Here is a 72,089-nt window from a genome sequence, read left to right on the forward strand (position 1 = left end):
TGGAAACTCTATCCCAGTTACGGCCAGTGGTACCCACTCTATAAATCTATCTTCCCGAACTCTTCATCTCAAAGATACTCTCGTTGCTCCTGATATTATCAAAAACCTTATCTCCGTTCGTAAATTCACTACTGATAATCATGTGTCTGTTGAATTTGATCCATATGGTTTTTCTGTGAAGGATTTGAATTCGAGGACGATTCTTCTTCGTTGTGATAGCTCCGGAGAACTTTATCCTCTCATAGATTCTGCCGTGCCCACTTCAAAACCGACCCAATCTCCTCCCTTGTCTCTTACCGCCTGCTCATTCGATGTCTGGCACAGCCGTCTTGGCCATCCTGGACAAGCTATTTTAGATAATTTACGTTCCTACACTTTAATTCAATGTAATAAGAAACAGTCTACCAAACTTTGTCATTCTTGTCAAGTTAGTAAACATGTTCGTCTACCTTTCTATGACTCAAATTCTCTCACTTTTGCTCCTTTTGATATTATTCATAGTGACTTATGGACTTGTCCTTCACATATTGATACTGTCTTTCGCTATTATCTTATATTGTTGGATGACTATACCAATTATCTATGGGTATATCCCTTGAAACTCAAATCTCAAGTCTATTCCAAATTCTTGGAGTTTCGGTCTTTTGTCAAAACTCAATTTGAGCGCGATATCAAATGCTTTCAATCCGACATGGGACGTGAATTTGATAACTCTTCTTTTCATGACTTTTCTAAAACCACTGGTTTAGTCTTTCGTTTCTCCTGTCCTCACACCTCATCTCAAAATGGGAAAGGAGCGTATGATTCGTCGTGTCAACGACATCACCCGCACTCTCATGTCCCATGCTTCTATCCCATAAAAATATTGGGCCGATTCACTCCATATGGCCGTCTATCTCCATAACATCCTCCCCTCAACCGTGCTTCACTTCGCCTCACCGGTGTCAATTCTCTACCAACGCCAACCGACGTATGCTCACCTACGTACATTTGGTTGCCTTTGTTATCCTAATCTGTCCGCCACCACCCCATACAAACTTTCCCCTCGGTCCTCTAGATGTGTTTTCCTTGGGTTTTCTCCCCATCATCGTGGCTATCGTTGCCTCGACCTAGCCACTAACAAAATTATCTTATCTCGACATGTAACGTTTGATGAAAACGTTTTCCCCTTCCGCACTTCTTCCAACCATCCCTCTCAAAATCTCGATCCCTCTACCCAATCCGTTTCTCCTATGTTTCAACTCCCACTGGCATACCCATCTCCTCCTCCTACCCAGCCGTCCTCTCACCAAATCTATACTCCACCTCATCGCCGTCAACGGCGACTTCCTTCCGCTGTCTATTCTCTTCCACTCTCCTGTTCTCCCTCTCCCTATCCGTCGCTCATAGAAACGGACATTCCCTCCAACTCCTCTAACTCTCCTGACCGGCCCAGCTTCTCTAACTATCCTGACCGGCCCAGCTCCTCTACTTCTCCTGACCAGCCCAGCTCCTCTAACTCTCCTGCTCGGACGTGTTCACCCACTCCATCTACAACCACGTCTTCACCCGCCCAAGCCCAACAACTCCTTCCATCACACGGCTCCACTCCAGGCCCAGAAGTACCTTCCATGTCTGCTAACAATTTCAATCTGAGCAACACTCCTGTTGCTCCTTCTCGCCCTGCCACTCGGGCCTCTCATGGGATTTTTCGTCCCTCCCACAAGCTAAATCTCCATGTTCAAACCCAAAAACAAATTTCCAACCTCCCCAAGTCTCACCTATATGCCCTTAGGGACCCAAACTGGAAGAAAGTCATGATAGATGAATACATTGCAATGTTGAAAACTCACACTTGGGATCTAGTGCCGAGACCTCTTGGTGCTCATGTCACTCGCTCCATGTGTCTATTTCATCGCAAGTTTCATTCACATGGCACCTTGGAACGTCACAAAGCCCGTCTTGTCGCCAACGGTAAATCACAACAAGTTGGTGTTGATTGCTTTGAGACGTTTAGTCCGGTTGTCAAGCCCGCCACTATCCGCACAGTTCTCACCATTGCTACCTCCAGATCTTGGCCCATTCACCAATTGGACGTCAAGAATGCTTTTCTTCATGGGGATCTAGCTGAGACAGTCTATATGCACCAACCTCCGGGATTTGTTGATCCTACTCGCCCGGATCATGTTTGCCGCATTCGTAGATCTCTTTATGGTCTAAAACAGGCGCCTCAGGCGTGGTTTCAGCGGTTCGCGACTTTCATCATTCGATGTGGTTTCCAGGGTAGTGTATGTGATCCATCTCTATTTATTTATCGGTCGGGAAGCACACCGCATACTTATTACTGTATGTTGATGATATCATACTCACTGCCTCCACTGATGTTCTTCTCACCCGTTTTATTGACATGATGAAACGAGAGTTCTGTATGACTGATCTTGGCTCATTACATCATTTTTTGGGCATTACTGCTACTCGGTTATCTTCCGGGATGTTTTTATCTCAGTTACTCTATACGAAGGACATCATCTCTCGTGCATCCATGACTGCCTGCAACCCAGTAGCCACTCCGGTCGACACCAACTCCAAGCTTAGCGCTACCTCTGGACCAGCTCTTAAGGATCCTACCTTATACCGAAGTTTGGCCGGGGCATTACAGTATCTTACTTTTACACGACCGGACATATCTTACGCGGTTCAACAGGTATGTTTATTCATGCACGACCCTAGAGAACCTCACATGCAGGCGCTTCGGCGTATACTTTGGTACCTCCAGGGCACTATTAATCATGGGTTATTTTTATCTGTATCCACCATTTCTGGCATCCATGCATACTCCGATGCTGATTGGGCGGGCAGTCCTGATTCACGGTGATCAACCTATGGTTTCTGCATCTTTCTGGGTGACAACCTTGTTTCTTGGTCTTCCAAACGTCAGGCAACTGTCTCTCGCTCCAGTGTTGAAGCTGAATATCGGGGCTGGCCAATGCTGTGGCCGAGACAACTTGGCTCCGGAATTTACTTCTTGAGCTACATATACCACTACGACGCGCTACTATCGTATATTGTGACAAAGTGAGTGCTGTCTACATGTCTGGTGATCCTGTCCAACATCAACGCACCAAACATGTGGAAATCGACATTCATTTTGTTCGTGAACGCGTACGTATTGGGGACATTCGGGTGTTACACATTCCATCTGAAAATCAGTATGCTGATATTTTTACGAAGGGTCTTCCTAGACAATTATTTATTCGTTTTCGTACTAGTCTAAGCGTTTGTTCCTCTCCCGCTAAGACTAAGGGGGTGTAATAGATTATATTATACCATATTTATAGGACCCAGAATATTCTCATTAATTAAGGATAATAATAATATATATTGCCCCTTCTCCCAAAAGGAAGGGCATGGGAGTTTTACCATAATCTGACAGAAAGCTTCTGAAGTGATTGAACCGTCATGTCGCCAAGCTGGTGCAGGTTTCCAACGAGAGGAAGCCTGCTAGGACCCGGAGGCAATCGCCAACTTCCTTTATCTCTTCCCCCATTCTTTCTTCTCAGCAATACCAGCAAAGGTGTTATTAAAACAAGTAGAAGAATCATTTGGTAGAATGCTTTTGTTGTAAGTAGTTGGTCTTGAAAGAACAAGAAGTAATTCATCAGAATCATTTTGTTTAGGCGTCTGATGTATCAACGAGCACATGACTATATCCCAGATTTTATATAATTTTTATATTGAAACAGAATATATATATATATATATATATATATATATATATATATATATATATATATATAAAACTTCAAAACAGAATATATTACTAAAACTAATAAATAGAAATAGTGATTGAAAGATAATTTAGAAAATGATTAATAGAAAATTAAAATGAATCTTCATAATTAAAAGAAATTTAAAACATAGATAACGGGTAGAGATACTTACAAAGTAGTCTTTTATTCCTTAATAGATAGCACACCAAACAACTTCAAACTCACACTTAGAACATGAAAACACTCATAAACTATCACTCTCAAAGCAGGAAACACTCAGAAACTTTCAGTCTCAAACTTATAGACAATGACTCTTGAGAACTAAAAACTTGCTCTTTCCCTTTCCCTTAACGGGTATTTATATAGGAGAAAGTTTGCAAGAAACAAAAGAGATAAGATTTTCTTTTTTGAGAATCCTATCTATAATTACAACAACCTATAAGTGGTAGACAAGTGGAAGACATATCTAAGGTGTAAATCTTAGATAAGATTTACCTTTTTTATTTTTTGGAAAATATTAAACCTTTTCACTTTTACTATTTTGAAGCAAATACGTGTCCTTGGTGAATAGTGGAGTCGATCCTGCTTCCTGTTGATGAAAAGTTGACCAATTTTTTGCCGGAAAATAATTAGAATTTTTCTATCTTCTTCGAAACATTTAAACCCTAAATCATTCCAAAGCAATCATCACCATTTGCATTTAGGTCTTCTGTATTTTCCGATTTTATCTCTTCTTCCTCAAAGGTTTTTGACGAGGACGGTTGGGAACCCAATTCTTCGTTATCAAGTGCCTCCAAAATCTGCTTCTTAAATTCTTCCTTTGATAAGTCCCCGTGCCTATGCTTTAGTGCGAGTATGTGGGTTGAGAATTCCATCGGCATTGAGGTGGTTGATGCCGATACCATAAGCTGAGCTGCAACAAACTGCATGTTAAATGTAGATGGTTGTAGATGTGCTGCATTATATCTATACCACCATTTGATATATAATTTCCTTTCTAAATAAGGGATATAATCCCAATCATGATCATTATCTTGTGGAATCGAATAATTCCATCTTAGAATCCATGGGATTTCATACAGTATAAAGAACCACTGCATTAATCTTCTTAAATCATAAGATTGGCTATTAGCCTTGATAAACTTATTTAACATATCTACAATATATGCAGGTAAAATCTCCGGGCATGGACCCCAGCTACTTAGCCATGCTCTGAACTAATTTGGTAGCTCTTTGATTGTATTGAGTTTAAAACCAATATACCAGGAATGAGAGAATCTCTGAGTTTGATAGCAAAAAGTATGTGTTCATGCTTTAATATAATCAGTATAAGAATATGATCTCGGTTTGATATGGGGGTGATCATTGAATTTTTTTAACCCATGAGGGTTCATTCCCCAATCTCGGTATGATAATACCTTAAGAATAACAAGCTTGGAGAACGCAGGAGGACCATTACCATTACTGTTGGCCGTGTTATGTGTTAAAAGGATAGATCCTGTCTCTATGAGTATTGTTTCATACAACTCTCTAGTTTTACCGTAATGTGGTAAAATATGCTCTTTTAAGTACATGCTTGCAACTTCTGCAGGATCTCTGTTAGCATGTTCTGTTTCCACCGCTAAAAGCGTTATTGATGTGGACATTATAAATGCCGACTTTTCTTCTGAAGAAAAATATTGTTTTCCCTTATTTGGGTTTCCTTTAATCATAATAGGATTACTTTTGTTCCTTTTATTAGGAGATGGGTAAGAAAATTGAGGAGCCTTTCCCCTAGTTATCTGGCAGTCCATGCTTCCCCTGCAAAAATTCACGAGTCAAGAGATCAGGTAGAGAATTAGTTTCACCTTTTATATATTCAATTTTAAAATCAAACGCTGATAAAATGGCTTGCCATCTTGCAAAAATTTGCCGAGAGGCTAAATTTTTAACATCCTTTACCAATACTTCCTTAGCTGCCTGACAATCCACTCTAATAAGAAATTCCTGGTTTAACAAATCACTTTCAAATTTAGTAACACAATGAATTATTGCCAATATTTCTTTTTTGGTTGAGTAATTTTGTTGTGCCGATTTCCATACACCTGAGGTATATCTTACTAATTGCTCTTTATTATGAATCCTTTGTTTAAGGATTCCTCCATATCCGACATCTGAAGCATCAGTCTCAACTATTTTGTAGGCTGTTGGATTCGCTATAGTTAGGCATGGCAATTCTTTAGCTTTAGCTTTGATTTTTATAACAGCAGTTGTATGCTCACTGCTCCAATTAGCAGGGTTTTTCCGTAATCTTGCATATAGAGGTTTGCTATCCTTAGCTAAATCCTTATAAAAATCTGCTATATAATTTAAGCTTCCTAAGAATCTTTGTAATTGTTTTTTATCCTTGATTTCATCAGGAAATTTATCAGCAAAGGATATAGCCCGTTCTATAGGTATTATAGTACCTTTATTAATATTGTGACCAAGGAATCTAACCTGGGTTTGAAATATTTTCATCTTTTTTGCAGATACCACTAATCCGCTTGTTTTACTATTTTGAGGAATATTGATAAGTGTTTAAAATGTTGCTCAATTGATTCAGAATATATTAATACATCATCAATGTATACAATTGTAAAAGTTGAATAAGAATTAAATATGTTATTCATAATATGTTGAAATTCTGATGGAGCATTTTTTAAACCAAATGGCATAACATTCCATTCATAATGTCCAAAGGGAACCGTAAATGCAGTTTTATACTTGTCTTTTTCTGCGATTTGAATTTGCCAATATCCTGACTTTAAGTCAAATTTTGAAAATATGACAGCATTATGTAATCTATCTAAAAGATCTTTTTATTAGGAATTGGATACCTAATCCATCTTAATGCTTTATTCAAAGGCTTATAGTTGATGACTAATCTCGGAACTCCTCTTTCTAATTCAGCTGCTTTTTCTACATAAAATGCAGGACAACTCCAAGGAGAGTAACTTTTTCTAATCAAACCTTTATCTAGTAAATCTTGAATTTCAGATTTACATATTTCTAATAATCTATTGTTCATTTGAATTGGTCTGGCTTTTGTTGGAATCATTTTTTCAGAAAAATCTGGTTCATAAGGTAATTCTACTATATGTTGTTTTCTTTCCCAGAATGCATTTGGGATTTCAGCACAAACTTCTTTCACTAGAAGATCATTAAAATCATTGATTTGTTTTTGGAGTTTTGGGAATTTAGTTTCTCTTCTATTTGCTTATATTGAATCTCCTCTTTTAAGAAGAACAAAATTTTCTTTGTGCTTGATTTTTTCTTGAACCTGGTTAATAAATTTTTGCCTAGGTTCAGAGACAAATTCAAATAATATTTTATGTCCCTGAATGAGGGCTTCAATGCCCGTATTGTTAATACTTAACGGGTATAACATATTCAAGAATGGAGTCCCTAATATGCAGGATTGAGATAAATTCTTTACCATGATAAATGGTGTCGCTAGACAAATACCATTATTACACACCGCAGCATCAGATAATTTGTAATTAATTATCAATTTGTTTCCATCTGCAGTATTAAGAACTTGGGTTGTTTTGCTAAAATACTTTGTGGGAACTAATCCTTCATTTAAGCAGTTTAGATCTGCACCCGAATCTATGAGTGCCATAGTTTCAAAACGGTATTCTTTTCCTATGATTAGGGTGACTAAGGTGTACCACTTTTGAGTGATTACTTTATCTATTATATTAATGAATTGCATGTTTTCGATATCCTGGTTATTAGTAGGTGATTCTGGTTTATCTATATGTGTAGTAATATGAGCCTGGTAGTTTTGTAAAATTTCATCAAAAGAGTTTTCTTCTTGTGAGTCATACTCACAGTCTACTGGTTTATGAAGTTCCAATATCTGGACTCTTTGCTTAAGACTTCTTAATTCTTCTTTAACCTGATTAACTTCTGCCTAAGATCATTGACTGATGGTTCTTTTTTAATGTGATGATTTTCTACTCTTGCCATTATTTCCTTAAAACTATAAGGTTTGTAAGAAGTTTCGATTTTCTCTTGTTTTGGTGCTCTTTTAGCTACTTCAATATATTTTTCTAAAGCCATTCGCTTTGATTCTGGATTTTCAATTTTATCAATTAACTCTAATATAAAATTTTCTTCATTGGTGAGGACATTAATTCCTAGACTAGATATTTGTTTATGAAAACAATTTTTACAAGAACAACCATCTGTACATCATCATCCTCCAATCCTGAAATTGTCCCTGAATCATTTTCTGAGGAGGATGATTCATCCTCTTCAGATAGATCGGAGTCCATTAAGAGGACTTGTTCTAATTGACGTTTGAGACCTTCGTCTAGATTAAGCTCATTTATTTTTGTTTTGTACGACACTTATTACTATAATGCCCAATTTTTCCACACTTGTAACAGACCGGAAGTGACTTATTAGTCTTTTTATTTAATTGTTGTGTCTTATTGTTGTTTTTCCTAAAATTGGGTCGTTTAGATTTCAATGGATACCTATTAGGATATCTAGTAGTTTAGGATTGTTATGGGAAGGTGGTCGAGTACCTTTCTTCCTAGATAATAACACGGATGGTGTATTAGTGTATCCAAATTGCTCACAAAAATCACCTAACTCTTGCTTGTTAGATAATTTATTCTTTTGTATTTGTCTATGTAGCTTTATGTCTGAGCATAAAGCTAAACCTTCACATACAATTTCGGAAGATAGTTGGCCAAAAGTATATTCGCCATACTCAATACGTTGTTGAATATTTTTTGATTTTAGTCTATTTCTAACCCTTTCAGCAAACAGAGGGGGTAACCTGAGACGAATTTCTCTTTCCAAAAATCAGAATTAGAGGAACAATCTTCTCTGCTAAACAATTTTGAGAAGAATACATCCTTGTACCATCTATAATGGGAGAGGGTAGGACATTTAAGATTAATAAGTAATTCCCTAGATCTTTCCATTTGTTGGCTATTACTTCCTACAAAGTGCAGGCCAATGGTATAAAGTAGGGTACTAACAATATCTTCCTGAGAGTATTCAGTACCATCTTCTAGCTTGATTGGTTTCTTTGCCATATAAATGCTATATTTTTCCTGGTCGGACATATGGAAATCCCACCATCCTTTAAGTTGGCCAGTAAAGCCAGTAACTATGGATTCAGCAATTTGTTTTTCTGGGTTTTTAATGAGTCTAGAAGCAGAAGCATACATCGACATTTGTCTTATGATATTTACTATTTGGTATTCTGTCATACCATCTATGTTCCACTCAACTATGGATCTTCCATCAAACGAAGTCTGATTCCAATTATAATCCTCTTCCAGTTGTAAATCTACCGGTGTTGGTCTAGGGTAATAATTTCTAGTAGGAACTGTCGGTGTATATTTATTTTTTCCAAAAGATATTTTATTAATGTCATCAGAATTGTTGTTAATATTACCAGAATTTGATGAATGAAAAATTTCTTCCAGTTCTTCTATATCTATATCACTGTATTCTTCGTGTTTGGACAGAACATTTATTCCTTCTTTTGATTGTTTGGATGCTTTAGATGGGCCTGAAGCAGATAAGCTTAATTTTCCTAGCTTTTCTACTAGTGCATCTACAAAGCTATTATCTGGGTTGGACAACCTGAAGACATTTGGATCTATTATTGGGTTTGGTTTAAATAATAATCCACTAGATGGTGCCGGATTAAGTTTAAGCTCATTAGGTTGTATATGTTGGATTTTATCCTTGTTTAACAAGCCTTCAATTCTTGTCGTTTGTTTTCCTATTGAATGTAAATATAAATTGGTGTAGTTATTTTGTTGTATTAACTGACCAATATTTTTATGGTTAGCTACTGAATCAGTTCCCTTATGTTCTAATTTGTATGGGGCTGTTATAGCACCTTTGATATCAAGGACTACTTCTGGTGGATGGATTGACTGAATAACATTTCCATCTTTTGTCGTATAAGATTGAAACTGGGTTTCCAAAACGTTCCCAGATTTTAAGGGATAAAGTGCTAGAATTTATTGGTACCAAAACGTTCCCAGATTTTATATATATATATATATCAAAATATCGGTTCTTTCTTTTAAAGATACGTAATCTTCTTTCCCAGCCATTTGCCGCTCATCTAGAACCATATATTCGGGGTCCAATGTGGCGTGCTAGTGGTCGGTTATAATGGGAACGAAACGACAAAAGACGGCGTGGGAGTTGGTTTATATAGGCCATGCACCTTTATTTGGTAAGACTTATTTTGTTAAAATTGCCATTTTCAGCATATCTTATCAGGAAACAAAAGCATTAGATTCGCCGAGTGTCCTCTGAAGTCAAAATATGAAACAGAACACGTAGACGGTTGGTTGGAATTACATAATTGGGTTTTGTTATCTTGTGCATTGCTGTAACATATTACCTCCGTTTCATCAAAAGTGTGTTCCTATAACTTTTTTATTTTAGCCTAAATAAAAGTGATGGTAACACTTCTGCAATGTCATCCAATTTTATTTTATTTTTAAATATAAAAAGAGATCCAAACCACAAAATATAGGAGAGGTAGAAGAAAAAAAAAAATAAAAAACACATGAAAATAGATTCTTAATGCAAAACCGAAATCTGAAAATTTATAGGCGTAGGATAATCGCTGCCTTTGGCCAAGTTAGAAGATTATGTGCAAAACATGTTGGATTTTATTAATATTGCAGAGTTGCCTGTGCTCCATGGAGAGGCTGATGGGAAGGAAATCAAAAGGGAATTCTGTCTCAGATGCGTGTAAACAACCAGAAATTGGCTGGTATAAGAAGATGTGGACCAAATGTATACACCCAGCAACAACTTGCAATATATGAAAGATTGTCAGAAATGTTTGTGGCCCATATCAAAATTTACAGAGAAGTGTTTTAAGATGGCTTCTAGATGTTATCTATGCAGAGATGCCCAAAATTCTTTGGACCACCTACTAAGGCATTGCAGACAGCTGATATGGGGACATGCTAGGAGTTTGTTTTTTCTTTTTTTTTTTTTTAAGAAGCAAAGCTTGGAGGTATTTTACATTGTTGAATCTCTTTTCTTTTACTGATGTGTTATCTCCAGGTTCCAGGCAAACATAAAAGTCCAATTATACAAGAAACCCCCTTTTTTTTTTTTGAGTTGTAAGTTGGTCATTTTTAATATATAGAAATTGTTGATTTAGCCAAAAAATAACAAGGGACACAAGCGATGTGATGGCAAGACATGGAATAGTGCTTGGATCGGCACAGAAATAGTGCTTGGATCGGCTAATAGCAAGCCTTATTGAGAAAAATCTTCTTCCATTTTCTCGGAGTACTAAATTTAACTCCTGCGCCTTGAGATGTCTTTATTTGGGCATCACCTAAGCAACCTCTCTGATGAGCTATTACCCAACTTCTTACGCACTTCGGTTTACATTTGCAGCGGCAGCGACCAAGAAGAGTGGAATCTTCTTGTGCACTGCGATACCTGGAGTTTCTTGCATATCGATTTCTTCCTTTTTCACTCCAAAAGGCAATTCCCACTCAAAACAGAATAGAAGATTTGCAAGAAAAAGTTCAATCATGACCAAAGCATAATTAATACCAGGGCAACCCCTACGTCTAATCCCAAATGGTATCTCAAAGTCTTGCCCTTTAAATTCTATGTTCTTAGTTAGGAATCTTTCTGGTCGGAACTCTTCAGGGTCTTCCCAAAACTTAGGGTCCATTGCAATAGCTTTTGCATTAAAGAATACCTTTGTTTTCTCTGGAATGTCGTACCCGTCTATTACGCAGTCATCTCTAGTTTCCCTTGGAACTAGTAATGGTCCCGGAGGATGAAGCCGCAACGTCTCTTTGACCACCGACTTCAAGTAAGATAGTTACGGAAGATCAATTTCTTCTACAAACTCTTTATTGCCGAGGATTCTTCTCACTTCCTCTTGCACTCTTTCCATCACTGTTGGGTTCCTAACTAGTTCCGTCATTGTCCACACTATTGCCGAAGAAGATGTATCGGTTCCCGCAACGAATATGTCCTGTGATAAAAAAAAAAACCATTTAGAATATAGATTGGTTATTAATAAGAACGTTTTATCTAAAGAAAAGTATTGCATACCGTGAGGATTCCCTTAATTTGATCTCTAATGAGGGTCTTTCTGAAGTCGAAGCAAAACATCGACAAAATCTTCATATTCAGGGCTGGGTCTATCGGGTTCAAGGTGTTCATTTATTAAGCTTTCATAAAAACTGTCTAATTGCTCAAAATTATTCTCTAGTTTTGATTTTACTCCATCGAACCTGTGAATCCAACTCATCCATGGGAAGATATCTGCAGTCTTGGCCCCAGCAATCATTTCTTGGGTAACTCGGAGAATTCTACGAAGCTTACCTCCTCCCTTTCCGAACTTTTTACCAAAGGCAATTCGACAGACTACATCATTTATGACACAAATCGACATCTCGCTTAAATTTATGGGAACCATAGATGCAGAAGATTTTCTGATGAAATCGATGACGATAGACACTTCGTCTTCCCTCACAGCTCGAAACGAAGCAACTCTCTTTGGACTCAACAGTTCTAATATTGGTATCTTTCTTACCTCTCTCCAGTACTCACCATAAGGCGAAAAAATCGTTGCACCCATAAGTGAGCTTCTTTATACAATAAAATGCAGGTCTGTTAGAAAACACAATATCGTGAGTTCTGAAGACTTCTTTTGCTACATCTGTAGACGAGATCACCAACGCAGGAATTGAGCCTATTTGGATGAACATCAAAGGTCCGTATATATTAGAGAGCTTCTGAAGTGATTCAGCTGTCATGTCGCCAAGCTGATGCAGGTTTCCGATGATAGGTAGCCTTTTAGGACCTGGAGGTAATCTCCAACTTCTAACATTCTTTCTTCTCAGCAAAGGTGTTGATAAAACAAGTAGAAAGATCACGAGGCAGAAAGCTTTTGTGGTGGTTAATTGCTCTTGAAACAATAAGAAGTAGTTTACGGGAATCATTTTGTTTTTCTTTTCCTTGTGAGATTAGTTTTTGGCTGAGTATTGAATCCTGTTTAGGCATCTGATGTATCAACGAGCACATAACTCTACTTAAATATCCATACTTCTATTTATAGATACATAGTCTTGTTCTTCCCTAACCATTTGCGGGTTATTTAGAACCATATATTCAAGAGAAAGTAGGACTTTTCCATGCAAGATTATTTGGTGAGACTTCATTTGTTCAAATTGCTATTTGCAACAGATTCTTCACAGGAAATGAAAGCAATAGAAGCTTGGATTGTGGCTGCAAGAGTTGTTGTTGATAAGCATGAAGCAAAAGACCAAGGAGAAAATTGGTTAGCATTATAAAGGAGACGGTTGGTTAGGATTACAGAGTTAGATGACTTTCAGTTTCATGAACTCGAGCTTTATCTATTATTGTTCATCGATAGACTTGGTAGTATAAACGAAAGACCGAGAAGACAGCTGATTAGTAGTAGATCTAAGAAATGAATGAGTTTTCATTAATGGAAAAATACAATTGCAGAACTAATATTGCAGAGAAGATTCTTACAACAAAGAAAGTAAAAGAAGATATTTATGCTTCTAGTGTGGCGGTGTGTGATAGGAGTTTTGTGTAGCCTGTGAGAACAGTACACGTGTATATCAGGGAATGGTAAATGCCAGCTAAGATAATGACAGCTAAGAGTTACTGCCAGCTAAGAGTGACTGTGACATTACAATGTTACTGTTACTGTTATTAGCCCCCCTCAAATTGAGGAGAGCTGACTTTGGCAACACACACAATTTTCCACGCAGTAGTGCAAAGCGAGGACCTGCAAAACCTTTAGTGAAATGTCAGCCACCTGATCAATGGTAGATATGTATGCAATCTTCAGTTCCTTTGCTTGCGATAATTCCCTGACAAAGTGGAAATCAACATCTAGATGTTTCATCCTAGAGTGAAAAACTGGATTGGATGAATAAGATATAGCACTGATGTTATCACAAAGAAGGGATGGATCTGTTGGTAAGAATATGTGAAGATCTTTGAGAAGCTTCCAAATCCAGAGAACCTCAGCTGTTGAGTTAGCTAAACTGCGAAATTCTGCTTCAGTTGAAGATCTTGCTACAGTAGGTTGACGTTTGCTAGACTAGGAAATAGGATTAGAGCCAAAGAAAATACAATACCCCCCCCCCCCCCAGTGCTTCTTCTAGAGTCAGGGTCACCATCCCAGTCAGCATTACTAAACCCATGAACAACAGTTAATCCTTTACTGAACAGAATGCCATAGTCAATAGTGCCTTTAATGTAGCGTAATATTCTCTTGGAAGCAATGAGGTGATCAGAGGTTGGAGTTTGCATATGCTGGCAAACCTAGTTAACAACATAGTTGATTTATGGCCTTGTCCAGGTCAAGTATTGTAGTGCACCAACAAGAGATTTATAAGTTGTAGGATCTAACAAGGGTGTACCTGAGTGAGATGTAAGTTTGCTGTGGACTGGAACTGGAGAGGTACAAGGCTTGGCACCACCCATGTCAAATTTATCAAGAAAATCAAGTGCATATTTTGTTTGAGAGAGGAACAAACAATTAGCATTTATTTTTTCTTCCAAACCAAGAAAATAGTGTAGCTCTCCCATGTCTTTGAGAGGAAAGTGCTGCTGAAGTTGAAGAATAAGCTCCTTGCAATAATCTTGAGAATTCCCAGTGATGAGAATATCATCCACATAAATGAGAATGATAGTTATTCTAGTGCCATTCTTTTGAAAAAATAAGGAAGAGCCAGCAGTAGATAATTTGAAACCATAAGAGAGCAAAACAGTCATCAATTTCTCATACCAGGCTCTGGGTGCCTGTTTAAGGCCATAGATGGACTGATGAAGCTTACAAACATAATCTGGATGCTCTTCATCAATAAAACCAGGAGAATGTTGCATATAAACTTCCTCAGCTAAATCACCATGCAGAAATGCATTGCTCACATCCAGTTGGGAAATGGACCAGTTGAAATTCTCTGCAAGAGATAAAATAACCCTGATGGTTGTGGGTTTAGCTACAGGGCTAAAAGTTTCTGTGTAATCAATCCTTTCTTGTTAATGAAACCCCTTAGCCACTAATCTGGATTTATGCTTAGCAATTGTACCATCTGGGTTTTGTTTGATCCCAAAAACCCATTTGCACTCTACAACATTCTGAGATGGATGTGGAGGAACTTTAGACCATGTACCATCTAACTGTAATGCATCGTATTCATAAGCAAGAGAGTGTCTCCAAGGAAGAGATTTTTGAGCTTGACTAACACAGGTTGGTACTATAAACCTCTGAGCTTGTAGTGAAGCAGATATAGAGTATTTAGTTGAGTAAACTTTGGGTTTAAAGATACCTGCTTTAGCTCTTGTGCTCATAGTATGAGTATTGATGTCAGAATCTGCAGAATTAAATATTGCTGGAGAAGACAATGGTGGTACTGATGCAGTAGAGTCAGTAATAGCAGAATCACACATGGTAGGTGCAGTAGGGAAAGCAGCTGAGTCACTTAATGGAGAAACAGAATCACACAATGCAGAAACAGCAGAAGTATCTTTAGGAGAACTGGAAATCTTAGAGCCAGCTGAAGCAGTAGATGTTGAGGAGTCCAAAGATTTAAGTAGAAATATGGCTTCTTGAAAAGTGACATGTCTTGAGACATAAAATTTGCCATCTTTGACATCAAGACATCTGTAGCCTTTATGATACCAACTGTATCCAATAAAAATGCAAGAGATGCTTCTTGGTTGAAGTTTGTTAGTAGTATATGGTTTCAACCAAGGGAAGCAAAGACAGCCAAAGGCTCTTAAAAAATTATAATCTGGGACTCGGTGAAATAATACCTCATAGGGAGATTTGAATGCAATGGACCTTGTAGGTAGTATGTTGATGTTGTAATTATCTATAGAGAAAGCTTCCACCCAAAATTTATCTGAAAGTCCTGACTGAATGAGATATGTTCTTCCTATATCCACTAAATGCATGTGCTTGGATTCAGCCATTCCATTTTGCTCAGGTGTATGAGGACATGAAAGTTCATGATTTATACCACAAGTATCAAGAAAAGAAGTAAGTTCATTGTGCAAGAATTCCCCACCACCATCAGTTCTCACTGTAAGAATAGGATGTTGAAGATGCTTCTCTACCTGAGCTTTGAACTGATAGAACACTCTTCTAAAAGCTGACTTTTCAAATAAAGGATAAACCCAACAAAATTTATAAAAATCATCTATTATATTGACATAATATTTGTGTCCAGAAACGGATGTTACAGGACTAGGACCCCACAAATCAAAATGCAATAACTCCAAAGGTTTGGTACTGCAATGAGTAGACATTGCGAATGGTAATTTGTGGCTCCTTCCTAACTGATAGTCACTACAGAACATAGGAGATTTGTGTACATTTGGTATTTTTAAAGTATTATAAACAAGCTTCATAGTTTGATAAGATGGATGAGCAAGTCTCTTGTGACAAATATCAGTGTAAGTAATTGGAACACCAGAGAGTGCTTTATTCATGGTAGAGTGATGTGTGAACTGCAGAGGATAAAGTCCATTATTGTGAGGGCCTTGAAAAAGTGTCTTCCTAGTGAATAAGTCCTTCACAAGGAATCCAGAGGAATCAAAGGTTATTGAACAATGATTATCTGAAGTAAACTTGTGGACTAATAGAAGATTCTGTGTAGCCTTTGGTACCAGAAGGATATTATTAAGCTTAAAAGTGTGATTTGGAGTGGATTTGAAAGAAAAACTAGTGTGAGTAATACTCATACCTTCTCCATTGGCAGCTTGAATCTCCTCAATGCCCTCATAAGTGGTTGCAGCATGAAGCTGAGATTCATCTACAGTAATGTGATTGTTTGCTCATATATCTGCATACCATGTATTGTTGCTTGGAATGTTTGCAGAGGCTAACATAACACTAAAATGTTGAGGTGTGTGATAGCTTTGATAAGCAAAGTTGAGTCTGTTGCTGCACTCCAAAGCAGTGTGACCTTGTTTGCCACAAATTTGACAAAACAAAGGTAGACTTGTAGGAGGTTGAAAACTTTGTGGAGGTATGACTGCAGATGAGGTAGAAGAACCAATTGAAGGACCTTTGCCTAGTAAGGATGGTGTAGAAGAACCACTTGAAGTACTACCTGGATAAAGATTGGAAAATCTTCCACCACCACGACCAAAACCATTAAAACGACCACCATATCCACGTCCAGAAGGTCGAAAATGTGGTTGATTAGTAGCAGCAAACACTTGATGTGATGATTCATCAGTAAAAGCTCTATTGGATGATTAAGTAAGTATTGACTTGTTTCTATCATTGATAACTAATTCCTCACTTAGAAGATTATTATGAAGATCCAAACTAGTGATAGGAGGATAACGATGACGCATAGAAGTTGTGAAAGGTATGTAATCTGAATTGAGCGCAGATAGAGTAACTACAACTAATTCTTTGTCAGAGATAACCTCACCGGCAGCAGCAAGTTGATCAGAAATGGATTTGATTTCACCAATTAAAGCAGGATTCGATTTTTCACCTTGTTTCAGTGCCAAGAGATTTGTTCTGAGTTGAATTGTATGAGTTGAAGAAGATCTTGCAAATCTTTCTTCAATGTTGATCCATAATTGATGAGAGGTTTGAGATCCAGCAAAGTAGGCTATGATTGTATCAGAAATAGTTGAATGTAGCCACATGAGAATAGTAGCATCTTCATCGATCCAATATGTGTAAAGAGAACTCTCAATTCCATTCATTTCGTTACGAGCATTGGTGATTTGAGGAGGACAGGGAGAAGATCCATCAAGAAATTTCATCAATTTGAATTTACGAATAACAAGAAGAACAAGATTTTTCCAGATCAGAAAATTGGAATCTGTAAGTTTTTAAAGAAACAAAACTGTGAAGTTGATGAAGTGAAACCCTAGTAATGGAGTTAGAGATTGGATTTCCCATAGTAAGAGATGAAGATGCAGGAAATTATTGAATCATATAGGAATCATACAGGAATCAGAGATGAAAAGGAAGAGAAAGATCGAGAAACCTGAGAAAGAATAATCTTTCTCAGTCTGATACCGTAGTAGATCTAAGAAATGAATGAGTTTTCATTAATGGAAAATACAGTTGCAGAACTAATATTGGAGAGAAGATTCTTACAACAAAGAAAGTAAAAGAAGATATTATGCTTCCAGTATGGCGGTGTGTGATAGGAGTTTTGTGTAGCCTGTGAGAACAGTACACGTGTATATCAGGGAATGGTAAATGCCAGCTAAGATAATGGCATCTAAGATTTACTGCCAGCTAAGAGTGACTGTGACATTACAATGTTACTGTTACTGTTATTAATTTGGATTACAGAAGAGACGGTTGGTTAGGACTATAGAATTATATGACTTTCATGAACTTGAATCAAAATTTAAGTAAGCACGATCATTAGAGAGCTATCAGATTAAGCAATACAAAGACTTTAAAATCTTCTCGATTATATTTCTTAACACTTACATAACCAAACAAATAGAGACACTCATGAACAGGGGTTATTATGAGTTTATTTAAAATCATAAAACAGAAAGAGAGGATGTAAGAACTTTACCCTAAACACCAAATATAAAAATGAAATTATGCTAAAAACACAGACACGCTCAAAACTTCATCCAATACTCCTAGAGAAGCCATGCCGTCTGTTGTTGAGCTCAGTTATGGGTAAGCACGAGAGGTTCACAAAGATATTCAGTCAGATGCAACAAAAATACCAAATGCTACGGTATACCAAACCAATGAAATTTCTTGGCAACTAACGTAACCAGAATCGTAACCACAATACAAATCAAAAAAGCATAACCCAGTTCCTTGATCTTGGGATCCATACCTACCTTGTAATTTTCCAATGAACCAGATCCATTCTTTATAAATGCCTTCAAAAGACTGCCATAAGTACCACTCATCTCTTCGTAAAAACTTTCTGTCACCCTTATAGTTGGACTGCCTGTGGTTGTAGCAGCAGCCTCATGATACTCCAAGGTATTCTTAGGATTAGAAGGTTTATAAGTTTTGCCATAATCTAAGCAAGCATTTAAGATAATTTTGGCACGATCACGAAAATGTTGAGCAACAAATTCCTCAAAACACTTGGGTGGATTCTTAAGCACAGCCACCATATTCATACAACTTGAACTAAAAATACTCATAGTATTCCAACGCCACGAATAATAGCTATACTGCTATGAACATCCGTATCAACTCTTCTCTCTTTATAAGCAACTATATCTCCCTTAAGATCGATCAGTCTTGTACTAAAGATCAGGTGTTGATATATCGCAACTAAAACTTGTAAAACAGTAGATTGACATGGATCTCAACAAGTTTGTGCGGTAAAGGGAAATATTTTGTTTTACACCTCATACCAGGAGGTAATCTCCAACTTCGACGCTTCTTTCTTCTCAACAATACCAGCAAAGGTAGTGTTAATAAAATAAGCAGAAGGATCAGAATGCAAGAAGATTTTGATCTACGTAGTTGGTCTTGAAACAATGAGAAGTAGTTCACCATTTTGTTTTCTTCTACTTGATATATCATTTAGGAAAACACTAGAAGAAGAACGGGGCAAATCATATATAAATGGCTTTCAATCAAACTTCACCCAAGGAATACTAAATTTCCCTTTCTGAAACAGTATAATAACCCATCAAACTAAATAAGGATCACTAGAGAGAAATCAAACCAAAAGGGTTGATTTAAAATACCTGAATCACAATTAAACATGGCAGACAAGGAAAGATGAGAAAAGGTGGTGGGACTTGGTTTGCGTCCGCCGTCAACAACAATTAATATATAAAAACATATAAATTATTAAGCATGGAATTGGCGGGACAGCTGTTGATCAGCATGTATCATCACTTCATTACATGACACCTCTTCCGTTGCTAGCTCTCACTGAAACAAATTTGACGACTTTTTTTTTCCTTCAGGTATTAAAAACTTTTGCGATTCGGAACATTGCTCAGGGCTAAACATAAAATGTGGGGATAAAATGAAGAACGACATCTTAGAAGATCTTGGCCCCCTTACCAGGTTTCCAAAGAGAGTCCATGTCCACAAGTAAATGATTGGCAACCTTATCTTTAGGAGAAATGTAGTCCATATGTTTTCTGGGATGGAATCCTTCAAAAGTCCCACGGACACGGAGATTTGTTTCAACAAGCCAATTCTCGACAAAACCTTGGAACGGTAATGGAGAATTTGTAGGTATTACAAATTTCAGAGGATTTAACCCCACGAGATGGGACATCAGGACTCACGTCAAATGGTTTGACTCAAGTAGCTATAGTTATCACACACGTAAGGCCACAACCCAGAACCACCAACTCCATGAGCACATATGGCTTACTATGTGTTACTGTTGTTAAAAAGATGCTTCTTTTTTAACAACAATGGACGCGAAGATATACAAAGCAATGCAGAATAACATCTAGCTAGTTGTCATATCTATAACGACAACAACCAGTATACAGAAATAGTTAAGCAAGGCTTATTGAGAAAACAAAAAACTAGCAAATACCAAGTTACCTCATCCGTTTTACATATATTTACAGCTCACCAAGCTGCTTCAGAGTATCCCTTCTTCTTATGCAGTAGCAGTAGAGGCTACCAAGAAGAGTGGAAACTTCTTGTGAACTGTGATCCCCGGGGCTTCTTGCATATCGATTTCTTCCTTTTTCAACCCAAGGGGCAATTCCCACTCAAAACCATACAGAAGATTTGCAAGAACAAGTTCAATTATGACCAAAGCAGAGTTAATAGCAGGGCAACTCCTCCGTCCAATCCCAAATGGTACCATCTCAAAGTCTTGTCCTTTAAATTCTATATTCTTAGTTATAAATCTTTCTGGTCGGAACTCTTCGGTATCTTCCCAAAACTTAGGGTCTGTTGCAATGGCTTTTGCATTAAAAAACACCCTCGTTTTCGCTGGGATGTAGTACCCATTTATTATGCAGCTATCTGTAGTTTCCCTTGGATCTAGCAATGGTGCAGGAGGATGAAGCCGCAGTGTCTCCTTTACCACTAACTTCAGGTAGTTCAGTTTGGGAAGATCAGTTTCTTCAACTAACGCTTTATTGCCAAGGATCCTTCTCATTTCCTCTTGTACTGTTTCCATCACTGCTGGATTCCTAACTAGTTCGGTCATTGTCCAGACAAGTGTGGCAGAAGATGTATCAGTTCCAGCAATGAACATGTCATGTAATTAAACTATTGACTCCAATGAAGAAAACAAACATAAGAACATTTAAATACCGAATAAATTACCAAGAGAAGTTTTACATACCGTGAGGATTTCTTTAATTTGATCTCTACTGAAGGAGATACCCTGATCAGGGTCCTTTTGAAGCCGAAGCAGAACATCCACAAAATCTTCATATTCAGGGTTGGGTTTTTGGGGTTCGAGGTGTTCATCTATTATGCTCTCATAAAAATTGTCTAACTCCTCAAAATTGTCCTTTAATTGTGTGTCAACTCCATCGAACCTGTGGATCCAACTCATCCATGGGAAGATATCGGCAGTCCTGGCTCCACCAACCATTTCTTGGGTTACTTGAAGAATTCTGCGAAGCTTACCTCCTCCCTGTTCGAATTTTCTACCAAAGGCAGTTCGACAGATAACATCGTTTATGATAGAACATGACACCTCAGTTAGATTAATGGGAACCATAGAAGCAGAAGCTTTGCGGACGAAATCCATGACAATAGACACTTCCTCTTCCCTGACATCTCGAAATGACACAACTCTCTTTGGACTCAACAGTTCCGATATTGATAACTTTCTGATTGTTCTCCAGTAGTCACCATAAGGAGAAAAATTTATATCGGTGTGTTGGTTAAACTTCAACATAGAAGTCACTAACAAGCCGGTTAGGACAAGATTAGGAAATTGATATAATCCTAAGGGAATTAGAAGTCATCTAGTTCTAAGAAAAGGAAAGACATGTAATAAGGTAATAGGACTAGGAAAAAGAATTCATAGTTCTATATATATATGATCACCAAAGTTGTGGTTGATCATATGAGCAAGATTAGAGCTTGTGTTTAGTTTTGAGAGATTTTGTAAACATCAATAAAGAGAGTTGTCTTTATATAAGCTAAGTTTCATCTTGCAGTTGACATTAATTGGTATCATAGCTTGTTTCTGAGCCATGGAAAACGAAACCACCATTGTGGGTGCAAAATAGTTCACGCCACCATCAATACAAGTTCCAATCCTCAACGCCACAAACTACACAGTATGGGCCATGAGAATGAAGGTACTGATGAAAATCTACAAAGTTTGGGAAACAATTGATCCTGGTACATTGGACCCAGACAAAAACAATGTTGCCATTGGATTACTCTTTCAAGCAATACCAGAATGTCTTGTTCTACAAGTTAGTGAACATGAAACTTCAAAGAAAATTTGGGATGCAATAAAGGCACGTAATCTCGGAGCTGATCGAGTTAAAGAAGCCCGTCTGCAAACCTTAATGTCTGAATTTGAAAGAGTGAAGATGAAAGACACTGATACTATTGATAGCTTTGCAGGAAAGCTATCAGAGATAGCCTCAAAAGATGCGTCACTTGGACAATCCATTTATGAAGATAAACTGGTAAAGAAGTTTCTCAATAGTTTACCAAGATCCAAGTATATTCATATCATAGCTTCTCTCGAACAAGTCTTAGATTTAAAGAAGACTAGCTATGAAGATATAATTGGAAGATTGAAAGCATATGAAGAAAGAATTCTTGATGAAGAAAACAATAGATAAACTCAAGGAAAACTCTTGTACACAAACTCTTACCAACAAAACTCTGCGACAAGAGGAAGAGGTCGTGGAAGAGGTGGTAGAGGAAACAGAGGCCGGGGAATGGGAGGAAGGTTTAACTCACAAGATAGAACAACAAGTCAGAATGATCAATACCAAGGGAAAGAAAAGAAGGATAGATCAAACATTATTTGTTACAGATGTGATAAACCATGACACTTCTCCTCTGTATGCCCTGAAAGAATACAAAAGATGGAAGAAACAAACAAGAATGAAACAAGGGAAGCAGATACAGCTTTTTCCATGCACGAAGTTGTATTCTTAAACGAAGGGAAACTAATACCAAAGAACTACGAATCAAAGGATGGATAAGAAGGAATATGGTATTTAGATAATGGAGCCAGCAATCACATGACTGGTAAGAGACACTATTTTTCTGAACTCAATGAGAAAATCAAAGGACAAGTGAAGTTTGGGGATGGATCTTCTGTAGAAATTGAAGGGAAAGGATCAATTCTATTTCAGAGCAAGACCGGAGAACAGAAGCTTGTCACAAACATCTACTTCATCCCAAACTTACAAAGCAACATTCTAAGTTTAGGGCAAGCTACAGAAGTTGGATGTGATGTTAGAATGCGACAAGATTATCTAACAGTTCATGACCCAAGTGGAAGACTTTTAGTTAGAGTCTCACGCCCACAGAATAGACTCTACAAGATAAGTCTCATGATTGGAAGGCCATTGTGTCTGAATATGAGACTGGAAGATCAGACATGGAAGTGGCACGCAAGGTTAGGACACATAAGCTTTAGAACTTTAAAGGCAATGTCTCAGAATAAGATGGTTCGAGGACTACCACAGATAAATGATGAAGCAAAAATCTATGAATCATGTTTAGTTGGGAAACAAACTCGTCAAGGTTTCCCAAAAGCAACAACATTCAGAGCCTCAAAGCCATTAGAGCTTCTTCATGCTGATTTATGTGGTCCTATTACACCACAAACCCTTGCAAATAACAAATACATATTTGTTATTATAGATGACTTCTCAAGATATATGTGGTCTATTCTTATGAAAGAAAAGAGTGAAGCATTTGACAGATTCAAAGCTTTCAGAAATCTGATAGAAAAATAGTTAAAAGAGGAGGTCAAAATGCTTAGAACTGATAGAGGAGGAGAGTTCACTTCCTTAGAGTTCAACAAGTTCTGTGAGTCAAACAGAATCAAAAGGCAACTCACAGCACCATATACACCACAACAAAACGGAGTGGTGGAGAGGAGAAACATGACTCTAATGGAGATGACAAGAATTTCTTTAAAGGCTATGCAGGTACCTAATTATCTATGGGGAGAAGCTGTACGGCACTCCACATACCTAATAAACAGGATACCTACGAAAGATCTGAAAGACATGACTCCATATGAAAGTTTTCGAAAGAGAAAACCAAACATAGATAATTTAAGAGTGTTTGGTTGCAAAGCATACGCAAAAGTTGATTCTGCAACTCTTAAGAAACTGGATGATCGATCTCAGACTCTTGTGAATCTAGGAATTGAGCCTGGATCCAAAGCTTACAGATTATTCAATCCAATAACGAAAAGAGTAATAGTGAGTCGAGATGTGGTATTCGATGAAAAAGCAAACTGGAACTGGAAAGAAACGATGGACCAAGTAGGGATCCAGGAATGTTTCACATGAGATGGGGTCAAGTAATTGATGAAGGCGAAGGACCCATAATCATCAATACCAATGGAAACAATGATGTTAATCAAGAAGAAGAAGAGAATAATGAAAACACTGAGAAGAGAAGTAAAGAAGAAGAAGAAGAAGAAGAGAGACGATGAAATAACTCAACCCATTCCACTGCGAAAATCAACAAGACAGATACAAAAGCCACAGTATCTGGAGGATTATGTTCTTCAAGCTGCAGAAGAATGTGATTATGCTACTTTCTGTTAATGATGAACCAAGGAATTTTCAGGAAGCAAAGGTCTCGACTAAATGGACACAAGCATGTAGAGAAGAAATTATTTCAATCAACAGAAACAAGACTTGGTTTCTAGTTGATAAGCCAGGTGGGGTAAAAGTGATTGGTCTTAAGTGGATCTTCAAAATAAAACGGAATGCTGATGGTACTGTCAACAATATAAGGCAAGACTTGTAGCTAAGGGATACGTTCAAGAATCAGGCATAGACTTTGATGAAGTTTTCGCACCAGTTGCTAGACTAGAGACAATTCGTCTCTTAATAGCAGAAGCAGCATCAAACTCATGGGAAATTCACCACTTAGACGTTAAGACAACATTCTTACATGGTGAATTGCGAGAAGATGTGTATGTTGAACAACCAGAAGGTTTTGAAGTAAAAGGACAAGAGCATAAGGTTTATAAGTTATCAAAAGCTCTATATGGTCTAAGACAAGCTCCTCGAGCCTGGAATACAAAGTTAGATCAAATCTTAAGAGAAATCAGATTTGTTAAGTGCTCTAAAGAAACATCAGTATACAGAAGAGAAGAAAAGGGAACGCTTCTTGTGATTGCAGTCTATGTAGATGATCTATTTTTGACTGGCAACTCCCTTAAGGTGATCAATGAGTTCAAGAGAGAAATGTCATCAAAGTTTGAGATGTCAGACCTCGGAAAACTCACTTATTACCTTGGCATAGAAGTCCATCAAGGAGTAGATGGGATTCAGATTAAACAAGAAGCTTATGCAAGGAGAATTCTGAAAGAAGCAGGACTTGAAACTTGTAATCCAACTAAGATACCAATGGAGTTTGGACTTAAAGTTTCAAAGGCACAAGAAGAAGCTGAGATTGATCCAACGAGTTATAGAAGAAATGTTGGATGCCTTAGATACTTGTTACACACAAGACCAGACTTGGCTTTCTCTGTGGGAGTAGCAAGCCGTTATATGCAGAGTCCACGCAAGTCTCATGGTGATGTAATAAAGCAGATATTGAGATATCTAAGAGGAACAATCAGCTGGATTGAAGTATGGTCGAGGAGGATCAAAAGGAATTGTTGGGTATAGTGACAGCAGTCATAATATTGACCAAGATGATGGAAAAGTACAACTGGTCATATATTTTATCTAGGAGAAGCACCTATTACATGGTGTTCACAGAAGCAAGACACTGTAGCCCTCTCATCCTGTGAAGCTGAGTTTATGGCTGCAACAGAAGCAGCTAAACAATCAATATGGCTTCAAGAACTGTTGGGTGAAATCAAAGGAAGAGAACCTGAAAAAGTTCTCATCAAGATTGATAATAAGTCTGCAATTGCACTCACTAAAAATCCATTGTTTCATGGGAAGACGAAACACATTCACAAAAGGTATCATTTCATACGAGAATGTATCGAGAAGGAGATCATCAACGTTGAACACATACCAGGAACTGAGCAGAAAGCAGATATATTGACAAAGGCATTAGCTCGGATCAAGTTTGAAGAAATGAGACAATTGATTGGAGTACAAGATATGTCACGGGTAAGGTTGAAGCTTAACGGGGAGAATGTTGGTTAAACTTCAACATAGAAGTCACTAACAAGCTGGTTAGGACAAGATTAGGAAATTGATGTAATCCTAAGGGAATTAGAAGTCATCTAGTTCTAAGAAAAGGAAAGACATGTAATAAGGTAATAGGACTAGGAAAAGGAATTCATAATTCTATATATATATGATCACCAAAGTTGTGGTCGATCATATGAGCAAGATTAGAACTTGTATTTAGTTTTGAGAGATTTTCTAAACATCAATTAAGAGAGTTGTCTTTATATAAGCTAAGTTTCATCTTGCAGTTGACATTACGGTGCACCCATATAAGAGTTTGTGGGCAGCATATAAAGCAGGTCTACCAGAAAACACAATATCATGGTTTTTGAAGACTTCTTTAGCTACATCGGTAGATGAGATCACCAAAGCAGGCACTGAGCCTATCTGGATAAACATTAAAGCTCTATATTTATTAGAAAGCTTCTGAAGTGATTGAGATGTCATGTCGCCAAGCTGGTGCAGGTTTCCAATGAGAGGAAGCCTACTAGAACCTGGAGGTAATCTCCAATTTCCACCGTTCTTTCTTCTCAGCAATACCAACAAAGGAGTTATTAAAATAAGTAAAAGAATCACGAGGCAGATAGCTTTAGTTTAAGATTCTTGGTCTTGAAACAATAAGAAGTAGTTCATAAATATCATTTTGTTGATTTTTTGTTTAAGGTTGTTTTATCTCTGGTTTAAGGATGTTTTAGTTTTTGTTTAAGGTTTTTGGTGAAGATATATACAATCTTGTTTATGCATCTAATTATAATGTATCAACGAGCACTAAAACGCAATTTAAAATATCGATACTTTTATTTAAATATAAAGTCTTCTTTTCCCATTTGGCTGTTGGAAACCATTTTATTAAATCCTATGATTCCAATGGGGGTTAGTGGTCTGTTACAATCTGAAAACGAAAGGAAACGAGAAGGTATATAGCATAGGACTTTGTTTATTTAGTCCACTATATTTGGTGGGAATGGCCTTTCCATTTTCAATGATGCATATATTCTTATCGGAATACCAAAGCACTAAAATGACCCATACTTTGTTTAATACAGATAGACTCCTAGGCAAGCTTTTCCGAGTTCTTTTAACAATTTCAACAATTGCTTCTCCAATATGGGCCAGGTTAACACTAGTAATAAGAGAGAGTACATCGGTGAATTGTAGGATTATTTACTGCTTAAATAAATGATTGTCAGGTTGACAATAGTAATAAGAGTTCTTCCGGCTAGCGGTTACAAACAGCGGTCCATATAGCAAAATAGCTTCCTTTCAGTTTATTGCTCGTGTTAATGGGCATTTGAGGCTACATAGGTCTTTTCGTCAGTCAGTCAATGGTTTTGGGCCTTCCCCCAAACCTAGAAATCCAATCTTAGACGGTGTGGGCTGCATGTTTTAATTCGCTACCTAAGATGCTTATTATTGCTTCAGGCAAGACCGCAAGAGGCATTACGTTCGAAATGTGAATCGTAAGTTTTGAAGTGGAAATGGTGGATGATAGACGGCAGTAGGCATACATTAGCTTGAGGATGTCATTTCAATCCACCGTTACATCAGCTTAAGATCCACAGCCATCATTTGGTGAGATGACTTGGTCAGTTTTGTTGATGAAATTAGTATTTTCAAAGGTATTTGATTCCACTAAGGTATTTGATTCCACTAAGTAGTTCAGTTTGGGAAGATCAATTTCTTCTACCAACTCCTTGTTGCCAAGGATTCTTCTCACTTCCTCTTGTACTCTTTCCATCACTGCTGGATTTCTAACTAGTTCTATCATTGTCCACACCAGTGTCGAAGAAGATGTATCAGTTCCAGCAACGAATATGTCCTGTAATTATAAATTTATAACTCATTCAGAAATAATAAACTAGTAACTCCACGGAGATCGAGCAAACATAAGAACAATAAACTACCGAATTTGATCTCTACCAAAGGAGATACTTTGATTAGGATCCTTCTGAAGCCGTATCAGAACATCGACAAAATCTTCAAATTCAGGGATGGTTCTCTGGGGCTCAAGGTGTTCATCTATTATGCTCTCATAAAAACTGTCCAACCGCTGAAAATTATCGTCTATTTTCGCGTCTACTCCATCGAACTTGTGGATCCAACCGCATCCATGGGAAGATATCTGCAGTGACTGCTTCAGCAACCAAGTCCTGGGTTACTTGAAGAATTTGGCGAAGCTTACCTCCTCCCTGCCCGAATTTTTTACCAAAAGCAGTTCCGCAAATAACATCATTTATGATAGAAAATGACATCTCGGTTAGATTTATGGGAACCATAGACGCAGAAGATTTTCGGATCAAATCTATGAAAATAGACACTTCTTCCTCCCTTACAGATCGAAAGGATGCAACTCTCTTTGGACTCAACAGTTCTAATATCGATATTTTTCTAATTTCTCTCCAGTACTCACCGTAAGGAGAAAAAGTCATATCAGTGCATCCATAATTGATCTTCTTTGCAGCATATGAAGCAGGTATGCCAGAAAATACAATATCATGTCTTTTGAAGACCTCTTTAGCTACATCTGTTGATGAGATCACCAAAGCAGGAACCGAGCCTAATTGGATAGACATTAAAGGTCCATATTTATTAGAAAGCTTCTGAAGTGATTGAGATGTAAGATCGCCAAGCTGGTGCAGGTTTCCAATGAGAGGGAGTCTATTAGGACCTGGAGGTAATCTCCAACTTCTACGGAAGTTTCTTCTCGGCAATACCAGCAAAGGAGTTACTAAAACAAGTAAAAGGATCGCGAGGCAGAAAGCTTTTGTTCCAGTTTGTTGGTCTTGAAACAATAAGAAGTAGTTCATCACCATGTTAAGGTTTAATAAAGAATTATTTTATTTCTTTGGAAATTGTGTTTTTTTGTCATATTTTATTAGAAATTTGTTTTTCTTGCACTAAAAACAATAATTTTTGTTCCCAATGCAAAGAATTATTGTTTTCAGTGCAATAAAACAAACAAATCTTGTTTTCAATGCAAGAAATTGTTGTTTTAGTAAACCTTAACATGTATACGGGTATACAAGTTAACAAGACCTCATCACCATCGTTTTGCTTACCTCTTGTTTAAGGTTGTTTTAGCTTTTGGTCTAGGTCGTACAATTCTGTTTATGCATCAATGAGCACAGAACTTTATAAAATATCGACACTTTTATTAAATAATACAAAGTTTTCTTTCCCTATTGGCTACTTCAAAACCATCTCTATTAAATCCTGTAATTTGAATGGGGTTATGGGGGTTAGTGGTCTGAAAACGAAACGATAAGAAGGTAGGACTTTTATTTATCATCCACCATTTTCCAATGACGCTAGATCCTTATCTGAATACCAAAGCACCAAAATGACCCGTACATTGTTTAATCTTTGCAAATAAGAAATGACTGTCACTTCTCCAGTCCAGGCATCGTGCCATTATGATCCAAACTCCTCTTCATGACCCAATATATGTTATGTGATCCAAAATCTAACATCATCAATCAAGATATGTCATTTGGTTCAAAATTTTCTCTCCCCGCACAAATTTGCTAGGCGACCTTAAATCGGATAGAATGTACATCACAGCTGAAAAGTTACCACTATTATGAGGTGCATGACTCAAAATTTACCACAGGACCAATATTTATAACCCGTGTCTTAATTAAAACGACGCAAATCTGCATTATAATGAACTCTGAATTTTTAGTCAATACAGGCAATAAGCAACCAGAGATTGACTCTAATCCTCTCGACAACAAGTAAACGTGAAATGGTGATCGAAAATATGCTTACACAATTGTATTATAGGATGTGTAAGGAAATTCGTGGGGCTAATTTTGGGAGTTATATAATGAGGATCGAGATTCTAAACATGGGTGGTAACGGAGTTATCCATTAACTAATCAACAATCAAATTAACATACCAAATAAACATTCTTTAACGGAGGATATACAAAGATGGACATACTAATATTAACATCCACATAGGTTTTTTTACGAACATAGGATCAAATCCACCTTTTTCAGAGCTTTCACTATTCTGAATGATAAAACATCCTCATATGTTTTAACGAATCACAACAACAAAACCCCGTCATGGATCATCTTTATAATCTATGATCTAAAGTATGGTCGTCTATGATCTTTGCCCATATGATCTAAGAGGTAGTCTATAAGTCGCAGTTTTTCTGCAATGAAAAGTAGTCCTGCACAGAAACCGAACCGTAACCGCACCGAACTGATAATCCAACGGTCGATCACGGTTTTAATTTTGATAACTGTTAGATCTTCGGTTCGGTCAACGGTTCCACCAACAACCGCACCCTAACCGAACCGATTAACCGATTATTGTAAGCCCTTGATTTATTTCTATTCTGATCAATCCTAGCCGTCTAAATCGAGTAAACCTAACTATATATTAGAAACCCTAAAATTCTAGCAGCCTCTTCATTTCTCTTCACTTCCTCTCCGAGACTTTGTCTCTCTCTCCACTCCAGTCGCCTCCATCACCAGTTCACCACCAGTAGCATATAATCGCCTCCTCCACCTTCATCAAGAGCTTCAAGACTCAAGAGCACCACCACCTCTATGATCTAGTAAGTGTTTTCTCCTCTTCTGTTTCTTCTTCTCCTTGATTATTTTTTTTTAATAAATTTCTAGGGTTTTTTCATTTTTAGGGTTTCTTTTGATTCACTAGTTCGAGTCTCGAGATGGTTGGATTTCTGTTTATCAATCGATTTATGTTGTCAATCGATTTATGTTAAGGTTATAATTATTTTTTTTGTTTTTTTTTGTCTTTATGTTCTCAGACCTTGAGGAGCAGCTGGAATTCTTCATTAAGTAAAGTTGTGGATTATTTCAAACAGGTAACTACTAACTAGTGTTTCTTCTTTTTGTTCAGAGATTTTTATTTGTTTTTGACAGAGACTTATAGGGTTTACAGATCTGAGCTTGTTTCATATAATATGGGTTTGTTTCATAGTATGGGTTCTTGCTTATTTGAGTTTTAGTTTGTTTGAGTTTGATGATAATGGTGATTTGAAAACTTTATTTGAGTTTGTTTTTTTCATAGATGGCTTTCTAATTCAAGTGATATGATTTTATTTGAGTTTGTTTGTTTCATAGTTGGCTTTCTAATTCAAATGATATGATTTTATTTGAGTTTGTTTGTTTGTTTCATAGATGGCTTTCTAATTCACATGATATGATTATTTCATCAATAACTATGTAATGAATATATTTGCAATGTATTTAGAAGGGTTTTTGTTTTGTTACAAATCTGAAATCATCTTTTATTACTTTCCTGTGTTGCTTCTGTAATGGATATTGTTGACAGATCCTCAATGGTGGTAACAACCTGACTTCTCAGTATTAAGAAATATGTGTGCTTGTATTAAGAACTAAATGGTGGAAATGATGTTTCTTACAGAGATATGTGTGCTTGTATTAAGAATTTGCTAGCCATTTCCAACTCAACTAACTTGTTTACATTTCGCAGGGGCTATAAATAGTAATGGTTGTATCAAGTTCAGTTTCGTTATCGAGCTGCAAGATGGAAGGTGCATCTCCATCCTCTCAATCCCCTGCAGCTGAGTTTACTGAAGTGACACCTTCTGTAACACCTCAAGTTGATTCTACATAAGAAACACGACAGGCTACACAGGACCCTGCAACTGAAAGTGAACCAAAGAAGAAGGGAAAAGTTAGATCGAAAGAATGGAATGATTTTGTAAGGCTCAATCCAAAACAAGCACAATTTAAGCATTGCAAGAAGAAGTTGCAAGCCGATAGTCGAGGAAATGTCACCTCCAGCATGAAGACACATTTAGGCACATGTCCTGAGAATCCCAACAAGAAGCTGAAGGAACAACAGAGTTTAATGTTTCCACCACCAAAACCAGGACAGTCATCGCAACTGGTTGTTGTTGGTTATGACAAGGATATGTGTAGAAGAAGATTGACTGAGTTTGTCATAATAGATGAACTTTGGACAATATCAGTGCAAATAGTGTGGCAATTGGGTATCTTCAAACCAGTGTCATCAATTGGACAGGAGTAACAATTAGATCTCAATACATGCAGGTTAGATTGCTTTTCTTAGCTCTATTGTTATGTTTCTTCTATACTTCTAGTAGTCTGTCAATCACTTGATCTCAAGAATGTTTATTCATAATGTTACTTTCTATACTTCTTGTGCTATGAATATCTATGAGCTACTCTTGCTTAATTGACATTGTGTAATTATGTTATAATATCTATGAACTACTCTTGTAGCCTGTTATAATCTATGTTGCTACGTTAATTTCACAATTTGCTATTTACTTATATTAAATCTTGACGGAGAATGTGATGTTGTTATTTTAGGACATATAAGGCTGTTATTTTAATTCTTACTTCTCGACTTAATCATATAAGGCTTTTATTATGGGACATAGCATGTGATTTAAATTTGAAGTTGCTGAATTGGTTCGATTGAGGAAATATATTGCTCTAATAGAAAATTTTGTCTTAGTTAGACATATAGACTGCAATTATTTTCATATGTTCCAAGAGATGCGTGGCTGATTCTTTTATGCTTTTATTGTTTGATGAACTAGCTAGGCAAAAACTAGGATACTTTATGTCATTACTTAGTTTAGAACAAGTATAGATTAGAATTTGATAATACTATGTGTCATTACTCAGTTTAGAACAATTACAGATTAGAGCTTGATAATACTCTGTGTCATTACTCAGTTTAGAACAAGTACAAATTAGAACTTGATACTCAGTTTAGATTATCTTTTTCCAGTGCTGCTAAAGTAACTTATGATATTTCCTTGTTTTATTCTTATCAGGTACGGTGTGATGTGCATGTTCTTGCGCTTGTTGTTAAAGATGCAGTGTTTTTGTATCACAAGTCAATTAGCAGGATCGGATCAGTTATCAAGTATGTTACTGGTTCTCCCTCTAGGTTATCCAAATTCAAAGAATTTGCTGCTCTTGAGAAGATTGATTGTAAGAATATGGTTTTCTTAGATTGAATACCAGATGGAATGCTACATATCTAATTCTTGAAGCTTCCATTCCATATGAAAATGTCTTTAAGAGGTTAGAAAGAGAAGATAAGAGCTTTCGAGATAAGTATATTTTCAAAGAATCTGAATGTGAAGCTTTACCTAATACTGATGATGACATTGTTGTAATTGATATTGAAGATTATTTTCTTAGGTCATCTAGTGAATCTGAATGTTAAGGAGATGTGACTAAAAAGAAGAAAAAGAAGAAAAAGAACAATCCCCGTCATCATGCTCCATATGCTGTAGACTGGTCATATGTTAGGAGTCTTGTGAAATGTTTAAAGATCTTTTTTGATGCTACTGTTAAGTTCTCTTCTTCAATACAGGTTACTGGTGCGTGTCGTAACCACAACAAATTAATTAATATTTTTCCACCTAATTAATAAGTAATATAGTGTAGCCAAGTTTGTTCCCACGAGGAGCAAGAGATTTTTAGTTGTAAAGTTTTCACGAAAAGGGGAGGTTTTGGATTTTAAAAACAAAAGAAAGTAAATAAAGAAATTAAAAGTTTAAGTTGAAACCAATAAGAGAGATTAGATCAAGGAATCCTTCTTCGTTGCAAAACAATGATTCAAGTTATGTCCTTTTCCACTTTTTATTAGTTACAGATTCACCAACCGTAGGTAGAGCAGCTAGTTCAGTGCTAAACCCCTAAATCCCTAGTATCACCGGATAAGGAAGTTCTCGACTACCGGATTCTATTCACCAAACCACCTAGTAGTAGCTCACTCAAGATGTAATTTAGTTAAACACATTAAGATTTATGAATTTATTAGGTTGATATTAGTAGTTAGACTCTTAGCTCAAGGTCTACTTTCTAACGTTGTTTTCACACACAATTGATCCACGGTATCCCTCCGCAAGGCCTCGTGTTTGCTACTTATGTAAAGAGTCAAGAAACGATTAATTATCCCCTAACTTTCACTAGCTTTAGATCAATTAACAAATCAATTTAGTTGGCCACCTAAACAATATATCAATCAACCATGAATGTATAAACATCCCTATTAGTAAAAACAAAGGATAATCATGTGAAAAACTTCAAAGTAGATTTAAAAACAAAACTCAAAACATGTTAAGAACTAGGAATTCATCCTCAATCAATAAGAAAATTAGCTACTCATGTTTTTGAAATTCACACAAATAATTAAAGGGAGAATTTTTGAAGTTCACACAAATAATTAAAAGAAGAATTTTGAAAAGCAAGCAAAAACACAAGTGTTGTGTGTGTAAAAGTGTCTAGATAACTTCTCTATTTATAGGCTTCAATTTCCTAGCAATCCTCTTAGGAATAGAATCCCTTTCCCTTTGTAGCTCAACTTCCAAATCAAAGTCTTTCTCAAATCTTCCATCTTCACTTTCCAAATTCAAGTACAATTCCTCAAACCCATGAGTCTAGATGAGTCTAGAGAATTCTTCACAAATTAGGTCGCCGGAAATTTACTGGTTCCACCGGAATACGACACCGGAAAGCTCCCTTCCGGTCACTGGAATAGTTCCGTAGTCGATGGAATATTCTGTCACAATTCCCGTCAAAGTTAACAGTCAGAACGGTCAAACCGTTTGTCAAGAAATTCAAGGGAGAAGAGAGTCAGCTCAATCAGCAGTCTAGTCAGGGATGAGTGGTCTGAGTCGCTGAGTTGGATCGGTCATCGGCGGCGACGAGTTGACCTGTTGGAGTAGAGTCTCCTTTGTTTTCTGGGCATTTTCAGGCCAAATTCAGGCCTCTTTCTGCTTCAATTCCTGCACAATCCTATTATACATCTAGCAGTTTATTCAATTTCAAACACAACCCATTACTTCTCAGAAGCATCTCAGTTCACCATTCAGGCTACATCACCACATAGCCCATTCTCTGCAACATTCATCCACCTTCATCCATCTCAGACCACCATGTTAATTCTAGCCGCAGTTTCAACATCATTTGGTATTGCTTCTGCTTCTTTGTAGCTCCAGTTTATGTCACACTGCTACCATTACTGGATGAATCCAGTACCCATCTTAGATTCACAGAAAACCCCAATTCTTCTATTTCAATTCAGCATCAAGACCTAATTTCTTCGAACTTCATCACCATCTTTGCTTCTATAGCAGCAACTATCACCAACAGCGAATTCAATAAAAACCCATTACTTTAAATCATCACAGACTCGAGATTCAACCGCAGAGACGATCCCCAGATCCATTTCTTCTTCCGGATTCAACAGCAGCACCAAATCGCCTTCTTCCATTTCATTCTTGATCTGATTCATCCACAGAACCCTCAATTTCATCCTCTCTGTGTTGAACAGCAACAATATTTTACATTTCGATCTTCTCTGAATCTCACTCTCCTCTCTTATCTCACAAAACCTGCTCTCAAAACCCTCTTCAATCTCTCAATTTTAATAGCAGCATCCGCTACTTTTCTCTAAATTTAAGTTGTGCCTCCATTTTTTTTCTTTCTAAACTTCGGTAGAAAATGATTGAGAGAGAAGAGTGTTTCTAGATTTAGGGTTAGGTACTAATTTGGGCAGGAATCAGACACCCCATTAGATAAGATCCACCCAGTTTGGGTGCCTATAATAGGTGGTCAGTTATGATAAGGGCTAGCCAGTTTCCAGCCCCTTATCCTCAGTTGATCTGTATTTAGTACTCCTTCAAACAGGGTTGCCCCTTAACCTTGACCAGGCTCCCAATAATGACAGCCTATGAAATTTCCTTTTTGCCCTTTCGGCTCAATTTGGGTGATTTCTTCTTCTTTTTCTACGTGCGACTCCAGAGTACCTAATAACTCAAAAACATGCGTAAAATACATAATTTACAAGAAAAATAGCAGAGAAATCATAAACAATAGGTAATAAATAGGATGTATTCTACACCCTATCAGTTACTACACGTGAATTTTTATGGCAGTTGGCTTTGATTCATGAACATTTGGTTCGTCTTAGAGCTATAGGAAACCAAGATTATCATATTTCTAGGATGGCAGAAGTAATGTTTCGAAAGTACAACACATATTGGGGGGATTATGAAGATATGAACTCTGTTATGTTTTTTGCTAAGTTGCTTGATCCTCGAGAGAAAGAGTCTGGATTGAAGTTTGATCTTGAATGTTTGTATGATCAAGATGATTTCAGGTTTGGAACTGTTTTGAAAGCTGTAAAACAAGATATGGGAAAACTTTATGAAGAGTACAACACCATGTATTCAAATTCCAATGCAGAGGAAGGTGACATCAGCCTTTGAACTTTGGTTATCTACTTGTTAGTTGTTATCATAAATATTGTTATCATCATCATTCACTAATATTGATTGTGCTGATGTCTTAGGTACTGGGTCAACAACTGCTGCAGGTGTAGATGACATGGTAGTTTGTGTGCAAGAAGAAAACATTGATGTTATGCTTGAGTCGAGGAAGAAAAGGCGAAGAATGAATGTTCACTCTACTCATCCAAATTCAGAACTTGAAAGGTATTTTCTTGATGACTGTGAAACATATACCAGGGATTTTGATATTCTGGCTTGGTGGCAGGATAATAGTACCAAGTATAAGGTACTATCACTCATGGCAAAGGATATTTTGGCAATATCAGTGTCCTCAATTTCTTCAGAATCTGCATTCAGTGCCGGAAAGCGCATTCCTACTCCATGTAGAAGCTCGCTATCTGCCATGACAGTTGAAGCACTTCTCTGTACGCAAATCTGGTTACAGAAACCTATCTCTCTTGATTTTATATGTGACTATGTACCAGATGACAATGCCAACATTGAAGATGGTAATGGAATCTCTTCTCTTCTTTTTTGACAAGTCTTGTTTTGTTAGATAGTGGTGAATTGATCTATTTTTTTGCTTTTCTTCTTGGCATTCTTGTTGCAGACATTTTTGGCAAGGATGAAGATTAAGGGGATGATTGGATGAAGAAATGGAAGGACTGCAGTCTTTTACTTGGTCTTCAACTGTTCATGCTACTTGCTTTTGAAATTTGGTTATTTACTTGTTAAGACATCATCTCTGTTTTTTAATCTTTAGACTTTGGTTATCTTTAGACTCCTTGTTTTTGAACTTCAGCTCAGTTTTTTGAACTCCTTGTTAAGACTTAAGTATGAATGTATGATGTATCAGTTTATTAAGAATTTCAGAATGGATGTACATGTACGGCACAGGTGAAGGTATAGGTACAAAACCGAACCGAACCGTAAAATAACCGAATAATATTGGTCCGGTTAAAAACCAAACCGAAGACTAAACAGTTCGTCTATGGTTTCAAATGTGATAACCGCACTATACACGGTTAGGTCAACGGTTTTACCCATAACCGCACCGAACCGCACCGTGTGCAGGCCTAATGAAAGGTGTAATTTGTACCCTACAAAAAGAACACAAGGTATCCAAAAGTTGAGATCTGAAGACCAGGTTTTAGAAGACTATCAAGAGAAAACAATGATATTTTATCTGAGTTTTCAATACAAATTTACCCTACACAAACGATAAATTCCATTTTTGCACCTGTAATTCAAACTCAAAACTAATATAAACAAAATCCAAAATATATACATTAGAATTAATGTCATTGAACAAAAAATATGTGAAAAAATAGAAAAACTACACATATTACTCAGTCTACTTGTTTAACTCAGATAACTATGCACCAGATCCAATTCCTAAACAAGAGCAAGCAAAAAGTGTTCTGACAAGATATTCAACAGTTTTAACTCTAATATATCTCCGTCGGACTCAAGCTTTACAATGAAGTTAAATCTGAAAAGTCCAAGACTTAAAAAATCCATAACAACCTAAAGATTAATAGAAGACTACTTTCTATGCTTTATTCTGCAGCTAACCTTCACTGTCCTGCAATTTTAAAATCATACTCACAGTTACCATAATGAGAAGTTCGCACAAGTGACCCGATTGAGAATGAAGTTGATAAAAATAAGTAAGAACATATACGGACCTTAACGTTGGACGTGTTGATAAACTGATATGGATACAGATAGAAAAGTACCTTGACCAGCATTAAGGAACATACAAAAGATAAATTATTAACCATAGAGCAACCCTGACAACCGCATAACAAAATAAACACTAGAATTTTCAGATATCCAGCTTAAGGAGCGAAGGAAGAACAAGTTTCACTCCCTGACCACTAAGCTTTGACATCAATGCACGAGCAACACATTTAGAAGCTTCACACACAACTCATACTTGAACCAAAAGGATTCATTCGGATGACATACCTAAACCTAGACAAACAAACAGAAAATGAATTCAGATATAAGAACAAACTTGTTGTACAAACCGAATGAACCAGCACCGAACCAACAATTTATGTAGCTATGTAACCATCAAGGGACTGGTTTTGGATAATATGCCTAGCGATCCTGGCCAGGAAAACCTTGACACATATGGGATCCCTTATATATCACGAAAAATATAAGAAAAATAAATATGAAAAGAATTATTCTAAAGAGATCTTACCATGTTACATAGTTATTGCGAATTTTATTTGTTACCATGTTACTCTTCGTCACCATGCATATGATCAATTTGAAAAAATAAATTGTAGGCCATGCATTTTCCTTGTCTTCTAGTTGGGCTGTGAAAGATTTCCCCGTAATAGATTAAATCACATTTACTTTTCATCTTTACTAAAGTGGACATAGATAGATAAATTGTATATGCAAAAGAAAGTGAAATGGAAGAATGAACATTAAAAGTTGGAATATCAAAGAGTACTTATTTTACCTCTGGTATACGATTGTACAACAGCCAATGCCTCCCGTATAGGATTATTTCTATCAGGATTTTGCTTCCTTTTCTCCTTTGAGAAATAAAAACCATCTATAATATAACTATAAGCGACATTGGTATTGTTTGGTGTCCCTCAAAATTTTCATGCAATGATGAAAGGACAAAATAGCCCTTCCGTGTTTCATTTCCTCACTGAAACTGTAGTAAATATTTACAAATAGAAGAGTAAAATGGACTTGTGCACTAATTAAGATACGCGAATGTCCCTCCGTATTTTCTCACGCTTTCTTCACTTTTAAACAGAAAAGGGAGAAATACGTAAATTTTTTTTTTTTTGTAAAAATAAAAATCCAAAATCAAATCAGAACTTCTTTGTAAAATCACCAGCACCTCCTCCGCCGCCGCGCGCTACCCTCATCCACTTTCTTCAGTTTCGTCTCCAACATTTACCACCATGCTCTTTAACCGTCACCACCACCCTCCTCCACCTCTCTCAGTTTTGAAAACGCAAGGGTATAACAACCACACCCAATATTTCGTTCGGGAATCTATGGACTAAACTCTAATAAAATTCCGAGAACACCAACTTAAAAGTTAGACTAAGTCAAGAAAGATATTAAAGAGCTTTATCCCTTTCCCAATATAATCAGTAAATCAACTAGATAGAAATTTGTGAGACTGATTGTTAAGAGAATAACTCGGATGGTACCAAAGACCAATGTCAGAGTATCAATCAAGTATTATCCAACAAAAAAGTTCGGATTTATCAATTGTGACTGAACTACGCACAACCTGTGATATTTCAATTATATAAACAAATATAATGTGGAAAAGAAATAACACAGATGCCAAAAACTTTGTTAACGAGGAAACCGCAAATGCAGAAAAACCCCGAGACCTAGTCAGGTTTGAACACCATACTGTATTAAGCCGCTACAGACTCTAGCCTACTACAAGTTAAATTCGACTGGAATGTAGTTGAGCCCTAACCAAGTATCACACCAATTAAGGTACAGTCGCGTTCCTTACGCCCCTTGAATCCCAACGGGACTCTGTGCACTTGATTCCCTTAGCTGATCTCACCCACAACTAGAGTTGCTACGATCCAAAGTCGAAGACTTACAAACAAATATATCTCTCCCACAGATAAGTCTATTCTGGTTGTTGTTTTTGTCTTTAGATAAATCAAGGTGAAAAGGAAACTCAACTAATAATCCGTTCTTATACTCCCGAAAGACATCCTAGAAATATTAGTCACCTCACAATAACCTAACTGATTAACAGAAAAAGTTATTGGGGAGTCACAAGAGTCTGAGACGAAGAACTATTGTGATTAATTTTTATATCTTACCTATCAGAGATAGATCTCGAGAAGATTAACTCAATAAGATAGAAAAAGTAAGATCGGGATACGAAACTACAGAGAAAATAGTTGGATCTGGCTTCATAAATCCCAAATGAAGTCTTCAAGTCTTTAACTTAATAATGGTTTTGGAAAACCTAGGTTCTAGTTTACAACTAAGAAACACGAGAGTGTCGGGATTAGGTTTCCCAGATGTTAGAGTTCTCCCTTATAGTCTTTCAAATCAAGATTGCTTACAATCAAAGCTAAGGTAGCTTAGTAACGAAGCAATTGATATTCACCGTTAGATGAACTCCTGATTTAAGATTGAAACTAAGGATGTTTAGAAAATAAGAAATCAATCTCCACCGTTAGATGGTATTAGCTTGATACACACAAATGAAATATACTTGTATATAGTTATGGATGAACCGTACCTAAACGTGTATAACCATTGGCTCAATAATAATTAACCGAAGTTAGCCACATAAACACTTATAGTTTAGCCATGTTAGAGTACTACTCGGTCGAACTCGCAGGCGTTGCTATCTCAAGCTTGTTTTCAAGTTTAGTTGCCAAAACTATAAGTCTTGATTTCTAGTCTACTTATAGCTATGTTTAGGATTAGGATAGAATGTGTAATTGAGCATTAGACTTAACGCGTTCATCGATTGAAGACGAATAAATACAAAGGGGATCTTGTGGAAATTCATCAACAAAAGGAATGTGAGACTTGAACTCATCTATCACTCAGAAGTCTATTTATTTTATATTTCCTATTAAGACAAAAGTCGTATAGATATATAGACTTTATATTATACACATGTGATATTTTGAGCTGAGTTTAACTGGTTTATATATTTCTCAAAGTATGTGTTGGTAATATTTCTCTTTAACCAAGTTGATCTTATATTCTTGACGAAAGTAAAAAGATGATCATGTGAAAATCGCCTGGTAAAATCTTACATGATTTGTGTGAGACAATCATTTGATATAGACTCGGAATGTTTCATATTGATCACTTGAAAATTGCTTTGAAGCTAATAGTTTGTGTGAGACAGCTATTCCCGTCTTCCAAGAATGTTTCAATGATTAAGATAGAGTTTATAATAATTAACCATTGATTGAATATAGCACAGTATGCGTACTTGTATGCTAACTGTTGCAAGTTATTCAAAGTCCGGGAAATATAGTATGCATACCCGTATGCGTACTGGTTGGTTAGTGGAAAGTTAGGGAGCTTAGTATGCATACCCGTATGCGTAACGGTGTAAAGTTCAAGTCCTGGAATTCAACTGAGTTTGGAGGTATGCGTACCCGTTCACACACTGGCGAACCCAAACTATGTCCGGCCACTTAGTTATGCGTACCCTTTGCATACTTGAGTGGGTTAAGTTCTAAAATCGGTTTGTTCATGAACCGATACATTTATATATTAAGGAATGAAATCTTTTGTAAACCGTGGCTATAATGTTCATGAATTGATTCAAGTGAATCAAAATCGATTTTATTTTAATTGTGTGAATAAATCCATATATAACTAGTTTGATTTGAGTCATTTGAACTAGTTTTGATTAAGATGAACAAGGTTGATATGAAAGCGTTCGTATGGATAACTTCGATTAACTATTGTTGAGCCAACTATGTGCACACGTTTGGGTACGGTTACTCATACCCCAATGAAGTATCATTTCATTTGTGTATAACAAGCTAAGTTCGATCTAACAGTTGAAAGATATTAGGTTGACTCTAATCAGGTTTTCATCTAACGGTGAATATTGAATGCTTTGTTACCAAGGTAACATTGATTGCAAACCCTGATTTGAAGACTATATAAGGGAGAGCTCTAGCAACTGGGAAACCTAATTCCCACACCTCCTTTGTGATACTAGTTGCGACTAGATTCTACTTGAACCCTCCAAAACCTCGTAGGTTAACGACTTGTAGATTTCATTGGGATTGTGAAGCCAAACCCAACTATTTTCTCTGTAATTGCGTGTTCTGATCTTTCGGTATTCTGTCGTATTGAGTACTATCTTCTTTAAGATTTGCTCGAGATATAATCTTCGATAGGCCAGATAAAAAGTAGTCACAAACATCTTCGTCTCATCGTTTGTGATTCTACAGTATCTTGTTTCGCTACTGTTTGAGGGTGAAAACAGTTTCTGCTGATTTTGGTAATTTCGAGTGTAAAAAAAAGTGGGTGAGAAACGAGCCTAAACCCTAAACAATGTACTGCAAGATAGTATTTTGATTCGAGAGATCAATCTGTACAAATCCGGCCTAAACCGAGAAATGTCCGTTCCAGACTTGCTTTGGTCACAAAGTGAAGGATAAGGGTTGGTATAGGGAGGGAATCGAAGAGAGTGTTGAGACCAGAATAGTTGATTCGGGAAGAGTAGTTTTTTGACGACTTGTATCAAAAAGTGAAAAGCTAACAGATGGGATAGCTAACAAGTGATTTCTGGGTGTTGTATTCTCCTGACCAAAACTTTTTCTTTGGTGGAAATAAGTGAGACCTATTTATACAAGTCGCAATGAAACGTACCTTGGTCTCGTAAGAAGTGGAAACGGTTAAGAAAATGGCATAAAGCGATAACGGGTAACGCCTGGAATTGATGTTTCCATAATGAAGGAAACGTTTCACCATTACTTCTTGTATTTACTGACCGCTCACTCTTATGACACTTTCTTGTAACGGGCGTAGTGTGCGCCGCACGCTGTAAACCGCCAGACCAATACCCTGATGAGCATCCCCTAGTTTGTGACATGTTTTGATGTCTCGAGTATTTTGTGTAGCATATTGTTATTGTTTGTGAAGTTGAGATTAGGAGGCTTGCTGGCTCGGTGGCGACCTTCGACGGTCGAGATTTTTCATCTTGAGAGGAAGGTTAGCCGTTGATTGTGGTTACCTTTCGTTGGTAGCCAGTGGCGTGGTCACGGTGCTGGCATGGCTTGTGCATGCTCTTGGCGTGGCTAATTAGTGTTTGGTGTCGTGACCATAGAAATGGCATAGCTAAGTGTGCGACGTGGCCAAAGAGTTGGCAGCGTAGCAAAAGGTTGCCACAAGTAGTTTGGTTTAGTGGCGATCTTGTACGGCTGAGATTTGCATCTCAGAAGGAAGGATAGTCGTTAATTGTTGCAACCTTCTGTTTGGAAGCCAGCGTCATGGAGGCATAGCCGTCATGACTTTGGCGTGGCCAAATTAGGGCTTCGGCACCGTGCCTAAGAGTTAGCACCGTAGCCAAGAGATTGCCACAAGTCGTTTGGTGGCAAGTTTGTACGGCTGAGATTTGCATCTCAGAGGGAAGGATAGCCGTTGATTGTTGCAAACTTCCGTTTGGCAGCCAGCGGAATGGAGGCATGGCCGGCATGGCTTTGGCGTGGCCAAATTAGGGTTTTGGCACCGTAGCCAAGAGATTGCCACAAGTCGTTTGGTGGCAAGTTTGTACAGCTGGGATTTGCATCTTAGAGGGAAGGATGGTCGTTGATTGTTGCAACCCTTCGTTTGGCAGCCAGCGGCATGGAGGCATAGCCGGCATGGCTTTGGTGCGGAGGTGTGGCTGGCATGGCATGCCATTGGCACTATGGTGTGGCTGGCATGGTTGGTATGCCTTTGGCGCGGAGATGTGGCTGGCATGGCGTGCCATTTGCACGGTGGTGTGGCTGGCATGGTTGGATTTCATTTGGCGCAGAGATGTGGCTGGCATGGCATGCCATTGGCATGGTGGTGCGGATGGCATGGTTGGCATGCCTTTGGCGTGGAGATGTGGCTGGCATGGCATGCCATTGGCACGGTGGTGCGACTGGAATGGTTTGCATGCCTTTGGTGCGGAGATGTGGCTGGCATGGCATGCCATTGGCACGGTGGTATGGCTGGCATGGTTGGCATGCCTTTGGCGCGGAGATGTGGCTGGCATGGCATGCCATTGGCACGGTGGTGCGGCTAGCATGGTTGGCATGCCTTTGGCGCGGAGATGTGGCTGACATGGCATGCCATTGGCAAGGGGGTGCGGCTGGCATGGTTGGCATGCCTTTGGCACAGAGATGTGGCTGGCATGGCATGCCATTGGCACGGCGGTGCGGATAGCATGGTTGGCATGCCTTTGGCACGGAGATGTTGCTGGCATACTGCCATTGGCACGGTGGTGCGGCTGGCATGGTTGGCATGCCTTTGGCGCGGAGATATAGCTATTAGGGTTTAGCGTGTCGAAACCCTAGTTTAAAATAGGTGGCATGCGTGATTAGCACGTTTGGCTGGCATGTGTGGTTGGCATGTGCAGAGATGACGCCAGTTAGTACCGAGGGCTCTGCCATGGAGCATGGCATATAAAAAAGGTACCCCGATAATTTTACGTAGACATGTTGAATGGTTCAATAAATGTGCTAGTGGAGACATTATTACTCAAGTGTGACATCACTGTCTGACTAAGGTTTTACGATTTTAACCCTAAGCTAAAAACTAGCATCAACATTAAGTCCCCTGCTTAGCTCGTAACAGGGACATTGTTGCGAGGTAAGCATAAGATGGTGACAGACAAGGACAAAATCGAAATGGAAAGTCATGGAGAGATGGTCAGGAAGATCCGGCTAACCTTTTTCGGGAGGTAAAGAGAATCCACAACTCTTGCGCAGGCGGCTTTGCGTAAATTCGTCTCGGACATGGTATGTTGGTATCAGTGCTGCGTCTTTGGATAATGGTCGACATAGGAGGCATTGCAATTTGGTCCGTGAGACGGTGCTCTGGTTAGCCATAGAAAGGTGAACAGTTCTGCTGACTAGGGAGCGGAATAGCAAAGATGGTCGCTGGATAGGACGCAGGCAGTTGGCATCAGCTTGGCTTGGAGCCGCTGGCATCGTGCGGCTTGGAATGGAGCCGCTGGCCTGGTGCGACTTGGAATGGAGCCGCTGGCAGTGTGCGTCTTGGAATGGAGCCGTTGGTGCTGGATACTGTCTTCGGTCCGCGGAATGGTGGAAACTGGTTTCGGAAATTCGTCTACCAAACGGTGGTGATGGCGATGGAACTTCGGCTACCAAACGGTGGTGAGGCGCCTGGAAAGTTTGTCTAAATTAGGGTTGGCATGCCGAAACCCTAATTAGCGCCTATTACTAAAATCGTTGTAGAATTCTCGTACGAACTCGGCTTTTGACGGTCCGCCCCTCCATTTAGATCGGAAAATAATTTCCTACCTCCCCGCGCAGAAATATTTAGGTTTCGAGCTCGTTTAGGAGGTGAAAACAGTCCGACAGTAAAACTCAGGGAGAATTCAAGAGGGATGTTGTGGACCCGTGGAACGATGGAAACTGGCTTCAGTTCCCTGGAAGGATGACGAATGGCTTCAGTTCCGTGGAAGGGTGACGACTGGCTTCAGTTCCGCAGAATGGTGGAGACTGGCTTCAGTTCCGTGGAAGGATGACGACTGGATTCAGTTCCGTGGAAGGGTGACAACTGGCTTCAGTTCCGTGGAATGGTGGAGAGTGGCTTCAGTTCCGTGGAAGGATGACGACTGGATTCAGTTATGTGGAAGGGTGACGACTGGCTTCAGTTCCGTGGAATGGTGCAGACTGGCTTCAGTTTCGTGGAAGGGTGACGACCGGCTTCAGTTCCGTGAAATGGTGGAGACTGGCTTCAGTTCCGTGGAAGGATGACGACTGGCTTTAGTTCCGTGGAAGGGTGACGACTGGTTTCAGTTTCGTGGAATGATGTCAACTTTGTCTAATTTAGGGTTTGTCATGTTGAAACCCTAATTAGCGCCCCTTACTAGAATCGTTGTATAATTCTCGTACGAACTCGGATTTTGGTGGTCCGCCCCTCCATTTCGATCAGAAAAGAATTTCCTATCTCCCTTCGCCGGAATATTTAGGTTTTGATCTCGTTTAGGAGGTGAAAACAGGCCGACAGTAAAACTCAGGAAGAATTCAAGAGGGATGTTGCGGGCCCGAGGTGGCATAGACGCGCCCGGTCATCTATTCTTGTTCATGGAGCAAGAAGGAATCTTTATTCTGTTCAAAACTCTAGAAACTCCGTCCGCATGAAAAGAGGTATCGACCCTCTTCTGTTTTCTGTTGCTCGTCTGGATCAGTGCTTTCGCCTGCAGTGTCTCTCCAGTGGATTCCAAAATTACCAAACTCCATTACATTCTTGGGATGGATGGATGGATGAAATATATGCTCGGCAACGAACATGTCAGGTCTAACCTTGGAGATTGTGGTTATGTTGTCGGTCCATCCTTGACTTTAGGTTGTTTAGTGTCTGGACCTTCTGACCGTGATGATGATATATTGTGGATGATTGTATGGTAGAAATCTTCCAAATCCACTGATGAAATATATGAGTTGGGAGAAATTCTGTTGCCGATGTGCTGCTATCAAGTCTTCAAGGACTTTGTTCCAAGAGACATCCTTCGTACCAGCTTCTGAATCTTGGACTATCGTATGGAATGGGATGCAGTGAGCAGTCCCTAGTTATATTTCTGTTAGATCCGATGGCATGACCGAATATGTGAATATATCTTTGTGGCGTACTTTTGGAGTGTTCGATGCACATGTACGGCTTCATGTTGAGAAATTCCTTCGGCTCGTAAAACTTCGGAAGTGATGATGTTGAAATCAGAAATAACCAGGTTGAGGGGGGTGAAAGCGTCTCATGCTGGTAGTACCCATGTGTAGCATACTTTCATTGCATCGCCTTGTATCCATGTCCACGGGATTTGATACAAGCTTATTATACTCTTCTGGATGTGACGCTGGGATGCTCAAGATATCACATGGAAGAAATATTCTGGATAGCGAAGAGGTAGATATGAGAGAGTTATGTTGTTTATCGTGGCTCCCTCTGTTTCTTCAAGAAAATGTTTCAGTCGCGTCTCTGGAGTTATCTCATGAGTCTTTAATGATCGTCGGGATGGACTGGGATGAGCAGTCCCCAGTCGCATTTTTCTTTAGTTTCTGAAGTTGTTTTCCTCTGAGCAGGCTTGGGATCCACCGCGGACTCGTAAAGTGTTGAAGGCGTCTTCTAGACAGAGAGGTGATGATATTCTTGCACTACAACCTTGAAGGGTAGATGACCTTGTTGTGTCTATGGCCTTTTGATTGATTGTGTCTTCTGAGCTTTGACAATGAAGGGATTCCGTGTAGATCTTTGTATTAATTGTTGCTGCGGTGGAGCTCTGGCTGGTATCGGCAAATGAGCAGCAACAGTTCTTGGTAGCAGATGTAATCAGAAGAGACTACATTGTCGTGGGAACAAAGTAGGTTGGATGGAATTGTATGGGCATCCATGGAAGTAAAAGGATTGGCTGGATGTGTAAGCGAGCAAACTGTCCATGATCACAAGTTTTGGCGGAATGGATCAAAAGGTGGCCATGACTACGAATATTGGCTGGTTGCGATCATGATCCTTAACATGGGGGGTGTGGTGACACGACCCTTTGCAGGAAGGAGTGGCGGCCACGGTACGATCCTTGGCAGGATGGAGCGTCGTTGAAGCGGCTTCGGCTCTTGGAGAGGACGTTGAAATTTAAGGAGCCAAACGCTGAAGCTTCGGTTTCGGATCCTGAAGCAGCTTATGGAGAGAACGCTGAAACGGAGCGGCTGCTGGAGCGAACGTTAAAGCGGAGACGTTGCTGGAGGACGTTGAAACGGATCGGTTGCGTCAATCAGCATGCTGTCAAACTGGACACCCTTCAAGCGAACAGTGGTCAGGAGTCCCCAATTTCATCTATCAATCGTGCTTTCCAGGAGAGGTTGGGGTTTGGGAACGGCTTCTCTGGCTGGAAATAGCTGCTTTCCTGATGCAGTGCGGTTGAGGGCTGTAAATATGTATTTACGCTGCGTCTTGGAGAAATATAGAATCTTATATAAGTGTTTCATCATAGACAGCACGATTTTGTGGGCGAAGTCCCCGGAAATCATGCGACTCCTGACAAGAAGAGAGTCTTTGTGAACTCAGGAGGGTTGCTGATTTTCTTTGCCTCGATTTTGGAGAAGTCGTTCCTGATCTTCACGTGTGATGAAATTGGATTGCTGATTCCCTTATACTTGGCGTTCAAAAGCAACGCGAGCCTCTTCGTCTATAAACGCACATCCTACTGAAGTGCCTGCACCAGATGTTAACAGCATTCCTTTCCATCTCCATTCGGGGTTGACGTGATTCTTGTGGTGGACGCTCTATTAGTGTCTTGAGGAAAATAGGTATCTCTTTCTGAGTTGTAGCCATGTCTATCTGAGCCTTACGAGATCCTTTCATCTTTCCATCAAATCAACAACGGTAAAAGAAGGTCGGCTTCTTCTGGCTCCTCCAATCTCTCGTCTTGATGGTGGAGTAGCATCGGCTCTGGTGACGGTTGGAGATGTCACACTTGAAGAAACGTTGGGGGTGGCGGAAGCGGCTCTGGCTCTGGTGATCGGAGGTGGAACGCCTGAAGAGACATCTTCTGCGCCGCTGATGTTGACAGGTGGCGTATTAATATCACTTTGTTATGAGGCATAAAGAATCTGTGATCCTTGCATTCGCGGCTTTGCATAAATTTGGTTTGGCCATTGAGTGTTGGCGTCAGCGCTGCAACTTTGGCTACTGATCTGTAGCGGTGGCACTGTAGCGGTGGCACTGTAACTTGTTCCGTGAGACGGTGCTCTGGCTGGCTATGGAAAGGGGGATGGCGCTGCCCCGGCTGGCTAAGGAATGGCCCATGGAGCTGCTGGCTAGGACACGAGCTGTTGGCGTCGGCTTGACATGGAGCCGCCGGTGTTGGTTTTGAAATGGAGCCGCTAGCATTGGCTCGGCGTGTGCCATCTTGGCTTGGTGAGCGGTCAACATCATTAGCTCGGCTTGGGACGCGGATCTGTTGGTGCAATCGGCTATGGGAGGAGAAGTTGGGATGAAAGGGTGCAAGATGCTGGCGCTGGAAAGATGTAAGATGTTAGCGTTGAAAAAGATGCAAGCTGCCGGCGCTGGAAGGACGCAAGCTGTTAGCACTGGAAGAGATGCAAGTTTCCGGCACTGGAAGGACGCAAGCTGTTAGAGCTGGAAAAGATGCAAGCTGTCAGCGCTGGAAGGACGCAAGCTATTAGCGCTGGAAAAGATGCAAGCTGCCGGCGCTGGAAAGACGCAAGCTGTTAGCGCTCGTATTATTGGCTTCGTTTCTATGTCTTGGTGTTAGCGGCAGAGTGGTAACAATAAAGAAGGCGGGAATATTACAGGTACGTATCTCCGTGTTTCTTCTTTCTGTTTGTTCTTCTGTTGTTGGTGCAAACCCTAGCGATAGGCATGTCCGCCATAGTTTTATGGGCGACGCCGTCCTGACCGTGAGAAGTCCCCAGTCACTCCTTGACGTGTGATAACTGGTAACTGAGTCGTTTGGTGACTGAGCCATTAATCCACGAGCGGATCGTTTGCTTTCACCATCTTAGAAGTCCCCAGTCACCCCTTGTCGTGTGATAACTGGTAACTGAGCCGTTTGGTGACTTATCCATTGATCCCCGAGCGGATCGTTTGATTTCACCATCTTAGAATTTGGGTTGAAGAATGAAATCGGGAATTGCAAATTGATATTGTAACCGAGAGATTAATCTCCCACTATGGTCACCAATTATTTGAGGGTGGAAACAGTTTCTGCTGATTTTGGTAATTTCGAGTGTGTGGGTGAGAAAAGAGCCTAAACCCTAAATAATGTACTCCAAGGGAGTACTTTAATTCGAGAGATCAATCTTTACGAATCCGGCCTAAACCAAGAAATCGTTGTTCCAGACTTGCTTCGGTCACAAAGTGAAGGAGAAGGGTAGATCTAGGGAGGGAAGCGAAGAGACTGTTGAGACCAGAATAGTTGATTCCAGAAAAGTAGTTTTTTGAAGACTTGTATCAGAAAGTGGAAAGCTAACAGATGGGAAAGATAACAAGTGATTTATGAGTGTTGTATTTGATGAGTGCTAAAAAGTACATATTTCTATATATTTTTCTTGGCATTTAACTCATCTTTTGTGCATTAATTCTACATTTTATCCCATATTCTGTGTTTTCGTTGTTTTCAAGAATAAATACTTTTCTTAATTAATTTTGCATTTTTAGGTACTAAATAAAGCCTGGTTAACTCACGGAGCGAAAAGAGAAAAGGAACGGCAAAGACTCTCGCTAGGAGGAAGCGAAGAATGATGTTTGCAAGAGCCGGATCAACGAGAAGTGGGCTTGAAGAGGAAGAATTGTTCTTAAAGAAGATATGGGCTTGGCATACCCAAGGCCCAAAACCTTACCCAAATCCATTTCCATTATCCATACCCATTTCCATGAGAGCCGTCAGATTGGATCCATCTCATCATCCAACGGTCTCCTCATCATTGTGCATCAAAATCCAAAGCTCCTGTCAAACACCATAGTACCTAACTCCATCTGTAGCCGTCAGCTTCGTTGTATCTCATCATCCAACGGTCGCTTCAAGCTTCATCCCATCGTGACGTTCAATTACATCCAAAACTGATCATCCAGCGTCGTTCGTTCGCTGTGCATGAGACTCCGATGTACCGCTCAACACCCTAGCCATCGAACCCATCGACCTAAAACAAAAATATCCTTCTTCCCAAATCAATTTTCCCCAAAACCCATCTTCCTCTTCCCCCGACCATGGCAGACACTGTCATGTCTGCTCCACCGTCTCCATCTCCACCAGGACACCACCACCATCACCTACCTCTTCCCTAGTCGTGTCTGTCTTGTTCTTAGCATCGATTTTTGATGCTACCAAGAAGACAAACATAACCAGGGTTTCACCACAGTGAAGAGAAGACAAAATTTGGGAGAAATTCGAGTAGAGGATTAGCAGAGGAGGAGAAGTACAAGCATGGGTTGGCGTAAATTTGCAGAGAGGACAACAATTCAGAGGGTATGGTGAGTTTTCCCCAATTTCCCAAGAACCCTAATTTTATCAAATTTGGGGAAAATGCTTGTAAACCCTAATTGAATGTTTTGGGTATAAATAGAGATGAAGGGTGAATGTTAGAATCATGCCTGGGTTAGCCAGCTTCACCCTTCAGAGGACTGGACTAGCCAGTTCCTCAACTATGCTGTGTTGTTCATGTTTTGATATATTGTTAAGTTACTGTTCTGTTTTGAATTCTGTTTTGTTCATGTTTCTGTTTTGTTTATTTCCTGTTTTGTTTATTTTCAATTCCTTGTTCTGTTAATGATATTTTATGTTCAGTTTATTTGCAATTTCATGTTTAGTTCCATTTTAATGTTAATTATGTTCTGAGTTCATTGCTAGGTTGAGATGAAACCAATAACCTACTGCTAATTTTGATTTATGTTTTAGTATTGTTCTTGTTGTGCTATAATGTTGTGAATAACAGGATTATTTAACTATCTAAATGATTGATCTGTGGTTAGTTTGTTTTGTGAGAGGGCAGCTAATACTAGGGTTAGGAATCATATTAGTGACACTAAATATTTCTCATGTAACCACCCTTTGATGTGCAGCAGACTAGAATCTTTACTGCCATCTAGATAATCGGCAGAGCCTAGAAGTTTTCCGTTATCTATACAAGGGACAAGAACATTATTGAGACTGAATCCACTTAGTGTAGGATATGAGGTAGATTCAACTGCCCTAGTGACATTTTAATCTACATTCTTTCTTACACTTAGCTCACTGTCTTCCTTAGTAACTTCATATTGTTCTTCACTTCTTTTACTCACTGTCTTTGTCACTGTATTACTCTTTTACTCACTGTCCTGTTTAGCTACATTGCTGTTTTGCACCACTGTTACTGTTAGAGAATTAGCTTAGGAGAATCTCAACACACACCCAAGTCTCTGTGGATCGACCCGTACTTGCACATTTGCCACTTTCGACACCGTGCACTTGCGGTATTAGTTTGTAGGTCTTTTTAGAAACCTACCAAGTTTTTGGCGCCGTTGCCGGGGACTTGGTTGTGTTGTGTTGAATTTTTCTTGGCTGTTTTTGCATGTTAGTGCATTTGCATCTTTCCCTGCATTGCATACTCATTTGCATATTGTTCACTTACATTCCTGCATCATAGCTTGCATCTTTACTCACTTTCTGCTTTGAGCCAGCAGGTACCTGCCTATCCTGCTGCTTTTGTTGTGAGGCTGAGAACAAACCTCTGGTGCTGTTGCTGCTGCCAGCCTCTGCTGCTGCCAAGACTACTGCTGTAGCTGTTGTGGTGCTCCTGCTTGTGCTGCCTCTGCTGTTGCTGGTGAACTGGTGGAACTGAGGCTATTAGTTTCCCTGTTGCTGCCTGCTGCTGCCTTCTGCACCTGTTGCTGTGTGACCTGACCCAAAGCCTGCTGTTGTGCTGTTGCTGCTGCTGCTGATCTGCTCCTGTTGTTGTGCTGTTGTGACTCTGTTTTGCTTGGCTGAGCCACTTGCTGTTGCTGCTGATTGAGTTGCAGCTGGGCCTGCCACTTGCTGCTACTTTCTTCCTCTTTCCTGTTGCTGCTGTGCCTCAGCTGTTGCTGCTGTGCAAAGGCAAGCTGCTGCTACCTCCTGCTGGTCCTGCTGTTGCTGTGATCCAAAGCCCAACTGGGCTTTTGCAACCAAACTGAGCAGCTGGGCTGTGCTTAAGCAAGTAAGCTTAAACCCATTAAGAGTACCCAACCTGTGGGCTTCCATTTTTAATTTGTGGGCTTGTAATAATTTTTTCCATTTTTCGGTTGGGCTTGTAATCTTAATTACTTGTGGGCTTGTTTGTTTAATTGCTTGTGGGCTTGTGGTGTTAGATTGATTTGGGCCTGTAGTTTTAAATTAGAAAAACTGAACTTTTAAAATCCCAACTGGGCCTCAGACCAAACAAGCAACAGTTGGCCTATTTCAAAAGCTACCTTGGGCTTCAGTTTGCATACACATTGTAGGCTTAGTTCACCTTCCCTTGGCAAAGCAATTTCTTCCACCAATGTGGGCTTGCTCCCAACACTAAAACCAAAATTTTTGCTCCCAATTAAAAACCAAATTTTTCTACCTCTTTAAAACCAAATTTGCTCCCATCAAAACCAAAAGCTCCCAAATGGGCTTTGTCTTCAAAGTCTAAAACCAAAATTTTCTAAAACCCATTAAAAACCAAATTTCTTTTTTAAACCCGACAAAACCAAATGTTACCCATAAAAACCAAATTTTTCCCAAAAATCCAAACCCATTAAAAACCAAATTTTGGGCTTTGTAACATAGTTACTTAGCTTATGAGCCCAATCATGTCTAGATCTTGGTCTACAGTTGGGGAATACAACAAATCCCTTAGAGAACTTGCGTATGGACATACTCCACGTTATGAACCTCCCATAGACCATGATGTCAATAGTCATAGGAGTTATAATGGACATTTTCAGAGTCCCGAGCCTCAATACATGAACCATGATGACTATTCACACATGCATCATTCATCACAACGTGAAAATGAACATTTTGCTAGTGCCTCACTCACACAATCATCACTGATCGATCAATTAGAAGCTCGAATCGCAGCTTTAGAAATGCAATCACATGAGGAATCTGTCACATCTAATTTTCTTAGGCAACCTGAAATCTATGCATGTCCCGCATGTGGTAGTTTAGACCACCCTGTTGAGAATTGTCATATTTTGCATAATTTTAGGCAATCTAGAGAAAATCCAAGGTATGAAACGCCCATAAATTGTGAGAATGGTAGTCATTGGGACCATAATCAATCCTTTGAGGGTTGCGATCAATATTTTGTAAACCCTAATGACCATGCACACATGTACCATTCACCACAATTTGAACATGAAGAATTTTGTACTCCCATGAATTTAGACTCCACCACAGAAGCTTTAAGACTCAGTAAGCAAAACTTTGATAGATACATCACGAATTCATGCATATTTAGATCAGATTTTGCTTCACCTACAAAGGAGGAAATTCATGAGGAAATGTATGTTGTCCCTAATGAAGTGTCTAGTCCCATTCATGTAAATGATGTTGAATATGAACCTAATTTAGAGGAACATGAATCGACTAATGACACCACCACTGTTAATGAGGACCAATATGCATGCTACCATGATGATGATTATGATGATTATGATGATATGTTAGAAGAACATGAAAATATTGTGGAACCTGTTGGTTCAATAACATATGGCTTCTCGCCCTCGACCTTCATGAATGTTTTTTTTCTAATACTCATTGTAATTCATATGATTTTGATATTGACATGGGATTCGTACAATTATTCTGCGAAGATGAGCATGACATAGGAATAGTTGAATCTTCTGTAGACACTAATGCTAATATGCATGAAAATATATTTGATGTGTCTGATTCTCTACCTAGGTCACATTGTGATATTTCTCCTGATTTGCCGATGCATGAGAATAAATTTGTTGATGATGTTGATGACTCTGATTGTGATCTTGCCAATTTGTTTGATGATTGTGAGCATGTTGTGACACGTGTAGAAGACTTAGGAGATGTTGATGTGATTAGTAATGATGTGCCTATCGTCCTACATAAGTCACAATCTGATGGCCTTCCACCCAACCTAGATTTGGTTTGTACCCATATTGTCAAACCGACTTTTCTGAGAGTCCCTAATCTAGGTTTGGAACTGTGTGCTTCCCAAGTCCTCTTGGACTATTTTGCTTCTAAGTATAATACATTTGAGGAACCACAGTTGGAATTAGCATGTTTGCCCGTCCCTAGCACAGTTCACTTTGAGTTAGACCTTGTACATGATGAACCCCCAAAACTGCGAGATTTTGTTTCCAAAATTTTCCGTTGAAAAATCCAGGTTTGGGGGTAGCTCATTTTGTTTCACAGTTTCACTTGCGTTTCTTTCCTGTTATATTTGTGTGAAGCTGTTGAAACCTCTACACTTTGTCTTTTGGGTTGATCCTCAACTCTTTAGATTGTTAGTGTATGGTGAATTTTTGTATATAATCCAGTAGATAAAATTTCTTAAAACCCTTTTGTTCCTTTTGTATATATTTTGCTAATCCAATATGATCTCGGCTGAATATGTTGGATTCTTGCCTTGAATAACGGAGTTCTAATATTGCTTTCGCCGAAATCGGGTATTCTCTTTCCTTTTTCTACTCAACATGATCCTCTTCATATGTTGTATTATAATTTTGTTCATATTTTGAAACATTGAGGACAATGTTTAGTTTAGGTTTGGGGGTGAAAAGTAGATACTTTGATAATGCCATAATTGAAAACAAGAACTCCTTCTTTTTGAAAAAAATGAAAAAATCAAAATAAAAAATTAAAAATTGAAAAAAACATAAAAATGGAGCTCATTTACCTTGAAATGTTGACTCTTGTGCAAATATGTAATTATTAGGAGTCTTAGTCTAGATATTTAGGCACCCTGATTCTAGCACAATTCACATAGTGATAAGAAATTTGCACGCGCACGATCTACCAATACATGTATAGCCTCGATCTTCAAGGTGTTTGATAGGAAGTCACGATTGCCAATCACTTTAGAATACTGAACGAAACTTGACTAGCTTGTTCTTTGGTTGGTTGGGATAGAAGGTGGAGGTTACATTAAGAAAGACAACCATCGAATTTAACTGGGTGCATCAAAAAGGGCTACCTCTTGCAAAGTGTCATGTAATCTTTTGTTTCCTTTTGTATATGTATCAAAAGTGTCTCCTTATCAAAAAAAAAAAAAAAAAAATGAAAAAAATGAAAAAATCAATCAAGTATTTATCAATTCCATCCTCTCTTGTTCCAAAAATAAAAGAGAGTAGTCAATGTAAATAAGAGTCATGTAAATAGTCATTTTGTTGTTTCATTGTAATAAGCAAGGAGGGTGTATGCCATTGATGTACAACGCGAGTAATTGTGAAATACCTCCAACTCATTCACAATTCTCGTAAAGTCCGGACAGCTAGCTAGATTTCGACCTTGGTTCTTAGCCTGAGAAACTATCTCTTGGTGATTAGTAGTCATAACATCCGATCTTTCTTTACACATGTGTAGATACACTTTACACTCTTATCACATGTCTTTATTTGTTATCAGTGCTAGGATTGTGCCTTTGATAGCTAGATTGACATCTCCATTTTGCTGTGAGCTTAAACTGACTTGCACATGTCACATTTGATGGAATCTGAGATTATATTTTTACCTAGAACTTTGTAGGTACGTTCTAAGCAAACCTTCACGAGACTTCACTCGTCCACTAGGGACACTTAGTGGTTTAAAAGGCTTAGTGCATACGCTAAATGCATTCGAGAGACCAGCGACAGTGGTATAGGTAGGATTTCCTTAGCTTTGTTTTACTTGAGGACAAGTAAAATTCAGGTTTGGGGGTATTTGATGAGTGCTAAAAAGTACATATTTATATATATTTTTTTTGGCATTTAACTCATCTTTTGTGCATTAATTCTACATTTTATCCCATATTCTGTGTTTTCGTTGTTTTCAAGAATAAATACTTTTCTTAATTAATTTTGCATTTTTAGGTACTAAATAAAGCCTGGTTAACTCACGGAGTGAAAAGAGCAAAGGAACGGCAAAGACTCTCGCTAGGAGGAAGCGAAGAATGATGTTTGCAAGAGCCGGATCAACGAGAAGTGGTCTTGAAGAGGAAGAATTGTTCTTAAAGAAGATATGGGCTTGGCATACCCAAGGCCCAAAACCTTACCCAAATCCATTTCCATTATCCATACCCATTTCCATGAGAGCCGTCAGATTGGATCCATCTCATCATCCAACGGTCGCCTCATCATTGTGCATCAAAATCCAAAGCTCCTGTCAAACACCATAGTACCTAACTCCATCTGGAGCCGTCAGCTTCGTTGTATCTCATCATCCAACGGTCGCTTCAAGCTTCATCCCATCGTGCCGTTCAATTACATCCAAAACTGATCATCCAGCGTCGTTCGTTCGCTGTGCATGAGACTCCGATGTACCGCTCAACACCCTAGCCATCGAACCCATCGACCTAAAACAAAAATCTCCTTCTTCCCAAATCAATTTTCCCCAAAAACCATCTTCCTCTTCCCCCGACCATGGCAGACACTGTCATGTCTGCTCCACCGTCTCCATCTCCACCAGGACACCACCACCATCACCTACCTCTTCCCTAGTCGTGTCTGTCTTGTTCTTAGCATCGATTTTTGATGCTACCAAGAAGACAAACATAACCAGGGTTTCACCACAGTGAAGAGAAGACAAAATTTGGGAGAAATTCGAGTAGAGGATTAGCAGAGGAGGAGAAGTACAAGCATGGGTTGGCATCAATTTGCAGAGGGGACAACAATTCAGAGGGTATGGTGAGTTTTCCCCAATTTCCCAAGAACCCTAATTTTATCAAATTTGGGGAAAATGCTTGTAAACCCTAATTGAATGTTTTGGGTATAAATAGAGATGAAGGGTGAATGTTAGAATCATGCCTGGGTTAGCCAGCTTCACCCTTCAGAGGACTGGACTAGCCAGTTCCTCAACTATGCTGTGTTGTTCATGTTTTGATATATTGTTAAGTTACTGTTCTGTTTTGAATTCTGTTTTGTTCATGTTTCTGTTTTGTTTATTTCCTGTTTTGTTTATTTTCAATTCCTTGTTCTGTTAATGATATTTTATGTTCAGTTTATTTGCAATTTCATGTTTAGTTCCATTTTAATGTTAATTATGTTCTGAGTTCATTGCTAGGTTGAGATGAAACCAATAACCTACTGCTAATTTTGATTTATGTTTTAGTATTGTTCTTGTTGTGCTATAATGTTGTGAATAACAGGATTATTTAACTATCTATATGATTGATCTGTGGTTAGTTTGTTTTGTGAGAGGGCAGCTAATACTAGGGTTAGGAATCATATTAGTGACACTAAATCTTTCTCATGTAACCACCCTTTGATGTGCAGCAGACTAGAATCTTTACTGCCATCTAGATAATCGGCAGAGCCTAGAAGTTTTCCGTTATCTATACAAGGGACAAGAACATTATTGAGACTGAATCCACTTAGTGTAGGATAGGAGGTAGATTCAACTTCCCTAGTGACCTTTTAATCTACATTCTTTCTTACACTTAGCTCACTGTCTGCCTTAGTAACTTCATATTGTTCTTCACTTCTTTTACTCACTGTCTTTGTCACTGTATTACTCTTTTACTCACTGTCCTGTTTAGCTACATTGTTGTTTTGCACCACTGTTACTGTTAGAGAATTAGCTTAGGAGAATCTCAACACACACCCAAGTCTCTGTGGATCGACCCGTACTTGCACATTTGCCACTTTCGACACTGTGCACTTGCGGTATTAGTTTGTAGGTATTTTTAGAAACCTACCAGTATTCTCCCGACTAAAACTTGTACTTTGGTGGAAATAGGTGAGACCTATTTATACAAGTCGTAACGAAACGTACCCTGGTCTCGTAAAAAATGGAAACGGTTGAGTAAATGGAAGAAAGTGGTAACGGGTAACGCCTGGAATTGATGTTTCCATAATGAAAGAAACGTTTCACCATTACTTCTTGTATTTTCTAACCTCTCATTCTTGTGACACTTTCTTGTAACGGGCGTAGTGTACGTCGCACGTTGTAAACGACCAGACCAATACCCTGATAAGCATCCTCAGTTTGTGACATGTTTTGATGTCTCGAGTGTTTTGTATAGCATGTTGCTATTGTTAGGCAAGTTGAGATTGGGAGGCTTGCTGGCTCGGTGGTGACCTTTGACGGTCGAGATTTTACATCTTGAGAGGAAGGTTAACCGTTGATTGTGGTTACCTTACGTTGGTATCCAGTGGCGTGACCACGGTGATGGCATGGCTTGCGCATGCTATTGGTGTGGCTAATTATGGTTTGGTGTCGTGACCATAGAATTGGCATAGCTAAGTGTGCGTCGTGGCCAAAGAGTTGGCAGCATAGCCAAAGGTTGCTACAAGTAGTTTGGTTTAGTGGCGAGCTTGTCCGGCTGAGATTTGCATCTCAGAAGGAATGATAACCGTTAATTGTTGCAACCTTCCGTTTGGAAGCCAGCGGCATGGCTTTGGCGTGGCCAAATTAGGGATTTTGCACCGTGGCGAAATTAGGGTTTTGGCACCGTGGCCAAGAGTTGGCACCGTAGCCAAGAGATTGCCACAAGTCGCTTGGTGGAAAGTTTGTACGGCTGAGATTTGCATCTCATAGGGAAGGATGGCCGTTGATTTTTGAAACCCTTCGTTTGGCAGCCAGCGGCATGGAAGCATGGTCGGCATGGATTTGGTGCGGAAGTGTGGCTGGCATGGCATGCCATTGGCACTATGGTGCGGCTGGCATGGTTGGTATGCCTTTGGCGCATAGATGTGGATGGCATGGCATTCCATTGGCACGGTGTTGCGGCTGGCATGGTGGGCATGCCTTTGGCGTGGAGATGTGGCTGGCATGGCATGTCATTTGCACGATGGTGCGGATGGCATGGTTGGAATGCCTTTAGCGCGGAGATGTGGATATCATGGCATGCCATTGGAACGGTGGTGCGGCTTCCATGGTTGGCATGACTTTGGAGCGGAGATGTGGCTGGCATGGCATGCCATTGGCACGGTGGTGTGGCTGGCATGGTTGGCATGCCTTTGGCGCGGATATGTGGCTGGCATGGCATGCCATTATCACGGTGGTGTGGCTGGCATGGTTGGCATGCCTTTGGCGCGGATATGTGGCTGGCATGCCATGCCATTGGCACGGTGGTTCGGCTGGAATGGTTGGCATGCCTTTGGCGCGGAGATGTGGCTGGCATGCCATGCCATTGGCACGGTGGTGCGGCTGGCATGGTTGGCATGCCTTTGGAACGGAGATGTGGCTGGCATGGTTGGCATGCCTTTGGCGCGGAGATGTGGCTGGCATGGCATGCCATTGGCACGGTGGTGCGCCTAGCATGGTTGGCATGCCTTTGGCGCGTAGATGTGGATGGCATGGCATGCCATTGGCGCGGTGGTGCGGCTGGCATGGTTGGCATGCCTTTGGCGCGAAGATATAGCTATTACGGTTTAGCGTGTCGAAACCCTAGTTTAAAATAGGTGGCACGCGTGATTGGCACATTTGGCTGGCATGCGTGGCTGGCATGTGCAGAGATGATGCCAGTCAGTACCGAGGGCTCTGCCATGGAGCATGGCATATAAAAAACATACCCCGGTAATTTTACGCAGACATGTTGAATGGTTTAATAAATGTGCTAGTGGCGACATTATTAATCAAGTGTGACGTCACAGTCTGACTAAGGTTTTACGATTTTAACCCTAAGCTAAAAACCACCATCAACAGCTACCATACGATTAAGATTATTGTGAGGTGATTGATATTACTAGGTTGTTCTTCGGGAATATAAGTCTGGTGTATCAATTGGTTCTTGTTCACCTTGATTTATCAAAAGACGGAACAAAACTCATAGGTATTTCTGTGGGAGACAGATTTATCTATTTAATAGACTTTTATGTGCGAGACAGATTTGTTTATCAAGTCTTAGAATTTGGGTCATAACAACTCTTAGTTGTGGGTGAGATCATCTAAGGGAATCAAGTGCGCAGAATCCGGCGTGTTTCAAGAGGCGTAAGGAACACGATTGTAGCTTAATCAGTGTGGGATTGATTAGGGATCAACTACATTCCAATCCGAAGTTAATTAGTAGTAGGCTAGATTCTGTAGCGGCTTAATACAATGTGGTGTTCAAATCTGGACTAGGTCCCGGGGTTTTTCTGATTTTGCAGTTTCCTCGTTAACAAAATTTTCGGTGTATGTGTTATTTCTTTTCGATATTATATTTTTATATAATTGAAATATCACAGGTTGTGCGTAGTTCAATCAATTAGATAATCCCAACCATTGTTTGTTGATATGAATTGATTGACACTTGGATATTGGTCTTTGGTACCATCCAAGTTATTTCTCATATTAATCCGGCTCACAGATTTCTATTTGTTCCATTGCAGATTGATTTGAGAAATTGAGATATAACTCTTGAATGTATTTTCCTTGATTGAGTCTGACTGTCTAGTTGATTCTCTTAGAAATATATTGGAGTTTGTCCATGCAGATTTCCTAAACGAAATATTGGGTGTGGTTGTTAGACCCCCAGTTTTTTCAAGTCATATTCATCAAACAGTTCTAGATCAAATATGATGATCAATCAATCGTGATAGATAATCAACTGAATGTAAATGTGCTTTAAGAGAGTTATTCAAATGTTCACTATATCATAGAAATATACATGAACAATTTGAAACATATTCGTTTTGGTTTGTAGTTGTACAAAGTACTTATACAAAAACCAATTCATGAGCATAATGTCACGGTTTGCAAAACAAGTTCACATACCTTATTTCATTAAAGTTCTAGGGACTTTAGTTCGCAAACTGAGTTCTCAAACGAACCTAAGTTCATGAGTATGAATTGTCATACTTACCGATTTTAGAACCTAACCATTGTGTTCACAAACAGAGTACGTGAACCACAGTTCTGGACTTAGCCTAGTCTAGTTGTTCGCAAACAACAGTTCCAGACCTGAACTAGTATTCACAGTTCGCATACAAGGTACGCCTACTGTGTTATATCCAGACATTGGTAGTAGTTCTACACTCTCATTTAATTATTGAAACATCCTTAGAAGACGACAATGGTAATCTTACACATACCACTAGATTCAAGTAATTTTCAAATGATTAATCGATCAATACGAAACTTCCCAAGTTAACATCAAATGATTGTCTCACACAAATCATGTAAGATGTTCAAGGTAATTTTCGCATGATCATCTTGAATTAATATTTAGTTTTCAACAAATAAACTGTCCACAACTAAACTCGTCAAGTAGATGATGAACTTAAGCTAAAGATAAAAATCTTCCAACACGTATTTAATAAATATATAAAAGAGATAAGCTCGGCTCAAACTTTCAAATGTGTATAATGTAAAAGTCTATATAGTTATACGACTTAGTCTCTCTTAAAAGATAGAATAGAATAGACTTCTGAGTGATTGATAAGTTTTAGTCTCCACATACCTTTTGTTGATGAAGTTCCTCCAAGCTCTTCAATAGATCTTCTTCTCCAATTGGTGAACGTTGTGAAGTCTAATGCTCAACTTCACACTTCTATCCTAACCCGAGACATAGCTATAAGTAGACTAGAAATCAAGTATATAGTTTTGATCAACTAAACTTGACAAACAAGCTTGGGATAGCAACACTTGCGAGTTCGACCGAGCAGTGCTCTAACAATCTCCCCCTTTGTCAATTTTAGTGACAGAACTCCCAATACATATGGATTACAAAATAAATAAACTTTGTAGCTTCTGACCCATCATGCTTGATTTCCTTGACTCTTTAACTTACTTGAATTCTTCGTTACTTCAATTTCTCCATTGATTCTGAATGTGTTCAATTCAGCATCATTGTTGTTGAAGATCCATAGCAATAACAATATGAAAACAAAGGTTCTCAATCATTGTTCTTCAGTGTCATAGTATTATTATATATAATCAAAATCCAATTGCATCACAACTTTGAAATAATACTATGGTGATATGTATCACTCCCCCTTAGTCAATATTTCCATCTTAGAATGAAAACTATTCCCCCTTACATAATGACCCGTAAACCATATGTATGTAATGTGAACTACTAAATAATTCTCCCCCTTTTTTTCAATGTAAATTGAAAAAGGTACTAAAACTATAGGATCATATATAATTAATTCTCAAAAGATAATTCATGACTAAAGAGAAACATATCAACCTTCTTTCAATGATTTCATATAGTCGAAACTTAGTGTATTCATCAAGGAGTTTATTAAGATACAAGTTAACTTCTTCAAATTCCACAACCGCTCTCCCCACAAATATATGGCAATTAAGCACAAGTTTATTTAAGAACTCTCCCCCATTTGATGTCATTCCCAAGAGAACAACCTGAGCGACCTTACTTTTACGAGAAAAGAATGATCTCTTTGGACGTTATTTGTTAATGTCCAAAATATCATCGAGTAAACTAATCAAAAGAGAAAACTTTATGATTAATTTAACCGAAAACAGTCAACATAAGAAAACTTACGGAGTAAATACAATACTTTCACATAATAGTGGATCAGGGAAAGATCAATACTGCGGAATTTCTCACAAAGTTCATTTTATCTTTTATCAATATTTGGATAAAGACATAATAGACTTAACTTTTGATCATATGTGAGATATTAATACAGTTCCTGAACGTAAACACATATATATACGGTAAGACATTTGCAATATATAAAACCAATAAGATTAAATACTGCAAGATCATCTTCCAAATAACTTAGAATTTAACTAAATAAATCTAAAAATATTGCAAGATGAAAAATGTTGGAAATAGATATGTGTAATCACAATATTTTCTATACCAAACCCTAGTTATCCTTCTTAAACACAAGAATAAATTCTCATAAGAAGTTTCCTAGACATTAAGATTCTTGAAAAAATCGTTATCGTCCCCGAACTCCTTATCATCAACAGATATTGGAACAAAAGGTTCATGAAGAAAGGAGTCAATTCCAACAAACCTTTTTGAATGTTGTCGAACCAGGGCCTTTTGAATAGATCTTAGCATTATATCTTTTATTTGTTGAATCTCCATTCTTGTTTGTTTTAACTCTTCAAGAACAACAGAAAACTTTTGAAGATTTGAGTTGTTAGCTCTTGGTTTCTTCATATTCTTTCTCTTCAAAGTTGCATAGGAATGAGATTTCTATTTTTCCTTCATGATTAACGGCTTCACAATCATATTGGCATCTTTTCCATCAGAAGAGATGATGCTTGGAGTCTCCAAAATTTTGAAATATGGGTTTTGTGAAAACAACACAAATAAAACAACTCCACGAGAAACCTTTTGATGAAAAGAGTTTCAAGGAAGGAAAGAGAATGCAGGGATATGGAACCTATATACAGAGTAAGTAGGATTCACGTACAATCAACACAGACAACATTAAGAGGGTAAAAATATCGATTTTAACCTTTTTATTCAAATAGGATGAAATCTTTTCAAAGCCATTACTTGAAAATTAGAAAACGGTATAAATAGAACAGATGGAAATTGAAGTAATAATATTCAAGATATAAACTAGAATAGTTTCTCAACTTAGAGCCCGATTGTGCACAACTCTTGTTTCTTTTCAGATACGGTCACATGAGATAAGATGCACTTTCAACACAGTTAGACTGTGTTGGGGTGAACAATAATATGTTCACCACAAGTTTCCTGCACTATATTATCAACACCCCTCTCTATAGGTCGTTTAGACCTAGTTCTTTTCTGTAGTGATCTAACCTTTTCCTTAGAAATCAACTTCTTAGAAGAGGATTTAAATTTACATAACTCAGATGCATTTGATTTCAGAACAAGTTTGTGCTTGTTTTCTAATCGATTGGCTCTCCGTTGCAGTTTGTTGACATACCTTACTTTATGTTTGTACTTGAAACACTTAGAGAGTTCATGACCCTTAAAAGTACAGTAAGGACATGTCAATGTGGAGGATGGCTCAGGTAGCATGGACGAACATGCCACTAGACAAAGCGATGTACCTGAAACATAAGAGGTAGAGTTTTCATTAGACAGAGAAAAATCCATTTCATTCTTTTAATGCAGTTGATGATGTATCTCCGGGAAAAATGTTATGGTTGATATGAGTATTGCAACAATTATCAAAATTGATATTTTCACCAAGGAGTGATACACTTGATTTTTCATCTTCTATAGAATCATAGTGATCAGATGTCCCCAAGCAATCACTTAGTGGAAAAGAAAGTGATCGAGCTATGACAATCAGGAGGTCGGCTTTCATCAAGAGTTGTAGCAAGACCTTTTTAGTGGTAAATAAAGTTCGTTCAACTCGGACTTGTGTAGGCTCAATTTTAGACTTAATAATAGAAAACAATAAAAAAAAATATACACAAGGTTTTTCACAATGTCGAGAGATTACTGAGACTCAGGATTCCACCAAACCTCATACCATGTGGTTCAAAAATCAATTCATAGACAATTATAGCTCTTGTTTATTGACTCTAATTCTTTGACGGGGTAGATTTTAAAAAGATTAACTGTAAATCACTAGCATGATGCATCAAAAGCACTTAGACCAAGCATACATCATCAAACGACTTCACAACTAATTAAGAAAAATCATAAAACGATTAAATTAATGCAAAAATTCATAAAAAGAATTAAATATAATTACCACACATATGAAATATGGCTTCCTCCGTCATCTCAGTGTTGGGGTTTAGCTCCTCATATTAATCATGATCTCAAAATATGTGTTTATTGCTCAAAAGATGATTAAAAGAGTGAAAAGTAATAACACAGACTGTTTGCAACAGTGTATTGGTGTTGCAAAACAGCTGTTACAATGGAACTGTTACAGAAAAGCTGTTGCTTTGTCGCTAATTTTAAAACCCTAGAATAAGACTGCCCTGAACAACTTAATGTTCTTCAGCTGTTAAACAGCGACACTTTTCTGCGACTGTCTACCGAGGGTCAATGTTCTTCAGCTGTTCTTCTTCTTCAACAGCAGCAGCAGCAGAAACAGAGTTTGATAAAGCTCTGATTTCTTCTTTTATGGCTCTCCTTAGGTTCCCAAACTCTCTACACCTCTTCTATATGACCCAAGACATCTATTTATATCAAAAATACCGATTAAATCTCTCCCAAATCTTCCAAAATCTCTTTCCTTCTCTTCACGGCCAAGTTGCGACAATTTCTTGTTTTAGGATTTCTACGCGTTTCTGAGCTCTCCTTTTTATTCTAAACTCTTCCTTAGATAGATACAAATCTTTGGGAAGGTTTACAGCGTTTTAATCACTCTAAAATTCCCTAAAACAGGTCACACACGTGACTTTCCATATTTTCTTGTTGTGAGAAAAATCCGTCGTTTGAGCCCAATCTAATCGATTTAAACACCCATATCAGATTCCTAGACCCATAACGAGTCTATCCTATGAAAATCAGAGGTTTAATCGACCTCAAACTCTTCCGAATCACGATGGCCAAAACTGTTCTTTAACTTCACTTTTTTCCTGCCAAAACCTGATTTTTGAATGTTGAAGATGGTTGCCCCTTATCCAGAGTAGGGGTGCGATTAGCAGATGCCTGGAAATGGGATGCCCTTTAGTAATTAGGTTACCCCTTATCCAAAGTGAGGGTCCGAATAGCAAATGTCCTCCCATGAACACAAAAAACACTTTTCGAGCCAATTTCGCCGCAAAATCTTATTTTTCCAAAAACACCTACAAAGACATAAAAAGCCAAAATAAATACAAAATCGAGCACTAACAATATATACAATTGAGATTATATCAGACACAAAAATGTGTCTATCAAATACCCCCAAACCTATTATTTGCTAGTCCTCAAGCAAAAATAAAATTGAAATAAAATCCTAACTCATTGTCGCAGGCATCGTCGATTGCATTTAGCGTATGAAATAAGCCTTTAAACCCATAGGTGTCCCTAGTGGCGGAGTGTTGTCTCCGGAGGGCTTACCAGAGGTATACCCACAAAACCTTTTTACTCCAGACCCTAGCTATCTACACAGAACCTTGGAAGGCACTAAAGAATCTCCTTGGTTGGCATACTTATTGACTACAGGAGGAAGTACCCTGATGTGAAATTCCAATTGTTGTACACGAGTTTGCACTCAAGCATACTAAAATTCATATGAAGTGACAGAGCTCTACTCAGATAGTCGCATTATGGACATCAATATCCGGAGTCAAAACTAATCATATGGATAGATCAAGAAGATGGATATAGAAAAACATAGATGGTTTTGATGTTTACTAGGTGAACGGTGTTTCTCATATCTGTATGAAGGCCCCCGCCAAAATGAACCTATCCTAATGGACTGAGATACTAATCTGACTAATATCAACACACTGGCATATACAAGGGAACCAGTGATTGATAATCCTAACTCTAGGTCAACACAACTAGCATATACAAGGGTTCCAGTGGTCGACTTTATTGAATTTATTCCAGTTGGTTTGATGGTCCGGTCTTTTTTTTTTTTTTTTTTTTTTTTGTATCTCAATCACTCTAATTCACCCTAGCATTGGTAACAACTTGAATCGTGAGCCCCACCTAATCACTTAGAGAAACATAGTTTAAAAACAAAACAAAATAAAAACAGAAGTGAAAAGGACTCAACGAGATATGGTGAAACTATCATGTTATTTCTAACACCTGAGCCTGTGCTTTTATGAATAGACTCTTTAGATGTTGCCATCTAGTCAGATTGGTTCCTCAACTCCTACAACCAAAATGCTTCCATCCACTTAGATTGGTTAGTGCCATCCTTAATAAGCATAAATTTCTAGGCTCTGGAGTTTAATTGTGCAACTAAAAAGTTTCTCCTATACCCCAAACTTAAATCTAACATTGTCCTCAATGTTCTAAAGATCAAATTAAAAGCATGAACAAGGAGAAACTGTTACCATTTGAAGCAAAAGAGATAAGGAAAGATATTACCGTGTTGCATGAGAATGGGTTACCTCCCAAGAAGTGCTAAGTTTAATGTCTTCAGCCAGACTAAGAAAGGATTAGTCACCTTATAAAATCATAAAGTAATAGCCGAAATATCTGTGGGTCATCAAAACCAAATAGAGCTATCACAAGTAAAAGGAATCTGCAACATGCCAAGAAAATGAACAAATAAAGCACACCCTTGTCTAGTTTCCTGTTTAAGACAGCTACACTAGTTGTGGTTCAGGTTCAGGATCTATAACTGGGTCCAAATAAAATATTTTCATGGGTTGCATTTCCTCATAGGTTAGATCCAAATGTTCAGGTTCTAGAGTCTGGAAAAACTCAAATAAAAACTTAGAAGCACATAATAATAACCTGAATAATTGAGGATCCTCTAAGTCAATCAGATTTGACTTACACAGCTGACCACAATGAGAGTGGTGATCTTCCTTAAACAAGTATGTCGACTCTAATCTCCTAAAGTAATTAGGTTTAGTCTCAAAACTTAATATTCGACACATTTGAAAATCAAACATTCCCACATTTGGAAGAAAAATATTTGGTGGGAAAAAAAGTCAATCTGGGTATCATAGCCTGGGTAAACCACATCAACCAGAGGATGGGTTTCTAATAACTGAAATTTCTTGTGGACATCACTAGGTTCAGGAAAACGTGTATGAAGATAATCTTGTAAAATGGTTGAGGCACATATGTCAAGTCCCAAGTGAGGGATCTCTGTAAGAGCTAAAGGTAAGGCACAAGGAGAATGATAATCACCCCCAAACTTAGAGTTTTGGGTGTCTCTAGATAGACTAGCTACAATTTCCCTAATTTCTAGATCATCAGAATCCTGAAAATGGTCAATTTCTTCGTGTAGATTATACTCAGGTGATGCATCCTCACTCATATTTAAAAGTGTACGAGTTCATCTTCTTCTCTAAGACTAATGTTTCTAAGTCTTGGGACTCTAAAACAGTATTCTCAGAATAAACTCGTTCCTCTAAACCATTATCGACTTCGTAAACAGGAAATACTACATCGTCTAAAACGGGGGTATTTCTAGTCAAATCCTCGTCCTTTTGAATAGGTGAATAATTATTAAAATTATTTGGATTTGAACTAGAAATAATATTATTATTAAGCTCAGTTGGAGTAGCAAATTCCTGATCACTATGCCTATTTATTTCAAATTCTTCATCAACACTATCCTCATCATAATCATTATAATAACATGAAAATGGTTGAACCTCATCTAAACAAGTAGTGTAACCAATTTTATCCTCGTCATCCTGTTTATGCAAATAACTATCCTCATTTTCAAGGGTATTATTGGAGACACTATATTGAAAATTAAGATTATTTCGAGCAATTCTTTCGTTCGTCTCAGCTATCAGCTTGAGGGATTCCTCTAAAGAAAGTTTTCTTTCGTCATAAACTAAGTTATTCATCTCAGCTATCCTACGTGTCGACTCTTCTAACTTCCTGAGAGACTCTTCTAAAGGAGAAATATAAGAATTTTGCTCATATGACCGGTGCATATGTGGATAGTAATTGGGCTCACCATGGTATAGACCATAATCTTCAAAAGGCTGATGTTCCCAACTACTATTCACACTATGGTCAAAGTAGTAACGTCCATTTTGAAACTCAGTCGGATATTCATTGTATTGGCTATTGTAATACCAGATCGACATTCTACTGCAGGGGTGTGAGTTGTCACACAAAATAAAACCCACTGACAGGGTATTCGTGGGTGGATAGAGTCTTACCTCCCGTACCAGACGGGCGATGAACCGTTGAAGTCGACTCAGGCCACCGACTCCAATGTCACTGTACGAACCCGAGGGGCCGAGACAGTATCGTAAGTGTCGTCCTTCCCTGCAAACAATTTATATTTAATTTTAACCCTTCCTTAGGGTTTCAAAATAATAATAATGTCTAGTCCAAAAATAAAGTCAAAAATAAAAATGTCCAAAAAGGAAAAGAAAAGTTACAAAAATAAAATCCTATTTACAGTTTCTAAAAATAAACAAAATAACTATATACAAAGTCTTCTTCTTCACTCCTTTCAGATTCCTCTTTTCTTTCCTTATTTGTCGATGCTTTCCTTTTATAGTACTTTTCTTTCCTTGTAGCTTCGCTCCAAATCTGAAAAGAATCGAAAAATACCAAAACGCGTAAAAAAGAACAAAAAAATAATAAAAATAAAAATAAACCTAAAACAAATCTAAATACAAATCCGCGTCGGCGGCGCCAAAAATTGATGTAGTTTTTTTAGTGGTAAATAAAGTTCGTTCAACTCGGACTTGTGTAAACTCAATTTCAGACTTAATAATAGAAAACAATAAAAATAAAGAAAATATATACACAAGGTTTGTCACAATGTCGAGAGATTACTGAGACTCAGGATTCCACCAAACCTCATACCATGTGGTTCAAAAATCAATTCTTAGACAATTATAGCTCTTGTTTGTTGACTCTAATTCTTTTCCAGGGTAGATTTTAAAAAGATTAACTGTAAATCACTAGCATGATGCATCAAAATCACTTAGACCAAGCATACATCATCATACGACTTCACAACTAGTTAAGAAAAATCAAAAAACGATTAAATTAATGCAAAAAGTCATAAAAAGAATTAAATATAATTACCACAATATGAAATATGGCTTCCTCCGTCATCCCAGTGTTGGGGTTTAGCTCCTCATATTAATCATGATCACTAAATATGTGTTTGTGGCTCAAAAGATGATTAAAAGAGTGAAAAGTAATAACACAGACTGTTTGCAACAGTGTACTGGTGTTGCAAAACAGCTGTTACAATGGAACTATTACAGAAAAACTGTTGCTTTGTCGCTGATTTTAAAACCCTAGAATAAGAATGCTCTGAACAACTTAATGTTCTTCAGCTGTTAAACAGCGACACTTTTCTGCGACTGTCTACCGAGGGTCAATGTTCTTCAGTTGTTCTTCTTCTTCAACAGCAGCAGCAGCAGAAACAGAGTTTGGTAAAGCTCTGATTTATTCTTCTCTGGCTCTCCTTAGGTTCCCAAACTCTCGACACCTCTTCTATATGACTCGAGACATCTATTTATATCAAAAATACCGATTAAATCTCTCCAAAATCTTCCAAAATCTCTTTCCTTCTCTTCACGGCCAAGTTGCGACAATTTCTTGTTTTAGGATTTCTACGCGTTTCTGAGCTTTCCTTTTTATTCTAAACTCTTCCTTAGATAGATGAAAATCTTTGGGAAGGTTTACAGCATTTTAATCACTCTAAAACTCCCTAAAACAGGTCACACACGTAACTTTCCATATTTTCTTGTTGTGAGAAAAATCCGTCGTTTGAGCCCAATATAATCGATATAAACACCCATATCAGATTCCTAGACCCATAAGGAGTCTATCCTATGAAAATCAGAGGTTTAATAGACCTCAAACTCCTCCAAATCACGATTGCCAAAACTGCTCTTTAACTACACTTTTTTCCCGCCAAAACCTGATTTTTGAATGTTGAAGATGGTTGCCCCTTATCCAGAGTAGGGGTGCAATTAGCAGATGTCTGGAAATGGGATGCCCCTTAGTAATTAGGTTACCCCTTATCCAAAGTGAGGGTCCGAATAGCAAATGTCCTCCCTTGAACGCAAAAAACACTTTTCAAGCCAATTTCGCCGCAAAATCTTATTTTTCCAAAAACACCTACAAAGACATAAAAAGCCAAAATAAATACAAAATCGAGCATTAACAATATATACAATTGAGATTATATCAGACAAAAAAATGTGTCTATCAGTAGAGTTTTCATTAGACAGAGAAAAATCCATTTCATCCTTTAATGCAGTCGATGATGTATCTCCGGGAAAATGTCATGGTTGATATGAGTATTGCAACAATTATCAAAATTGATATTTTCACCAAGGAGTGCTACACTTGATTTTTCATCTTCTGTAGAATCATAGTGATCAGATGTCACCAAGCAATCACTTAGTGGAAAAGGAAGTGATCGAGCTATGACAATCAGAAGGTCGGCTTTCATCAAGAGTTGTAGCAAGACCTTTGTTGCCAGTGTATTTTCTATGATTTGGACACTCGTTAGCAAAATGACCAAAACGTTTAAACTTGAAGCATTGTGGAATATCCTCATCATCAGTATCGACAGTATCCTGTTTTTAGGAGGAACATGATCACGAGGCTTAACTGATGATCTAGGTTTGTCTCTAGTGAAGCATTTACTTCTCTTCAAAAGAAGATCTCTAAACTGTCTTGAGATCATAAAAATTGAGTTGTCAAGATCTTCATCTGATGACTCAGTCTCAATAGGATCATTCACAAAGTTGCCAAAAATTTTACTTTTATCAAGTAGATTAGTGTTCTTTTGTGCTTTAAACGCAATATCCTTTCCAGCTTTGGATAGATGTTCATGATCAAAGATCTTTAACTTT

General features: G+C 38.4%; 2 pseudogenes; both read right to left on the reverse strand.

The window, feature by feature from the left end:
- Window positions 1–11,151: 11,151 nt before the first annotated feature.
- On the reverse strand, window positions 11,152–13,027 carry LOC113305339 (annotated as a pseudogene).
- Window positions 13,028–20,383: 7,356 nt separating this feature from the next.
- On the reverse strand, window positions 20,384–28,915 carry LOC113305340 (annotated as a pseudogene).
- Window positions 28,916–72,089: the final 43,174 nt, after the last annotated feature.

This window comes from Papaver somniferum, chromosome 8 (assembly GCF_003573695.1).
Source record: "Papaver somniferum cultivar HN1 chromosome 8, ASM357369v1, whole genome shotgun sequence".
Classification (NCBI taxonomy): domain Eukaryota; kingdom Viridiplantae; phylum Streptophyta; class Magnoliopsida; order Ranunculales; family Papaveraceae; genus Papaver; species Papaver somniferum.